The sequence below is a fragment of the Aythya marila genome, assembly GCF_965140915.1.
Source record: "Aythya marila genome assembly, chromosome: 1".
In the NCBI taxonomy this organism is placed as follows: domain Eukaryota; kingdom Metazoa; phylum Chordata; class Aves; order Anseriformes; family Anatidae; genus Aythya; species Aythya marila.
Window position 1 is genome coordinate 153,663,166 of NC_139042.1, and position 55,174 is coordinate 153,718,339.

At 41.1% G+C, this 55,174-nt stretch overlaps 1 protein-coding gene across 2 annotated transcripts; it reads left to right on the forward strand.

Annotated features, from left to right (window-relative positions):
- The first annotated feature begins 16,107 nt into the window (after window positions 1–16,107).
- Window positions 16,108–54,342, forward strand: GRAP2 (GRB2 related adaptor protein 2). Of its 2 annotated transcripts, none has more exons than XM_082756801.1 (8): window positions 16,108–16,244; window positions 41,694–41,796; window positions 44,976–45,067; window positions 47,368–47,487; window positions 48,649–48,814; window positions 50,448–50,579; window positions 52,643–52,762; window positions 53,134–54,342. In XM_082756801.1, the coding sequence occupies exons 2-8, from the start codon at window positions 41,719–41,721 to the stop codon at window positions 53,311–53,313; spliced, it is 888 nt and encodes a 295-aa protein (XP_082612927.1). In that variant the 5' UTR covers window positions 16,108–16,244; window positions 41,694–41,718; the 3' UTR covers window positions 53,314–54,342. The 2 variants fall into 2 exon arrangements, with proteins under 2 accessions (XP_082612927.1, XP_082612926.1); XM_082756800.1 differs by lacking the exon at window positions 16,108–16,244 and adding an exon at window positions 36,628–36,758.
- Window positions 54,343–55,174: the final 832 nt, after the last annotated feature.

Here is a 55,174-nt window from a genome sequence, read left to right on the forward strand (position 1 = left end):
TCATGGGCAGGTAGGAATAAGAGATGAGACTGCCCTCCGTTTCCTACTAAGATGTCATAAAAATCTGGGGGCATATACCTCCCCTCCTGGGTGCACAAAGAATTAGTTGCCTTGCCTGAATAATGTCCTCAGAATCATACAGTGTGGAGTTATAACTGATTACAATTTGTTTACAAAGCACTTCTCTGAGGACAGATGCAAGATTTTAGGTTCAAATTTTCTTTCTTATTCCTCTCTTTTCCTGCTGCTCTGCAGTTCAGTTGCTGAAGACCTCATTTATCTAACAGCTGAATTCAGATCCAGCCGTGGTGTGTATTCTTTACTGTAAGGAAAGAGTTGTTGCTTGATAATATCAGAGATTTTGGTTTTTTTTTTATTTTTTGTTTGCCAGTTTCAGTATAGGTCATACCAGTGCTCTTCCCTATGTCCTAATGTTAAGGGAAGAGCATAGGTATGTTCACGTAACCTTAAAGGGGATTGCCTCCTCAGTGCTCTTTCAGCAGAGTCATTAAAAACATACCTTGAGAAGTATGGATGGTATATTTATTCATAAAGCAGCTTCCAAATTAAATATTTTAACTAGCTAGGTGAAATATTTCATATGCTTGACAGATGTAAAACATTGATGATTCATGTACTAATTAACTAGTTTTAAAATAGTCTATTTTGTGCAGAGCCAGGCATCCAGTGCAACTTTAATGAACTAAAGAGTTTTACCCTGGAATACCCACACAATTTTGTAGATATATGATGCATTTATTCACTATTGATATACATAATTCTGCAAATTACACTGCATTTTACAAAATATCTTCCAAAACACGTTTGGGGGGCTCCATTTCTGCTGACTGGTAGTCATATGTCAGAACCAATTTAGCCAAGTAGCCTAAGCCTCTATCTAAGTTGCTGAGTCAAATAGTGATATTTTTTACTCCTGTTAGGTAGCACCTGATTGATTTAAAGGGGATTACTGATGATCTAAGAGAGTATTTAATGTGAGTACATGGCAAAATTCAGAAAGGGTGTCTTGCTGGGATCAGTGCAGTTTTACAACATGAGATAAAATAAACTCCATCCGAAGATATCACAATGTCCCAGCAAAAAATATTCTGAAGTAGTCTGAGCTGTGTACTCTTTACAGATCTCTCAGAGGACCTACAGGAAGCTTTATAATGTTCAAACTGTGCAGTTTTATCTCTAATGTAGTTTTAATTGCAGTTTGTGCATTTGTTTTGATAGAATTTTGATTCCTGTCAGTGCGTGCCAGATAAGAAACCATCATGGACCCCTTCGTTGTATTTGGGAATGTGATAGAGACTTGGCAAAGCATGGTTAAGTCTACACACTTACAGCACTTATACTAGAAGGAAAAGATGGCAGACAAAATCTCTACATTCATTTTAGTTATTGGGGTCCAAAAATCTGCCTGAGGGCACATCCTCATTTGGAGTATTTCACTGCTAACACCAGCTGCTTGTTATTTATTAGTTACTGTGAAGGTGGGGGAATAGAATGATGATAAAAATTAATCTGTTAGGTATCCATCGACTTTCCTTCTAAATGCAGCTCTGTTACCCATAATATTTGACTCTGATACTTAGCAGTGATGTCCAGAAATTGGCTTGAGTCACAGCTGCTCGCTTGAGTGTTGGGAAAAGCTGGTTTTGATGTGGGAAGGATGTTGCCTTGGAAAAAAAAAAATGTTCTGCTGAGTTTTTTTTAATTATTTGGGGTGGTGTCTTTTTACACAGGTGCTAAATTTCCTGGAGTTAATCGGGTAGAAAAATGCCTCTGAGGCATCATTCAGTCCATTAACTGCAATGCCAACTGCCAATGGCTGGAGTTGAATACTAACAGAGTTTATAACTCTTTATGATAATAGACAAAACCAGACAGATTCTCAGTTCAGCATAGCCCTCCTGTTCTTACCTGCTGTCTTCTGTGTTCATACCCCTGGTGTCTGAAACATGCTCCTTTTTTTTTTTTTTTTTTAGCAGGGGAGACATGAATATAAGAAGCAGGCTTGTTTTGCTCATTTATGTGAAAATTATACAGATGAGTGAACACCCAGCAAACCAGGATCAGCATCCCTTCCCCCACATATACTTATTACTTTAAAAGGAATATTATTGCTGCATTATGTCTGACATGCGCTCCATAACACACGGAGCACAACAGGAGAGTAGGGAACAGTTGAAAAACTAAAGACAAATTTTTAAGATTATAATTTCCTGAGATAAATTTATATACTTATAAATGATAATGCAAAATTAAAATATAATGCAGATAAATGAAAACAAAACAAAAAAAAAGAACAGAATGAAAATGAAAAGATATTGTCATTATTTGGTGTATATGTGTTCTTTTGTTGGCTGTTTTACACTGTGCTGTATGAAAGCATTTAATTTTTTTCTGCATTAATGATCAGTGTCCTGAATCATAAGGTCTTTCCTATAGAAAGTACCAATCCCTCAGAATTCTTCACTGAAGAATCCAGTTCAGCAGAAAGGTGTAGAGCATTCCTAAAATGTACATGGGTTATGTGGGCACCCGCTTTGGATTCTTACCTCCATATTTCACTTGGGCTATGAGGCTCACGCATTTTAGTTTTCTGCCAGGAGATTTCCAGCAAAACTTTGCTGGAATGGGGGCCACAACAATTCAGTCTGCAGAACACTCCTCTGAGTCTGTGTTACACCAATACCCATGCTTTTATGCTGACTTTGCAATCAGATATGGATGAGACACAAAACCCAATGTCCTTATTAGCTGGAGTGGTTAATTATCCCAAATTATACTTAAAAGATAAGGAGGTTAATTTAGCGTCCTGAAGATTTACATTATATACAATTAAAAGCTCCTCTCAGCAGTTTCTATAGAATATATGGTATTTCTTTTATACCTCCCATTGTGGGTGTTCCGATATGATTCAATGAAGGGACAACATAGCTAACTATTTAATAGCATTTTTATCTATCTGCCATGTGGTATCCCTGCAGCAGTCTTATTTCTTTGTTATTTGAAGGTTTCTGTATACATGCATTTATAAGGTACTTGGGAATGTGAGGATAAAAATTGAAAAATAAATGTTTGGAAAGGATGTGTTGTACTAAATCTGCAAAGGGTAAAGAGCTCCAAAAGAAGGCAAGAAAATTGGCTTTACCTTAGAAAACTAATGTGAGAGATGCTGAGTAAAAAAGAACAGCCATCCAGCTGCGATTTATTAAGTGGAAAGCTTTTTTAAAAAAAATCTGTGGAAGACCAGAAATCAAAGATCGCTGTATATTTACTGGCTTTTTTTGAAGCATCTGTTCTCTAATATCAGAGTCTCTCACAAAGACTAATCAACTGATCTTCAGAATATCCTTATAAGTTTGAGATGCATTAGCCTCATTTTACCATCAAAAACATAAAGAGATTTTGTCCAAGACTGCACAGGAAATCAGCGACAGAAATTATAATATAGGCCTGTATCAAGTACAGTGACTCAAACATAAAACCGTTCTGTTAGGGTAGGAAGGCAATAATGGAAGGCCCTTGGTGTAAACCATAGCCACAGGAGAAACGCTGATGAGACACCCACAACAGTTGGAGAGTACTATATTGTTCTGTTTATGGTGGAGAAAATTTACCTTTAGTCTTGGCATTTGGTTAAAGGCAGAATGATGTAAATGTATTTTTAGGTAAAAAAAAAAAAAAAAAAAAAAAAAAAAAAAAAAAACTTTGGTGGGCATCTTTGATAGTAGGTTGAAAATGTTGAAAAGAGACAGGCCCTTTTAGGTGTAACAAAGCAAAGACTGTATTTTGAGCTTTCCCCACACAATGCCTATTTTTATGAAAAGCAAGAAGATTTGTATGCCACTGAAGATAGTAATACCTGCATTAGTGGAAGTTACGTCATTTTAAATTGATAAAAGGCAAGTAGAGCTAGCCTATAAAAGGAAAAAAATCTCCTCTTTATTGCTCCAAGGGTAATTTAAACTGGAATTTCCAATATAAAAGAAAAAAGAAAAGAGAAAAATCATGTTAAATAAAATTTTTACACTTTGTGTTTTCCTTCAGGTTTTGACCATACATATCTGGGGCTGTATAACTAAAAGAATTATGTCTGTTAAAACTTTTACTCATTGGGATTGCTGGGTGAACTGGCCATATTTTTTCATAGCTCCTAAAGGGACAGTCATGCAGCATTAGCTAAGCTTATTTCATTATTTATGTTACTGCGAGTAAGGATGTCTTTGCAACCATATTCAATCTGGTTAAGTGAGCGTTTTTCTGTATATATATGTGTTAGGACTTGCACATCTATATTGTAACTGCTATAGAATATTTAAGAAAGCTGATGCAACTTTTATTAGCTATATTAACTTATTTGTAATAAAGGATTCTCAGGCTTTCATCCAAATTTTCAAGGTATATCCACCAATTCCATGATGTGCTTCTAAGGGATCTGAGAGCTCAGAAAAATAAGACTATCATCATTATGCCTACTTTCTCTGTTCAGAAGTCTGCAACTTAACTGTACGATCTTTAGGGCTCCACTGATCAAAAAGGTTGAAATTCAATGCCTTCTAGGACTTCCCAGTAAACAGAATAAAATTGCCTTATCCAGTACATTTTCCACAGAGACAGACGATCAAAAGGGAGCTACCGGTAACTGAATTCAACAGTGCATATATTTGATCTACTTTTTATTTGCACTACAGTTTTCCACATAGTCCTGGCAATGTGTAAAATGTTCTCAGAGTGGATGCAAATGCAGTACTATTTACATGCACTTTAAAGTTTCTCATCATTGCCAGAGTTGTGTAAAAGGGTGTGATTTTGAAATACAGCTAAATCCATCTAATGGCTGGCAGTCATTGAGGTGGGCAGCCTCACACCTCCCCTTCTCCTCCTCTCTTGCCCAGCCCACTTTCCACCAGAACTTCAACCATGAGATTGAGGCAGCTATACTGAAAAAAAAAAAATCTCTCAAAAAGTTATTAGGTTCTCTACTAGGGTTAGATGTGTACAGCTTTCTGCACAAGTGCGTATCTGGAGCTAGAACTGAGAGGAAAGAGCAAGATGATATCCTTTGGAATTTGGACATTGCTTTGGAATCAATATTCCTTTGGAAATTTGAATATGGTCTTGCACGTAGTCATAAAAATCATAATGAAAAAACAAATCTCTGCAGTGTTGTAAAGGGCTTACATAGGTGTGCTTTTCAGCATTGTTTTGATTTTAAAAGGAAAAATTATGGTGCTATGACTGAGTGATACATATTCTTCAAGGTACTGCAGAGCACACACTGGAGACACCTTGATTTTTCATTTTCTTAGTTTTGATATGAGTATTATTTCTCCCCAGTTAACTGTAAACATAATTTAGTGTGGAAAAAAAATATCATTTCAAGGATTCTCATGATTGCCATGCAAGCTTGTTTGTAGCTAACATTGCATTATGGAACTGATGAAATGCAAAGAAAAGGTACCTAAGCTGTTAGGAATTCATATCAAGGATGATTTAATGACCTTTAGAAAATTTGTTTTTAAAGTTTCTTCTGTTAGGAGCTACGCAGTGTTCCAAAGATTTGATAAATAGATGAGGTGAAACTATTTGCCTGAAAAAGTTTGACTTTTCTGGAAGATGGAGAAGGCTAAGGCTCCTGTCTTGTGAGAAGGAGAAAGCAAGCTTGGGAGATGGAAAGTGGACAAGTTGCAGATTATAGTGGTGTTCTCTGCCTTGGTTACAATAAATAGATAAATAAATAGGGTGACTAGAAAAGGATAGCATTTCAAGTGTTAGTTTATTTGTTATCAGCCAACAAATAAACTGAGCTGAAACTCTAGACTCTACTCCCATGGTGATCAGATATTACAGTACATACGGTATGGAAACATTAAGCTGTGTTTGATGACCTCACAACGCCTAAACACAGCATGCCAGCCAACTGGTGACCATACGCTATAGCTGCCATAAACATGCAGTTGCCTCCTGCTATGCTGCACCTGAATTGCTGCACATATAAATCATAGACGTTGTTGCAGAGGAAGGCCTCGCAAAGCATTTCATATACTTTCTCTCCACCGTAGCTGCAGCAAATAGACCGTACATCCCAACCAATATAAACAGTTGTAATCTTCTGTCTGCTTGAAATGACTTTGTCATATCAGACATTTGTTGCCATCGTGTCCAAAAATTGCAGCACTTCTGTTTTTCTCTTGGTGAAACTAGACAATATGATATCCTTTATCTTATACTGACTGCATCTAAACTGCAGAAATATTTAAGAATGATGGGTCAGGGTGAAAGGTGCAGCAACAGACTAAATGCTGTACACAGTGACTTTGGTTGGTTTGGACTATATGTCAACTTGAATAGTCATGTCCTGTAACTTTGCATTCAATATCTGGCATTTATGTCTTTGAAAAACAAGCCAAAAATTCTGAGTAGATTCTTTCTGATATTAAACATTGGCTTTTTTAGTTAAGCTTCATCGTGCAACTTCAACTCAAATGAAATTTACAGCATTTTAGATTATCTGAACGAAATTAACTCCTGGCAATATTAATTATTCACTAGTCTCCTCTCCTTTTATTTTATAGTTTAAATGTTATGTAGAATTATTTACTCATGAATAAATAGCCTTGCTGTTTTCTAGACCTCAGCAATAACTGATATATGTAAAAGCTGTACAAAAATAACTGAAAATAATGCTAGCAGGGGGCAATTTTTCTTTGTTTTGTGGCATAGAGCCATACTGATTTAGTTAGCACTAGGGTACAGTCATCTTATTCCCATGTTATTTCACAGTGAATATCATCTGACAATTTATTCTGAAAGTAGTGATCTGCCTGGAAATTGGAGGACTTTTTTTTTTTGAACACCACATAAAAAGAATTAATTTCTTCTGTTACCTATATATCCTATATGGTTTGTGTGAATATCAGGGGTCTCTAAATTATGCAAGACATCTGCAGTGAGATGAAGCATGAAGTTACAAAAATACTGTAAACACTCTGTTGATCTCTACCCATCTCTTTGGTGCATTTCATCTCCCACGGCATCACTGTTCGTCTAGCGTTGGTCTCTGCACTTCTCAGTCCCAATGTTATTGCACAGTTCTAGCAAGAGTCCATTAAACTGGTCACTTGTTATTCCCCTGCTGATGATTTCTTCCTAGTTCTGCACAGAAACCTCTGTATTGACCCAGAGCAATTCTTTATTTTCCTAGTTATGGAACCCCAACATGTTTTTTGTCAGACTATTTTAAGACTAACCATTTTTAAGACTATTTAAGATGAACCATTAATACACCCTGCTATTCCAGTCCTGAGTGAGTTTTTTGGTCAAACCAAATTGTACCAAACAGTGAACAGATTGAGAAAAATGTTTGCCCAATTTAACCACCCACAATATGACTCTATCTGAGACTATATGAGAGAGTGTAGTCTATAAAAAGACCTGTTATATATTACTAAATGCTTCATTTTCCACTTTTTCTAAAACCATTGACCTATAGATTTATTTATTTTTTTGATGGATAGCAATTTTGTTCTGAATAGAAAGCATTTTCTTTTTGATTCACTTAAAGTTTTGGCATGCCTATTCTTACAATTTAAGGTAGAGATGTCTAGGTTGAAGTTCGTCTGAACCAGGAAATTCTGTTAGGAGCTGAAGGGGATACAATGTTGGTGAGCAGCCTTTGATAGTAGCCCTCTAAGGGGACAGCATCACGTAGAAAGTACAACACCTAGATTTGTTTTAGCTACCTTGCTGCCTGTTTGTCATAGCTTCTTCTGATGCTGTCAGGAACCACAAGAAAGGGAAGTTAAGGCAGATTTTTCCTGTTTTTGGCATGCTGAATAGAGTCCTTAGCATATGTTACATAATGCCTCAAGAGACAGACTGCAGACAGTGAAAGACCTCTGCCTCCTCCTCTCTTAGATTTATAAACCTGAAAATTGAGTACTGTATAGTATTACCTTTTCTCTTTATTTCATTCTTTCTGTTGTTGATAATTTTTTCAAGCACTGAATGCAATAATGCACTTGATCTCACTGTAGTGTCACATTGAAGAATTTTGGCCTTGCCTGGCCCAATGGACAAATTAATTGGATAGTCAGCTGGTAGTTCAAGTGGTTGCTTCTAGTTATTGAGGAGTATTGGGCTTCCAAACTGCTTTACCAAGGGCTTTTTATGTTAAGACATTTCACTTCATAAACGGGATGGAGTAAGATTGTGCATAATGTTGGTTCCCAACATTTTGGTGAAAGGCAATAGCTAATTATAACAAGTGAAACACCTCTTAGAACTGAATGACCAAGTCTGAGTTGGTTTCCCTGGCTTGTACTAAACCTAGCATTAAACTACATACTCCTTTCAAGTTAAACAGTGAGATGGTGGAAGTGCATGCCATCTTTTGCTGAATTAGGAAAAAAGGGCATTGAAATGCAAATTCTCATGGTACAGTTCCAGTTTTACTTAGTCTAATCTCATAGCCTCCAGATTTTTGTGCAATCATTAAATAGACTTGAATTTGTCTCATCTATCAGTATAAAATCAAGCAAAATCATTATGCACAGCTGTACTATAGCCGTGTCACGATGCAATTATTTTGTTGCACAGAACAGATGCATGCTGTTGGCATCTCAGAGCCGGGAGGAGCTGTAAGGAGCTTGTATCAGCTGGAATTTGCTTTCGCATAGATCACTCGGGGACATGAATGCACAACGTGACAGGCCCATCACTACCAATAATTCATCTAATTTACTATGGCAAGGTGGATACATGGTTGTGTCTGAAAGCCAGCAGGTCAGTGGCTTCATCTAACAGCTCATGCTGTTCCCAGCAGTGCTACGTTCCTACTAATAATTTAATCTTGTATTTGAAGTTTGGTTCCTAACAGTTTGCCTCCTTTTTCTCATTTTCTTTCACTTCTACTTAAAAATATAATGGTCCATTTCAGCAAAATTAACTGCAATTTCATGGTTCAGTACAGCAGGAATAAGTTTTATACATAATACTGTAATCCATCTATTTGTTCCCCAGAATGTAAATTGACTTGATGAGCAATTCTGTGTCCTGTGTAAATAACTGACAAAGGGGGAGGGAAAGGAAGACTGTTTCTCTGGCTTTGACTTTCTGATAATTTTGTCAGGATCTTTAACTTAAATAACAATGAGAAGAGTCTATGATATATAAAATACAGGTAACGGTTACCATAATTTATTTCTGAATAAAAACTCTGGTGCGCAGATTGTATTTCTTTCTTTCATTCTTCTCCCTAGAAAATGTAGTTTGCAGAATTTGGATACTCATATATGTCAGATGACAATATATACAATACAGAAGTCATCTATCTAGTAGACACTGGTTATCATGAGAGCAAGGATAGAACATGCTCTTGTTCTTCCATAAGCATGTCAGTAATGTGCAAGAAGAAGTGCTCTACAATAGGCTGGACAATAGGAAGTTCATTTTCCACAGCCCCTCTGACATTCAGATTCTCTGTAGGGATTGCTAGCAGGTGGAGTAATTGATGTGAACTGGATAATTGTCTTTGTAGCATGGATACTTTTCTACTGTCAATTGATTGGCATTTCCTTTTCTTTTCACTGCCAAGATGTTAGTAATTATCAAGAACTTCTTGCAGGTTAAGAGCTAAAACCAATGTCTAGAGATGATATCGAAAATAAAGATAACAGCTTTCATATGCTGTTACAGCTTTCCTAAATTACAAAGTTTCTCAACTGATCTGATTGATTTTGAAATAGAAAACATTACTTACATTTCAGTGGTAAAGGTGCTTGAGTGGTCAATGTTGTGCCTTTGCTTTAAGTGTAAACTTCTGAACTACTGATTTGAAGTTGATTAAGTTAGCATGGCCTACTTTCTCCAAGAGTAACAAGTTTACATTACTGAAATTATCAGACGGTAGGTTTTGAACAAAAAGAAGGAAGTATTTTTCCGTACTGTGCATTAAGTAAATTGTGAAATTTATTGCCAAAGAGTGTAACAAAAGGCAAAAATATAAATAAGTGATTTTACAGGGAAAAAGTACCTCTTCACTATAATTTATTATATATAACCTCTGTTTCAACAAGACCCTAGATTGTTGGAGGTAATAATCCCATCAAGAATGTCAAGAGAAGGCTTGCTATTTCTTTTCTTCCTGCCCACTTTCAGTAAATAGACCTTACTGGCACTATTAGCTAGAGGACACTAGGCCAGATGGGCTTTTTGCCTGACCCTGTACCTTTAGTATGATTTCTCAACAAAATCACATTTGTTTCAAAGCCAACTTGTTTTGACCAGTGATATTTGTCAGAACTGCAGACTGAGCACTACTGGCTGAAACAGCTTCAGTGTTTCTTTCCTAAATGACATACACCTGGGATGCTCTTTCGTAACTTAAGTTGTCCAGGCTATTATAGCACCAAGCATCCACATCAATTACCCGATTCTCATATTAGTGCTTGTGTAACAAAGAATTTTTATACACAGATTCTCTCTTACTGTCTTCTCCAGTGCAATTCCCTTCATTAATCTAGGAAAATACATCTATGAAAGCTCAATATAAATCCCAATCTATTTTAGTATGTATTTTATAGCTAGGAAATATTAGTTCTTCTTGTTTATTTTCAAGCCAGTAATTTTCAGAAATGCCAACTGGATGCTAATTTCTTTTCAGTTTTCAGCATTTCAGCTCATCTGTCTTTATAATCAAAAACATTTCCACTGATATGTAAGCCTAAAGTCATTGGTGATGTATTTTTTTCCTAAGTTATTATCTGTAAATGTGACAGTATTTTTATGTGTTTTCTCCCAAAATAATATGGAAATGTTGGTTTCCCTATTCTCTTTCTGATTTCTTTGTGCAGCTATAAATACTTGCTATTTTCCCTTGAGCAATTAGTTTAAATACCCCCCCCCATAAACTTCCTAATTTTAATTGCCTTCTCAAGTCATCCTTCCCTCGAACCCTTCCAGTGTTATCCATAAAATGAAAATTCTAATTCTTCAATGTCTCCATGTTGAAGAAGCCCTCTTGACAATGGTGTGTGACTTGCTCTGATCCAGTATTGATAAAACAGTCCAACAGCATGAGATACTTAAAGAAGTGCCTCCAGTTCTTTCTAGTCATTCATCCTGTGATGTATCATATCCATAATCCCTGAAAGAGAAACGGTACTATGCATTAGTTCACTGATCCCTCACACTGGTGACCTTGGGAGACCCAGGGATTAGTAGAGGTTGCTTCCCTGACTTTCACTCTGGCCTCAGAATAATTTTTCATAAATCTCTTCATGTACCTCCTGAGTGCCATAGGTAACAAGTTATTTTGCATCTATGGTCACTAAGTGATGTCAAACATATCTTGTGGTGTTTGTTTTCTCCTAATCCTGTATACCAACACAACTCTGCAAATATAACTGTTCAAAGATGATATCATTCACTTAACATTTTGCAGAAAGACAGACAGAAATAGGTTTATTCTCTATTTGTCATATGTGTAGGACAGCAAACACTAGGATTCCGCTGTAGGAAAATTAAAGAGGAAGGTAGAAAAGATATTGCTTTCTGCAACAACACATTCAACTGCCCTTAACCAAAAATACAGCAACCATGACAGACCTGAGGAGAAAATACAGAGAATATACCTACCCCCCTCTTGTTTTGGAGAGAATACAGTTTGACACCAAACTAGACGGAAAGTGGCTTGGTCCTTCTCAATAATGTATTCCATAACAATGAACTACTTTGACATTTATAGGTTGAAAACACCATATTCAAGTGTTTTACTATTAAAAATCTACCAAGAATGCAGCAAGAACTAGCAAGTGAAAGAAGAAATGGATCATTTTATTTTCCAGTAAGCTTGTTTAAATGCAGCATAACACCTTTTACTATTAAACCACGACTTCGCTTGACTTTTATGGTGTTACCGTAGTTAGCATTTTGATCACACCTATAACGGGATCCAAATGCAAATGTCAGATCCAGTGAAAGTTACATTACACCAAAAGGACAATATCTGCAGCTAGGGAGAAGGGAAGGAAATGCCTTATGTCAATCTATAGCAACCCTTCTGTCTGAGGAATTGTTGATGGGCTCTAAACAGGAGCAGAGAGGTGACAGAATTAAAACAAGAGCTTCCATTTGTCTGTGAATTGCTCTGCTAAACTGTAACAACAGTGTTTCTAGACTGATCTGCTTGGATCTGTCAGCTTTCACAGCTGGTATACTCAATAGGAGGTGCATTTTAGTCAATGCAGTAATAGCATAAAAAGGGAATGCAGCCTCCAAATGATTTAAATGATGCTTGTGAATTGTCATTTCACAGCTTTATGAGATGTTCCTGTTCCCCTCCCTTCCTTTTATTAGTTAGCATCAGGCTGGGTAGATTTCTGTGCGATTCCCAGCTGAGTCACCAGAGAAGGGTCCGCCTTCATCATGTATCAATTTGATTTCAAGCCCTGACAAACACCCAGTCTCAAGAAGGGAGGCAATCTGTAATGCACTTTTATGAGAACAAAAGGTAAAAATATTAAAATTCATAATAAATGTTTGCTTTCCATCACAGCTCCATCCCCCCAGCCCTGCTAACCAGCATGCTTCTCCTGTCTGCTAGCTACTACAGTCCAGATTGAGGGATATTTTTAATGCAAGGACAGGCATGAATCTCAAGCAAAAGATAAAAATGGTACCTTTTTAATTTTTTAAAGAATAGAGCTAATTAACCTTTTTATCAAACTACACACATCTTCAAAATTACTTAGATGGGAAATATATTGGTTTAATTAAGATTTCACAGGGCGAGACAGTTGCAAACACTTGGAACTGAGAGAAAGTGGGATCTTTATGAGGAGGGTGCTGTACGTTTTACAACTCCCTGTGCCTCTTTGTTGTTTGCAGTTCAAATGGAGTCCATTTTTATCTGTCTCTCCTGCTGAGAGAAACTGAATTTATCATGTGTTTCAATGAAGCTATTAAAAACTTCAATCATGAGATTCCTCTTTTGCTTTTGTATGTTACTCACTCCTGTCACAGTTGCACTCTGACAATGGTTACATGTCAACATAACTGGTTTTTTGTTCTTCTTCTTATTATTATTTTACAAAATGATTGTATAATCCTGCTGCAATCATAACTTGCTTGAGCAGAAAATTTGGTATCTAGGTTTTTCATATCTAGGTCCACACTCAGTTTGATTTTGATACATCCAGGATTTTGATGAGATGTGCTCTCATCATACAGGGCATGTCATGCTTCTTCCTGTTTCTTTGTTTTTAGTGAACGGTGAAAAGTTTGAGAGTGACAGCTTGAAGTTCTGTATGTGTACAAAAAGAACAACAAGAACAATGTCAGCATACACTTCCATGTCCTTTCAGGATCTCAGGAATAATTTAGATGTAAAAAGAGTATACTGCATTGAAATGACATTACAAGTATTTGGGGTGGTGATACTTCACAGGACTTCTACATTGAGAGATCATATACTCTTAACGCACAGAGGTATTTATCTGCTACTCCAAGATATTAAATGGGTAGGATGTTCTAGAGATAAAAATATGTTAGTATAGTTGAATCATAGCAAAACCAAGTCATTAGCTTAAAAGATCCTCCTCTGACAAAAATAAAAATAAAAAAATAAGAAGAAATGTAAGATGTTCTTATTTAAATAATACTCAAATCAAGTTATTGAGACTATAAAGGCTTGAAGCATTGGTATACCCATGAATTATTTTCCTGTCTTTTGCTTTTGGTTGTCAGTTAATGTCATATAGATCATGTTACATAAATGAAGTTGAACACAGTTTAGGTATTAGTGTTAGTAGACAAGAAATCAACATCTGATTCTTGCACTCTGTGCTTCCGTCCCTGAGCCAACTCTGTGTGATTAGTCCTACAATGCTGTATATATAACTGATTTTTAGTCATATTGAAAATTATTTACATATTGAAATGCTTACCAGACTAAAGTTTCTAATGCAAAGTGAAAAATACTTTTTTTTTTTTTTTTCCTGAATAGTTCAGAGTATTTTATCTTAGGCCAAATGGAAAGTTATGTTTTGTCCACCCAAAAAAAAAAAAATATATAAAAGTTTGCTTAAGGGTTTAGTGTTTTACTTTTTTATTCAAATCACAGAAAATATTGAGATAAAGAGCAGTTTTAAATTAAAAAATCAGAACATTCCATATCAGAAGTGCTTAAGACATTAAAAGAGCAAGAGAGCAATTTAGTAGAAATTCACAAAACAGCTTAATCCTTCTCTGTAATTTTTAGGGTCAAAAGATACTATTAAAACCATTTTTTTTCCAGCACTAGATATTTCATTATTATGAATCATAACTTTTTGTTCATTTCCATTTGTAACATCTGTGGTCTATTGAGAGATACAGATACAACCTGAGCAATCTGGCTTCTTGTTTTTCAAAGTCAACAATAATTAGGAGTTTAAAACATTTTGTATCTCTGCTTTTGACCAGTAGGCTGGAAAAAGCACAGACATTTGGCCAAGCTCTGAACCATGCTCAGGGAAACAGAATCTCATCCAGGTCCTCAAACTGGTACAGAGACGATAAAAGAGGCTTCAAAAAACCAGGGACTGTGGATTTCACTGACTCAAGAACTCGATAATTTATACATCTGATTCAGCTTCAGCAAGTAGTCCTTTTCTTGCTTACAGTCAACCAGCCAGAATTTAGATGTTTTTAGGCTATGATTTCAAGTGGTCTCTGAGCAATGGCTGCAGGGAGAAATTTCACTTGATGTCAAGCCTTTTTTACTCTTCTCTGAAACACCCGGTGCTATCTGCTGCAGGCACAGCACCGGATGGCCATGGGCCAGGGCAAGCACTGTGTTTCCTAAAGGGGCTCCTGCCCTCCTGTAACAACTTTTCCAGTCATCAACATCCCTTTTTCCACAGGCCACTAGCAGTCCTTAGGCTGGAGGATGGACTGGAGCCCTGTGGGAAGAAAAGGAAAGAAAATAAAAGACTTTTGTGAGGCTGAGCCCCGATGGGGACAGGACAAGCACCGGGCAGGGCCATCACCTGCCTCTGCTCTGGGGCAGGGGAGACGGCCGCCATTTTGTGTGGGGATGGTGGGTGGAGCCCATGGCAGAGGCATGAGGTGGCACAGCCTATTCAGTGGCCCCACGGTGTACCTTCAGCCTTTAATCACCCGGGGAGAAACCTTAATTACACATTTTTTTTCCCCTTGCATTTACATGGTCCATAAATACTTTGCCATCTGAAAGAGACGTAGCACAGATGTTGGCCAGGCAAATCTTCAGCGCTCTGTGTAGATGGCAGTTGCTCTCTTCAGGCCGTCAGCCTCCTGCGGTGCACCCCTGCTAGTGACTAAACTGGTGCAACAACTAAATAAACAGATGTGCTTTTTTTTTTTTTTTTTTTTTTTTTTTAATAAGATTCAGATTTTCATGCCATTTTCTCACAGCTCAAAGACAGCTCCCCTAATGACGATAATCCTGAAGCCTGCTAAAATCCTGGATGCTTTCTTATAGTACCTCCCTCTTGGCCCATGTCTGTGCTGCTCGAGATGACCCTTTTGTTTGCTTGTATTTTCTGTGCACCTACACGTGAGAGACACATCTTCTCACATGTAGGTGCACTGTGTGACCTGCAGACTCTGTCACATCAGGGGGATGTATGGCAGGAGAGGTGCCTTACAAGTTCAAACAGGTAGTTTATGACCACCCATCACCCGATATTAGAGAAGAGGGTATCTTTCAGGACACACTTGATGGCTTGCTCCTGTGAACACTATTTGTGTCCAACAGTGTCCGGTATTTTCCAGACAGATGCACTGAATACCCAAGTGTTGAGCAAGTTATGGGGTGCCCCTGTGCTTAAGATGCAGCTGGAGTGGCGAACAGCTGTAGCGTTCACAGAAACTGCTCTTGAGCAGCTGTTACCCTGGCAGTAGAATAATAAAACCACACTAAGCTGAGCCCCACACCCGGCTCTGTAAGCTGCCGTGCCTGCGAGTTCCTGCGTGGTTTGTGGTTTGCACCCTGCCGGCTTGATTGGCTGTGCTTGGCGAGGGAGAGGTGAAGATGCCTCAGTGAAGTCCTGTGTGTCCTGAATGGCTCTGCAGGCTTCAACCCGTGCTGAGCACTGGCACTGAAGGCAGGAGGCAAGTTGGTTATCTTGTTATGAAACTCCTACTGCTCCCCACCGTTTTGTCTCAGCACAGATCCTGAAACAGCAGAGTGCAACCAGCCCTCAAAGGTACAGATCTGCTTGACTCCTTGCTTCTTTCGCTATGAAGTTTTAAGAGTAGCGTTGGCTAAACTAGCATGGCATTCTCTGCAGAGTTTAACAAGGAAGATCTTACATGCAAGGCTGAGAATTCAGTGTGTTTTCACTTCCACCACAGCTGCATCAAGCTTTTCTGTTTGTCACTGGGGGATCAGGAATGTTCTCGGAAGAAGAAAATAATGTTTTCTTTTGTATTGTTTTATAGTCAGAAGGACAAAGCAAAGGGAGATCCAGATTTCCCAGAAACTTTAAGGTTGCCCTGAGAGAGATCAGGCTATTGTGTCTCCAAGATACCCAGTGTGATCATACTGACTGGGGCAAGATGCCTAGAAAGAAAAAATGCTTCTGGCAACTGCAGATCTGGCATCACTGACCCTTTTCTTGTTGTTTCCTGTGAAATGTGCTAAAGTCTCAAGGGATAAGGCCTGAATGTAATTTCTCCTTAATTGCTTCGTTAACATTCTTATGAAGTTTTTTGGTGGACTGTAAGCGCAACATGCAACACTGGTATGAGACATTTTGTTAGGATGGCATGCTAGAGAGCTGCGTGGCATGGTCTATGTATGTTTCACGTATGTTTGTGTGTATGGAGAATGCTTGAACTGCTTGACCTGTCTTGCAGTTCACTTTGGAGCAAAAGGATATCAGTCTCCAGGACATTATTTAGCAGTGTGTATTAGTACAATTTTTTTCTAGAAAAAATAATGTAAACTCTTTTCAGCAACAGTGGGAGAAGCTGTTGCATACTTGTCTGGAGAAGAAAGGTTTTGTATTAACTGAATTTCAAGTAAATGGGTATGGCAGGAAGAGCTGGGCTTTTGGGTGAGAAACCCTGAAGCCCGTTGTTTGTGTTTTGGCATGGCCCATACTTTAGCCTCTGTCCCAGGTCTGTGAATATGCCATGAACCCTGTCTATGATGTGACGGTGAAATGAATTGGGGAAAAGATATGAAGAAAACCTGTGAAGAGGGGAAAAACGAACAAACAAACAAAACAAAACAAACAAACAAAAAAACAAAAAAAACAGTTTGTATCCCGCTGAGTCAATTCCTCAGACTTTCCCATCAAGTGATATTTATCTCTGCATCCTTTCTTGCATCCAAATTTGGTAATTCCCCAGATAAGAGATTAAACACAAAATAGCCCTGTATGTGCAGGAAACAGAGTGACCTGGAGGTGGATGGATAAGCGATGTGAAACATACCCATATAAATATGGCTTAATTTTGTTGTCTGGATTTGGAAGTTAGCTTCGTCTCTACTATTCTTCTCCATACACAGCTTCTAAAATTGTTACGACTGAGGTATCTTCCAGGGCAAAACAAGAATTGACTTTTCACAAGACAGAATTTTTACAGTTCCTAGAGTACCAGGGCTCTGCTGTTCAACTTAGCTGTCTGTCCTATCTCATATACCTTTTTACATTAGTTTGCAGAAGGTATAGTATGTCTGGAAGCCTGTCTGGTTTCCATAAGTTATAGCCATTACTCTATAATAAAAGACATCACTTCTCTCTTCAAACCTTGTCTTCTCTTACCTAGTCATACAGAATATTTTTTTCCACACTTCTTACCTTCCACTCTTGCAACCATATGTCACTGCCCTCCATTTTCACTGATTCAAGGGCAGCAGCATGAGGAAGTAATGCCCTCCGTACAATGCTACACGTTGCCCTCCCCATCAGTTTGCAGCTTGACAGCAGCTCTCTGTGGCCACAAGCAATATCTGAAAGTTTGGCAGGCAAGAGGTTGCTATTAAGCCACAGGTCTGGAACTACTGCTGTAGGCAGTCTTTTTTGGTTTATTTTTACTGCCTGACATAATGAAAATGATCTTCATCCCCTTCACTATGTTTCTTCCCCTAACAGTATTTTCACTTGAAATTCTCCTCTTAGTAGAGCTGTAAGATATACGCCATAAAATACACTCGCTGCCAAGTTTAGTCTCTGATATAAGTAGTCAGAAGGGCCCAACCACTGTGGCTGGGGAAATGCCATATGTTTTACCAGTAATGAAGCACTTCTACCACCACTTGGTATCCCTATGTGTTTGGGGCTCGTTTTAGTTTCTTTCATTTTTATGATATAATAAGGCCCTATCTTCCTCTACCTTTCTCTTTTCCCTCCAGAGTCTGGTTTTAGTGTAACAGAAATGTAACTATCCTGTCTTCTTTCAGTTCCTTAAAATGCTACACAGAATATGATGATTGTCACACACTTGATCTGAGGCTCACGGCTGGCTGCAAGCCATGTTCCAGTCAGCACAAATGGCATCCATAAATCCCTTGACATATTTCAAAAATCTTCACTTTGCAGCTCCCTTGAAGGAGACTTCCTATTTTTTTCAGCTAAGTTTTCCACCATTCTTCGTACTTTTGGGCGGCACCAAATGAAGTGTATTGCCATCAGGGGTTATACGGCAGCAACTTTAGTTTTCCTGTATAATCGTTTCTTCTTAATGTCTGCACAGATTTTTGGCTATTGATGGGAATTTTGCCTCTTTGCCCTTATGACGGGGTCAGTATGAATGCTGTTACTGTATAGTTATAATCAGACTTATGTAAATGAATGTAAAGTCATTGAGATGTCAGAAGCACTAAAGCCGTACTAGTTTAACTAACCTAATAATCTGCAAAAATGAACAGGCCTTCTGAGAATCAAGCTTTATGGCTCAAAAGCCATAACCGCAGCCCATGTCAGTACCTCCATGTATGACTATGCTGTACTTTATAGATGTCTCCTACAGTTCAAAGAGGTCGAGTAACTTGTCTGGAGGTGTACAGCAAAGCTTTACCTGAGCTGGGCTTAGAAACTGGATTCTTGGTCTTGTTTCTTAATCAGTAGACAAGGCTGCCTTTTTTCTGTGTTTTATAGTGACAGTCTCATTTTAAATGTGATTTCAAATAAGCACTTTTTAAAAAAAGAGTGCAAAAGGGAGGGACTTGCGCAAACATGAGTGGAACTGGTAGTGATACTAGCTAGGCTAACAAGCGTAGTAGGTACTATCACCTTCATGTTTCGAGGTACAAACTGATTCCCATGATATAGCCATTTGAGTGGGTTGATGCTCTACTCAGATGTTTCTGATCTCTGGTCCCTCTTGTGCCAGGGATATCAGGCTTACCTAGCTGCGTAGTCTGGGTGAGAGGAAGGGCATCTTTTCTTCTTTTGGCTTTAGCCCAGAATACTGTCTCTGAAATATAGTAAATACTGTTGCTAGCTTCAGATAGATGAGAATGAAAAAAGTGATCTTGGAAGGGTCTGAGTTCTTCCTGTAGCCTTACATTTTTTGAAATTGTTTTGCTGATTAGAGAACCACACTAAAGTACCATTTAAATAACATCTAAGCAGGGGAGACTAACCTTTGAGGAATAAGCTTGCTAAGAAGGGCCACATTATGCTGGCACTGAGTTCATAGGTTAGTACTGTGAAATATTATGAGATGAAAGAAAATGACTGGAATGCCTAAATGAGCAGTATGCACCAATACATGATGAAATCCTTTTTTCCTCTCTCTCGGAGCTCCAACATCCATCCTTCTTCCCTCTCCCCAAGTCTATAACCTTTTTTACATGCAGCTTTATCTTTTCTGAGCAGTGTATGGTTATAATTGCATACCATTCTTTTCCCTGAGGCACTGTATGCCTTGTGTTCTCTAGACGTTTCTTTCTAGTTCCCCAATTTATTTATTTTTTATTATCTCATCGTGACAAATTTGCCAGTAACCCTTAGAGTAAAAACTTCAACCCTCAGAGCTCTGGCATCTCTCTTTTATTTTTAAAATCTAGCTACATAAATAACAACATCATGTTTCTAGGTCGTAGCCCCTCCAAGCTACAGCTGAGTTCTGGCACAGGAGACACACTCCTTAACCCTGCAAACTAAACAGGGATTATCTTAGGATGTGGGCAAACTTCTAAAATTATCTTGGTGCACGACTGTGCTCTGATAATTGTTTTTCATGCAGAAGTGTGTAGCATCTAAAGATAAGATACTGGAGGCATTCTGGCTGTTTGTACATGGGATTTGCTGTACCAGATCAGACTATCCATATATCACGTCCCGTATGCTACGCAAATAGTGGCTTAAACATAATGATTTGGAGAAAGGTGGCCCAACCCTCTGTCAGCTGGGTATGCAGAGCTCTTGCATGGATGGAACAAATACTTTCTAACAGGGCAACTAGTTTACAGAGTGAAGTTTCAAGTTGTATTATCATTATGCTAACAGACTCATAATGCTTTTGTTGAACCCTAATGTGTTTGGCTCCTCCTTTTTTAGTAATCCTGACAGCGTAACAGATCTCTGAGATTCAATCCATCAAACTAAAACATTTTCCTGATTTTGTACAGTATAGGAGAACTGAATCTGGTCTCAATGTATTTTCCTGTCTTGAACAAAAGGAGAATCTTAATTCATTGAAGTCATTAAATACTTTGAGAAGGGAATGAATAGAATTGCAATATTACGTTGCTAAAGATTATATAGGTGTTGTCATAATGTCATTACCTTCAGCAGGAGCAATGTACAGCAGTGGCACCCTTTGCCTACTGATTTGGTATAGTGTATGTTTCTATCTCCTCTATTCCAAGTAATTACAACTGTGATACATGCCTAAATGGTTTAATGCTATCTTCTCCTTTTGCTGTAATGATACCATGCAATAATCAAAGCCTCTGAATGTTCGTGATGTCAGAGAAGCTTTAAGTGATGTTCAAGAAAATATTTTTTCTTTCCCACGACATCACGATGAGGCAGTTCTCAGTGGGGCTGATACCTCTGTGCACAGTTGGAGTTTCATCATTAAGAGCAGCAGCTGCTTCTGTCTGTTTCCAAGAGAAGCGAAGCCAAGTGTCCCTGACAAAAGATGATGGAGTCTCCAATGTCTGCAGACAATCCTGACGTGAAGCGATGAACAATTTGAAAGGGCCATGCTAGCTGTGGGCAGCTTGGGTATCTTGAAAAGTCCCTCTGTAGCATCCCCTGAAGGAAAAAATTAAACACCAGGGTTTTTTTGAAGGGGATTTTTTGATAAAGAAATAAGATAAAGATAAAAAGGCTACCAATTTTGGGAAAACCTTAAAATGTTTTCAATGCGAGATTTTTACGATCTTTGAGTAGAATGACGATCTGGATTAATCCATTATCAAGGTTACAGAAACAAATAAAAGATCAAACCCAAAGTGTCAAGATTCTTAAAGAATCTACATTTTAAATTAATTTTAGTCCTTAAATTAGTTAGTAAATTTAAGTCTAAATTCTCAGAAAATTCATTATGTGGTCTTACAGTTAGTGCTGTAATTCTCAATGAATGTGATGCTTCTCATACATTAAATAAAACACTGGCTTTTAATTTTAAATATAAGACTGAACTCAGCTGTAAGTACACAGATATGCCAAGTACCTCCATAGTTTTATTTTGTTTTTATTTTGATTTTTCAATACTGTTCTGGTTTGGTACCCTTGGCTGTTGAGGTCACTGTGGGAAGCAGGGTTGAAGCAAACACAGGATGATGGCTGTAGACATTAATTGTTCATTAATAATTGTAGCTTCAGAATGGGTTTAGAAGTACTTTCCTAAATCTCCAGAGCTTCTGAGGGTCAGCTCCTTAAGCACCCTGAGCTCTATTATTAATTAGTTCCTTCACAGCATGGCTTCAGCTGACTTTCAGACACTGTTGACACCATATCCTTTGCACTGACAGGGGTTATTTCTCCACTGTGAAAAACAGGCAATTCCTTAATATTCAAGTGGTTTACTCAAGGTCTACTCCTCAATATGGAGTATCAGGGAACAGAAAGCACAGGTGATTTGGTGGCAGGGTGGGTGGCTTTGGTCAATACAATACAACTGCCTGGAAGGTACCTCCAACAGCTACATCAAGGGGATAATTCCAACAATTTATTTATACAATAGCTGTCTTAATGAAAAATAAATAAAAAAACAGTTCTTGCAATGAAGGTAAAGTCATTAAAGTCATAGCAGAAGATGACCCAGGCTTCAGCAAGCTCTCAGTCTAAAGAGAAAGGTAAATGAAGTGTGGAAAGTAGAGGGGAGGAAAGACGAAGGGCTTGTTCGAGTGAGGAGCTCCCTCAGTGTTGTCCTGCCAGGGCAGTGGCTTGGGGACAGTTCTTTGGTGGCCTCTGAAACTCCTGAATAAGAGTTCCTTTTTCTGGCTTGCTTTCCATCTCTTTGGTAGTACCTCAAAGCTCCCCACACCTGCTTTTACCTGTATTATTACTGAATCACTGTAGTAAATCAACAGGGGTGCCACTCAACTGAAGGATTCCTTTCCTCTCCATAGCCAGCTAAAGAGCTTTTACAGCTTTTGCCTTTCTTTGCATGCTACAGCCTCCAGAGGCACTGAGAATGGTAGCATGCTTGTAACCACTGCTTTGAGTCTTTTAAGCACCTTCTGGTTTCATCTGGTAATTTAGGGGGGATTTCAAAGGAAGCTCTCTGCACTTCAGGAGATGGTGGTAGTGACTCAGAGGGAATCGAGCCCTTCCCTCTGCCTCAGTGCTGAATGATTTGTCCTAACGCACTTCTTGCAAGTGAGACCCCTCGACCACAGCTTGATTACCTGTGGTCATCAATTGTCCTTCGGCTAATTGCGTAAGTCTGAAGGTGTTTGCCCTGATAGCCCAGGCAGATTTCAGTTTGCCTTCTGCACATCTGACATTTTGATTTTAATTGGGCAGTTGTTGCTTCTGCTCCTAACCTGCTGTGCACTGCTGAAAAGCACGGGAGGATGGATTTCATTGTTAGGTGAAGGGATAGATACAGAGGCGGAGAAAGTGGCAGCCAAACCGGAGGTACCCTCCGGGGTAAATGTGAGGTCGAAGGACACAGTTGTCATGTTCTAATATTCAGGCTTACTGGCTCTGCTACTGCATACCAGCAGTGTCCAGAGAAGCACAATTCTCAATGAGGCTGCGGCAAGAAAAGAGCTCATAATAGGGTTTCTTAATTAAACTGCTGGGTAGTTCTAGCAAGAGAAGCCAAAGGAGCAGCTGTAATCCTTTAAAACACACCAGGGAGAAGCTACAGCAGTGTGTGGCCCCTGCACCCTGCCCAGCATTGCTGCATCCCCCTCTGATGAAGCCAATCAGGATGAAAGAAATACAAAGTGAGGCTGAATTTAATTCCTGGTTTGTGAAACATGGTGGAAATCTCTTGGGGTGAACAGCAGTTATTTTCTTAATGATTTACTGCTGTTTGGAACTGTTTCTGTTTGGTATGGTTAGTTTTACTTTTTTTGTATGAAATGTTTTTAGCCTTCAAGCAGGATGTTCTTTTTGAAATGTTCTTCTGTTCAGTCTAAACAAGCCTGGCATGACATTTTCTAAGGGGGTGGTGAAAAATGCATCAACTTCTGCTATACAATCTCAAACACCTAATTGGCTTCAGCTTGGGAAGGGTTGAGTGCCTACCTCTTTCCTTGACCGTCTGCAAAGTCCAACCATTTTCAGACTGAGCAACCAAGAAACAGTATGCCAAAATTTAGTGAATGCTTTTTCAGGATATTTGGGGATTAGCATCTGTTCCAAAGGTAATCACTTTATTAAGTATAGCTTAATTTTTGAAAAGCTGCAAGCTAAAACAAAAAGCTCATCTTCAAGACTAAAGAGACATCACACTGTAATCAAGTATTACAAGATATGCAATAGCAATGAAACTGAACATTACAGTTTCTTAAATCTGATAGCAAGTAAAATAGATATGAGTAGAACAAACTGGTAGAAAACGGAACAGAAAATGGAAGTGCAGTCAGCAGAGAGGTTTGGGTATTTTTTGTGTGTTTTATATGGAAACAGAAGTTTAGTATTGAAAATGTTCTTAGTTTATTCAGTTTGAATAAAATTCATCTAGTTCATCAGTGAAGTAATCACACTAATCCCTATTTTGAGGGTATAAGTCTTGGAGAAGTGCATGGACCTTGCTTGAGTCTTGTGATGAGTAGTTCTTACCATAGGCTGGTTTCCCACTGCAGAGCCCTTACCACATTCATGATGCATCTTGAAGGGTGAGAGCTGCACAGTTCCTACACTTCACAGCTCTCAAAACTGTCTTCTGCAGGTTTTCTAAGGTATGTAGAAGAGGAGCACCTCTTGAAGGCTGTATAAGATACATGACATAGATCGCCTTCAGTGTCTAGCTTGGTCTTTTTATTTTTTATCTGCCGTGTCTAACCAAGATTTTTTTTTTTTTCATTCTGGAATTTCCTTATTTCCTTTTTTTTTTTTTTTTTTTTTTTCTTCAGAATTCTATCTACAAACAATGCTTTTCTAAAGTTATGTAGTAAAAGTGTAAGGCATACAAAATTCAGGAAATAATAACTGTAATGATAATTTTAGTGTGTTTTGATAATATGCAACTGTATAATTGGAGTCTAGCACTGAAGTCAATATGATTTTTTAAAATATATATTTTTTAATCTTTTAAGGTAAATACTGAAAGGAAAACTTGAATCATTTAATGAACATTTTGTACCTAAATGATTTTCAGTATGCCTTTGATCTACATAGGTACATAATTTCTTATTGCCTGATTGAGACTCGTGTTGCGTTAGAGTAGTTGCTGTATAAAAATTGGGTTGCATCCTCATCTTATATAATTTCAAAGTTATCCCTGCCATGAGCAGGGCCTTGAACTGAGTGAACTCCACAAGTCCCTTTTAATCTAATTATTGTAGGATTCCATAAACAGTCCCAACCCATTGGTTTTTGTTAAGTTGCACCATATAGAAGAATACCATCTGTGACCGCCTGCTGCTCCAAGTAGTTTGCATTAAGTACAGGGAAGACAGTCCAAAGAATAAGGAAAAAGAGATATAACAATGAAAAAACACAATCAATTCAGTACACTGGCAATATTATTATGATAATTTCTTTTCAACTCTTTCATGAGGTGATTCTTAGATGACAATGCTCCCATCAGCACAGTGTGTTTGGGAGAATACTTGTAGGAACAAATGACTGTGACGTTTTATTGTGTTATGGAAGAAATAGCATGTTGTCCTCTCCTCGTAAACCAGACTGAAATGTTGAATGCAACAGCTGGCTTCTTTAGATGTGCGCACACCTATTTCTCAGACTTGAGAGTTGAGGTAAAACAATTGCACTCTCACAATTGCAGGAGCTGGTGGGGCCAGAGCTGATTTTCAGAGGGTCTGTGAACTGATTTGTAGCTGCCGTAGATCATGCTGTGCCACTGTCCTGATTACCCATGTGTAGATTCTCTCCCCATTTCACCACCACTTCCAATGGCTATTGCACCTTTTTGGACCTCAATAGGTGTGCCTTGGAGTAGACACACTAATTAAAATTGGATTTCCAGCTCATTCCATTTTATCTGATGTACAAAACCAATACAAGCATAGTGGATAGGTTGAAACTGCAATAATATGTCTGGGGTTGTAACCCAAATAAATAGAAAAGTATATTTTTGTAAACTTTTTTTTTTTTTTTTTTAATGAGAATTGCATGTGCTTCTTTATTTAATAGGGCAGAATCTGTGTAGGCTATACCCAATGTTTAGGCTTTCAGATACAGAAAACGTATGAGACTTAATATGAATACAAATGTCATGAATATACGCTTTTGTTTCCATTAAAGTAATTTTACTTGGAGATTTACGTACTGCCATTCAGTGGTTTGTATGCAAACAGTGGCTTTGAGAAAGAATGACTGAATCTGAGAGAGGTGATGTCCAGCCCATATTCACAAGGTTAATTGAGTGCAGTATCAATAACTTGCAGAATAGAGGTGCAGGTGCCGGGGTAGGGAGGATCTGCAGTGCATTAAGCAGTAAGGAAATCTTAATTTAAAGAATACAGTAAGTTGAACATTACCAAGAAAAAATTTAATTATAATAACGCAGATCTTGGCAATACCCTTTACCTATGTGACACGCTGCAAGTCCTGCTTTGGATGCAAATACGTTGTTAACTCTGTGCAAAACCAAACCTGACTGCTTTTAGTTTGAGACAAGATCCCAGTGCTCTGCTTGCCACACACAACTGATGTTACGTCTCCTCCAGAATTAGTTCAAGTGTGACCCTCTGCTTCCATATCACAGCCAGATTCTCCATCTTCATCCTTCTTTGTGACATAACCTTGAGTAGTCTCATGAAGCATCTTTTAGGTTCGCCTCCTTCACCTTCTGAAAATATTTTCTTGGCAGTGTTTCACCAGGATCTTCATAGTGATAGTTTTATTTTTTTTTTTCTTTTCCTTAAGCAAGGGCTAAATCGGTCTCTTTGTCCAGAATTTCAAGCCCAAGGGCTTGAACTGAGGCTCCCCCAAGGGCTTGAACTGAGGCTCCTAAGCCTCATAGGTGAGCATGTGTTTTAAAATAATATAATACTTACAGTTGCTAAATATGCATGGCTCAGACTTCAGTGGGAAGTATAAGCAGTCAGACTCTGCAAACTTGTGCTTCCAGCTGGAATTACAACCAACGGAGAAGGAGCATAACGTTAGGCCAGCTCACGCTTTAAGAAGTTGCCATATATTATTATTTCCATTGAGGTCTAAATAAGTGGTTCATTGCTGCTGATATTTGACTAGTGCCTAAATTCCAGATTCAGCTGATACCTGTTCCCGGATGCCCCCTGTCACCCACATGCACCTTCCCTCCAAGTGTACACAGACCAACTCATTCACAGTTGCTCAGACCTGTGTTTGCCAAGGAAAACACAACACACATCACCTGAAGTGTGCTCGCGGGACCTCTGTTCCTCCGTTCAGGCATACTGCAAATGAACATCTTTCATTTATAATCAGATCCCTAGAGATACAAATGTTCAAACATACTTTTGCTCAGATGTGTTCAGGCTTGCATGCAGAATGCCTGCTCTCGTACAAGGGCAGAAGAGGCAGTTTGCAGGCTGCTGCGCTCACCCAGACATGCATGTAATCCCACTTTCTCACACGCATGCAGCCTGCTGTTTTCCATGTGTGTATTATAGAAAAAAAAATTGTAAATCTCTTTTTTTCCCATCCTGCCTAACATGCAAATGTGGATAGCACATTGAGATTAGAAGTAAATGTAGCAGAATGACTTCAGTCAACCTCAAATGTCGAATGACTCATTCACACCCTTTGCGCAGTGTTCCCTTTTTGCCACATGCAATCTATTGAGCAGTCTGGCGGCTGCGTGGTTCCCTGCTGCAGAGCTGCAATCGATCGCTCGCTCGCTCGCTGGAGGAGCGGGGCCGTGATTAGCCATGCAGGGTGTGCAGGGGTTACCCGGTGAGGTTCCCATCAGCCTCACTGCTGGGAAAGTTCCCGTGCTGCAGGCGTAGGAAGCGTGGGATGTCGGGTCTCATCTCTGCCTACAGGAACTTTGTGTGCTTAATGACATCTTAGTCTGCACATCAGTTCAGCAACCGATATTCCTACATCAGGATGAGGTCTGGATATTTCTACTCCAGATGCTGAGACCCTATTCCAATTTGATTAAACTTATTTATGGATTAAGATAAACAAGGACATGTTGTTCCTACTTGAGAGTAAAAGTGTCTACACATTAAATCATTCAAGAACTGCTGCTGTACTTTAATTTCAAAGGTATCGTAATCCAAGTGAACTAAAAAATGCATAGACAAGCATGAAATATGTTCCATGCTTCTACTTAAAATGCTACGATTTCTGTGCAGAGACAAACCCCAGGAATAGTAACAAGCTGGCGCTCACATTTACCTTACAATCGGAAGAAAAATTGGATTGACTGTTGGAGTTGCATCTTTAAACATATGAATTATTGTAATTGATTGCTTTTAAAACCCTTTCAGAAACATTCCCAAGTGCAGATTCGTGCGGGCTGACTTTAATTTATGGAAAGGCTGTTTTGTAGCACTTAAGCCTTGTAAAAGGGGTGCTGTGTTTAAATGGAAGTTGGGCCATGAAGATCCATTAAGCAGAAAAAAAAAAAAATAACAGCTAATGCAGCACTGAGGCTCAGAATGTAAATATGCAAGTAGTGACATTATGTAACGAAGGTACCATAGGAGTGCTAACTGTACCATGTGGCAGATACTTCTAGCAGGGTTTCAATTTCTCTGTCATTGCCTAAACACAAAATTTTATATAAAAGTCTATCAGATGTTCTTCTCAGAACAGATGTGGCTGTGAGCTGAAATTATGTACAACACAGCCAAGATAAGAGGACTCTTGGAACCTAATTATCAGATTTCCTATGTTTGTGTTTAGATTATCATAGCTAAATGTACATTGAAGCCAACATTTATATTTCTTCCTTTTGTAAAAGCACAAGAGGAGAGGAAAAATATATAAAGAAAATGGTGAAAAAAAACTTTTCAGTAGAAAAACACAACTTGTACAGACAGGTGCAATTTTGTACAAAAATAGCTCTATGGTTAAAAGGACAAAGAAATGCTACTTTTTCTTACTGACTTAACTGTAATCCGACTTTTGTGCAAAATACTATTGGCACACAATGCGATCTTAGAAGAAGAGTTGCAAGTTTTGCACAGTTGTGTGTGTTGCTAGGGTGAATCTTACCAAGACCAAAAATAAACAAAACATACAAAAGGAAATAGCAGCTTCCTCACTGATCTCACTCTTCTTCCCATTTTACATAAAATTCCATCAGCTGGCACAATCGAAGAAACATGCAGTAGCTGATTTGAAATGTAATACTATGTACCCAGCTGTAGTTGCTAGCAGATTTTCATACCATATTTTTCACTTATCCCACTCAAATGTATTGCTCTATAGTAGGGTCCAATAAAAGAGTAAAAGTTATTTTTACCAGACTGGATTAATGCCTTAATGTAACGAAATCTCTAGGTTGTGCTGTGCTCAGATATAAAGAAACGATAGCCTTCTGTTGCATCTTTTATTGTTTATATGTGAAGGGAGGAGTTTCTGTACAGTTTTGGAAATGAACCAAAGACATGGAGCAAACTTATTCCTATTTTAGTGTTTACACTCTTTTTCTGTATTTCCATTTCACATTGTGAAATGTATGGTCCTGCCTGGATAAAAGGAATTCAGCATTCACGTGCACATCTAGTGTGTACTCACACGCAGACCATACGAGCATGAACAGCAGCAGAGCTCAGCTCTTAGCTGCAGTGCAAGAGCTCAGATTTACAGAACAGTGCATGGGATGCTCCATGTGTTTTGGAAATCTCTCTGAATGCCAAAGCTGGAGCTAATGAATCTTGAGTATTCTTTACTCATAATTGATATCCAAATAGAAGGAAAGTACCTTTGAATGTCTGGATCTAATTGTAGGTGGTTTTTACTGTCTGTGGAGGCTGGTTGTTTTTAATCTAGTCTCATTTTGACGGATTCTTGATTTTGTTCTGACTCTTTTGCACTGGAAGCAACTTTTGGAAAGTCCTTCCTGAGAGGAAACGTGCCTGAAATACAGCATCATTCCTCATCCTAGTCTCTTGTATGATCACTTTGAGAAGTCTGATAGTTGGCACATAGCACTTTGCAGACCTCTGACACCAACTGAAGTAGGACAGCAGGAGGTATGAGAAGCAACAAGTCTCCAGCTGACTTGTTGCTGCCAGCAGGATGGTTCCCTGCAGCTGTTCACAGCTGGTGTGATTCAGAGAAGCTTTGACAGTACTTGTAATTACACCACAGACCAGTTTTAGGATGAGCAGTCCCAGAATTTCACAGAGCCCAAGCATGGTCTGATCCCCCCTGTATCCCTCTCTGTTGCAGTCTTTTAATAAGCTTAGATCCTCACAGAAGATAAAGATCATAGCGGGCTACACCTGCAAAAAACAGATGTACGTACACATATATGGATTGCAGATCAAATTCAGAGGTATGCATCCTTGTGCTTGTTCTGATCTACATCCATTTATCTTCTAATGCACCTCCAATATCAGTGCAAATACACTAAATGCATGGGGTGAAGCTATTGATTTAGTAGCCTGTTGCAGCCTTACGTCCTGTGAGACCACAAAGTGCGAGCTCCACCTGCACACCAAGGCAGATCCCTCACATACATATGCACATGCACAACAGGAGTGTGATTCTTATTCTGATAACCACACACTTGCAGTAAAATACATATCAGCCAGCACTGAAGCTTACCAAAAAAAAGACGAGAAAAATTGAGAGGCAGTTAGTTAGATAAAGTATGAGGGGATTTTTTTAAAAAATAAAGAACATTGAAGGAAGTGGCTACGTTTTTTCATACTTTAGGTATTCATCTGGAGGGCTCGAGAAGGAGCTGCTCGACAATTGTGCCGAAAGAGACCGTTCGAAGCAACTTCCCATCAGGCGGCATTCCTCAAGTGTCGGCTCTTTAGGAGCAGTCAGGGAAAATTCATTCTGTGGGAAGCAGTTAATGGAGCTGCATTACCGACCCCTTATCGCTCTGCCTGATAGAGAGACAGCAGGTTCACTTTGGCAGCTCCGGAGCCCTGATCAGTTCAGATTAGGGGCACATTTTCTGTCTGGCTTAATCAAGCATGTTTAGGTATATTTATCATGATTAAAGGGGTGTAGCGCAGGGAGGGGGATGAAATAGAGGGCGAATACTGTTCTCTAACTTCAAATGGAAGCTTAGCAAATCCCACTGAGTCACTAGGTGCTCATCAAAGGGAGAATTTAAATCCTGAAAATGAATGTTTTGTTGAACACTCCAGCACTGGATTCAAATCACCGAAGAAGAGTTATTTCTCTCTTTCTTTCTTTCTTTTGTTTCTTTCCTCCCTGTACTGCTTGCATGCAGCGAAGAAGCAAATCAGCTCATGCAGCCCATGTTGATTTTGGCTTGATAGCCACGCAGCCCCTGCTTAGCTTACCGGTAACTCAAATTCTCGTAACATGATGACAAAATTAACTATCGTCATAAAGACCTAGATGAATGGCTCCCCTAGTTTTGTCATGGTTATCTTTCAGGGAAGCACAGGGAACCGCTACAACAGCCTGGAGGACTTTGCTAATTGTTAGCGTTCAGAAGGGTCGGTGATAAACAAATTGTAGACTGGGACAAGGCTCTTTTTTTCTAGAGGTAGCACAGCTTCTCTGTCTTCACTTGGCTGTTGTTTTATTATTATTATTATTATTATTATTTATTTGAACACTGAAAAAAGAGTTAGCCCTATTCGTTATAAAATCAAGACGTGCCAAATTTGAGGCTGGTGTAGCTTGGTATAGTTCATAGATGACGGTGACCAACTGATAAAGCTAAATGAGGTGGTGTTGGATCCCAAGAGAGCAATAAGGAGAAAGGTTTCATAGGTCTTTCTTGGTGCTGACAGGGATCAGAGACTGGGCCTGCTGGGGAAAGGCTCCAGAGCACAGTCAGGCTGCAGGATCCATGGGTTCTTGCCCTGAGCCACTGGCCCTCTTTAGCTCCTACGGCAGATAAGTGTAGAGCAGGCATAGGAAGAAATGCTGTTATGATGAGCGTTGTATTCTGTTTATCGTTTCCTGTGGTCTCCAAACTTCTTTAGTCTTGCAGATTCATCCAGATTTCCCAATGATGGCACAAGCTGCTGCTTGGTGAATAAAGGCCTCCTTGACAGCGTGGTGGATCTGCAGAACCTTAAAAAGTAGTTCATGACCCCCACATTGAAAACATCTGAGGCAGAACACTGCACAGCCCAGCAGGCATGCTTTGGCTCTGTGTCCTCAAAGCAGCTGTCAACACAGAAGCTGTAAACCAGTTTCTTCTGTCTGGATTCTTGGACAACCATGAAGCAGTTAAAGGAAATCTGTGGGAACCCAGGGGACTTGTTTGGCAGCAAAGAAAAGAGGTCAAAACTTCTCTTTCTCCATCGTAATCTGCTGCCTCCTTCTCTGCTAATCCATTCACTTCTGTGGCGGTTCAGTTCCTGTGATGGTGTAATTGCTGTCAAGATGATGATCTGGGATGTCATGAGCATGGCTCAGTGTAATCACTCTACAAAGACAGAAGGTGGAGAACTTAACTGATTATATACAAAAAGTGCTAGTGAGACTCTAGTAATGCAGTAATCGGGAGTTATGGGATGGGGAATGTGAAAGAGGGAGTTGGCAGGTTTGGAGGGATTTGAAGAAAATATTTAATCTCATCAACTTTGACAGTACGTCTTTAGAATATGAAGCCAGAAGATCATAGCAATATATTCCCAAAGAAAAATCTCTCAGAAGCACAGAGATGCTCATCAGCCAGAATGGTAGGGGGTATCTTTGGAGATGAATTAGCAGTGTGATGGGAAGGGTTGCTTGAATCATACAGCAAAATAGCAACTGCTGTTCAGGATTAGAGCTGCATCTCCTTGCAGTAAGTGGTGCTACATTAATGATACCAGGCAGTGAAAGTCGTACGCTCTCCCAATGCACACACAACTGTAGAATTAGGACAGTATTCTTACAGTTAGAGCTTATTCCTGTAAGAAAAATGGCTTCACACCCTTGCTTGAAATAGGTGTATGAAATGTGCAAGCACAGTAGGCTTTAGTCACTGCAGCTTAACTGAATGTGGTTTATGAGGGTGACAAGTCCAGCGCTAGAATAGCAATAGGTGAGTGTGTCAACAAGCGATGCAGAGTTGACTGAGCTGTTTGAAAACCCTATGATGCGAACAAGCAGGACTACTGCAGGTGACCAACACGGCGCAGAGATTTCAAGACGATCTTTATTAACAGGAGGCACAGCAAGCTGGGACGCGGCTCTGTCCAGATCAGTTCATGGAGCTCTGCAGAGAAGCTTTTACAATGCTGCCACTCCTGTGCACTCAGTCCTGAAAAAAATAACTGCCCGCTAATGACCTGTCACTACGGACAGCCCGAGCAGCTGCCTGCAGAAAGCAAAGCAGTGAGAGAGGATGAATTGCTGTGTGTGGAGCACATCTGAGTGTGGGACAGGAATAGATGGGAGATCAGGCAGGAGCAGACAGCTTCCATTCATAACATTCAGCTTTATGTGGATTTACAGCCCTGATGCTCCTGAATCCACAGATGCTGAGTTATTACTTACAACAAAATATAGCAATTGAAATCTCCCTTGTTTCCACACTCCAACTTCTGTTTTCCTTGCTGGCAGTGTTACTTTTGGAAGCAAACTAATTAAGAACATGGAGAAGTAGCTTACACTGAGGACAAACAAACCATAGCCTCTTAATCTTTCGTATACTAGCAACCTGAACAATTTGGAGTAGGCAAAACATTTGATTCATATGTTTTATTGGAAATAACATTTTTTCCCTTTTTTTTTTTTTTTTTTCCTTTTACGTTCTGTTTGCTTTTATATCTGGCAGCTCCCTGGCCTCCCAGATAGAAATTGAAGGATAAAAATGCCTTTGGAGAAGTTTTTTCTCTCTCTTGAAATCTCCAAGTAGCAAGTGCTCCTGAGGATGATGTAAGAAGTTTGCAGCAGGTCGTTGTGGAGTAATCTGTCTGCTTGGCTTGGGGTTCATGTGGTTGTCTAACAGAGATTGGTCAAAACGTGGAGTCTTCAGCCCTTTCTGTAGGGTTACCATTAATTCTGGCAGGGTTATCTGGGTGTTTCTTTGAAATTTTTTGACGATTTTTTGTGATGGTTGGTGAAAAGGTTAACACACTACCATAACTGTGTCAGGGGAAGAGTATATAGATGTAAAAAGAAAAAAAAAAAAAAAAGAAAAGAAAGAAGGGAAAAAAGAAAAGAGCTTTTGTTCTTATCCTGCCCTATTCCCTATACTTTCTCATTGTTAGGAGCCTGCCACTGTTGAGTCTTTTATTTGCGGCAGAGAAAGCCATGTATTTTAGGGTTTGACATTAAATATATTCAATATTATCATGGAATGGTTCTGGATATCTATCAGGAAGGCAGCCAGTGCTTTCTGACAGTGCCAGGCAGCAGGCATGAGTGACAGCTCACAGCAACTCTCTTGCTGGGGGGCTCGTTAGATCACATCATGGTAAAAACAGAGAAAATAGGTCATTACAATGTGTAATGTAATGTAATCTGTCAGGCCATTCACAGAGCATGAAAATGAACATAGCTGGAAAACAAGAGGACTGTGAGGATTTGTGTCGCACCTGGCTGTACAGAAGGTTGTATTCCTGATCTGTGCAGTGATGGCCACACGTAAAACTTTCCACAACAAGAGCTGACTGCTATACACTTCTTATGGCCCCCTGCTATTCTCATCTATCTATATATACATATACATATACATATATATATATATATTTTTTTTTTTTTCTAGCAAAATATATAGGGGATTATCCTCTGCAGAGCGAAATCTCATTCCTTCTACCCCGTCCTGGTTTGAGTGCTCCATAACATACAGCCTACCTCTGTTTTCACCAGCAGCTATTCCAGGGACATGATTCCCTCCCGAAAGGGTGGTGTGTGTGGGAATGGCCACCATTTGCTGCTGGACTGGTTGGCTTAGACCAGCACAAAGCAGTGGGTTTTGTGAAGCCCTGGAGCTCATAGGAAATGGTGAATTGCGTCAGGGTACAGCTCCACGCCGCCCATGAGGCTGTGCCCAGCCAGTTTGGGGAATGAGGGGAGGAAAAGGCAAGCACACAGCAAAGTTTCTTTCACTAGGGCCTGCCAGATCCCAGCACTCTTCACAACAAGCTCCTAGCACGTATAAGAAACAATGCATAAAAATTTCCTCTTTGCCTTTTCCATGGTTCTCATTATTTTCTACATTGCTTTTGCCTTTACCCTTCTGACATTTTTTTTTCCTAGAATGAAGCATCCTAGTCTGTTTTATGTGGACCTCTTGTTGAGAAACTTTCCATTCCTTTGCTCATCCTTAGCGACTTTCTCTGTACAATTTCTAAATACTACTGTCTCTGTTGTTGAAATGGAGGGATGAGAACTAGCTGCCGTATTCGAGTTACAAATATTCAGACAGGTGCCCCATGGATTTGTATGGTAACACTATGTTGCTTCAGGTTTTGTTCTCTGTTGCTTTCCTGACATTTCCTAACCCACTTTTTTGACTTCCACTGAGCTGATGCTTTGATAGAGTTATCTGCAAGGGCTCAAAGGTATCTTTCCTGAGTGATGGTTGCTAATTTTAAATTCATCACTGTGCTCATACAGTTAAGGTTGTTTATTCCCACGTCCATTATTTTGCAGTCATTAGCAGTGAGATTTGTCTTCCATTTTAACAGTATTTTGAAACCCATCTGCAAGTCTTCATGATCAGGTTTAATTTGTATTACCCTGATTTTTTTTTTCTCATCGGTAAGCTTTGTCACTTCATTTTTTCCAGATTATTTATGAATATGTTGAACTATTCATTCATTTCATAACTTTTAATAAGCTGTTAATCCTCTAAAGGAACTTTCCTCTTCCTCTTGGAGAGCTTAGGAGGTTTTTTTAAGAGTCCTCAGTGAAAATCTTCATCTGAAAGGATTTAGAAATGCAAGTACCTCATATCAACTGATCACCCGTATCCACATGTTCATCAGCTCCTTCAAAGAACTGCATCAGATTTGGGCAGTATGACTTCCTTTTGCAAAAGCTGCGTGAAGGGCAATTGTGATGTCTCTGCTCTCTTGTGCCCAGTAGTTCTTTTCTTCATAATTGTTTCTATCAATTCAAACATACAGAAGTTGGACCTGCCCTTTGCATCCCCTCAAAGCACTTTTTAAAACTGTGGTGTTTGCTGCTTTTTGGCCTAGTATTGAGGCTGGGTTAGGTACACATTTTATGCCACAGCTTAATTGCTCAACCGTTACTATTTCATGCTAAGTTTACATTTCTGTCAAGATTTCTAAAATATCAAATCCTTGGATTTACTTCTGTTCATTTACTGTTTTGTCCTAAAACCTCTTCTTCCATTTCTGCAGCTGGAGACAGTTCCCCTGGCTCTTCTCTGCAGAGAAAACCCCAGTGCAGGGACCAACTCACATTCCTTTGGAAGATGCATGGATGCAGAGAATTCATTTAGCTTTTATGCCTCGTCCTTATCTTCTTTGAGCACTCTTTTTACATCTCAATCATCTGTCAGCCCTACAGACACTCTGGCAGGCTTCCTGCTTCTGTTGTCTTTGAAAATAATTTTATTACATGTTTTTATGTCTGCTGCTACTTGTTCCTCCAGATACGCTTTTCAACGGACTTTATATGGCTTCTCATTTAACTTGCCAGATCTGTGCTCTTTTCTGTTTTCCTTATTTGGGTACAACTTACACTTTTTAAGGGACTGTACCCTCCTTTATTTGTCTGTTAAACCAGGCTGGGCTGAGGCAGCAGCAAAGGGCAGGTCCTTTTCAACTGCCAGCACCATTATAAACATTCATCGTACCAAATATTTCCAATGTTAGAGGCTGATAATGGTCCGTGCCACTGTTCTGTGCCCCCATGTCTGTCCCCTGTGCCCGCTTCTGACTGTCATCGTCCACACACATGGACCCGCTACCGATGTGGCACATTTATTGCTGCAGGGAGGAGCCTGGTATGGGCTGAGCTCTCCTTCTCTTCCGTCCCCTAGATGGTAACGTGCCTCCTGCTTTCTAGCAAAGTGCCAGAGGAGAGGAGAGCTGCCACAAGGTATGGGGCGAGCATGGCTCAGGGACCTGGGGGGGGGCTGAGCTGTGTGGGAAAGGTACCGGGGAGGATGGTGGGCTTTTGGAGGGAGAAGTAAAGAAATGCAAGACAGGGGAAGAGCATGGGATCCCACCGCCGTCTTGTTCAGCAGCTTCCCCAGCAGGGCAGTGCTTCTGCAGGACAAATTCCTGCCCCTCAGCCAAATCGGACCAGCTGGAAACCAAAGGATGAGGTGGGCAAACAGGAGGTGCTTTCCCCCACCCTAGTACTCCACACCAACCCCCCAGCACAGCAAAGATTCACGACTCTCACAATAATGTACAGTGCTATGATACTCCCTTTTGGTACTGCCGGTGTACAGGCTTCCCGTGGTGCTGCCCAGCTCTGCTCCGTCATGACTGGAAGCAGCACAGAAGGCCCAGGTTTTCTCCATGGAGATTAAGTGCCATCCTTGTCTGGGGCATTTCTTACCAACTGCTGTTGGTTATAGAGCCCTGGAAGTTTGTTCATTCTGTGGATGTCGTTCCTAGGAGCTTTATTTTGTCTGGGCGTTGTGCAGGGGCTCAGCCCACAGCTCTGAATTCCTTTAGATGGCAGGACAGCCAAGACTTAAATGTGGCAGTGCTGAGCATTTTTGCGACTTGTTCTCCCTTATAAATTTTACCCTCTTATCACTGACAGTCAGCGGAGCCGCGCCGTTAACTCGGTAGCAAGAGGTTTGTGTTTTTGGAACGAAATATTCCCGTGCCACTTGTATGTGGCTTAGCTGGTGACAACAAAGCTTTTATCTATCACGGCTCTTCTAGATAACGGGTCCCTTCGCCATTGTTTCTGCTGAAATGTCATCTGGAGTTTCTGTACAGATGTTCGGGGTTGAATTCTGTCCCTGGTTGCTCATCAGTCCGATAGGTTGTTCTTGCAGAGCTGAACAAAGACACAGCAGCTCGTGCTGCATCCATCAGCGCAAAACCTCGCTGGATGGAGCTGCCCGCTGGAGGTGTGCATGCTGCAGGCATGAAAATCCAACTTTTGTTCATGTGGCTCCTTTAAGCAGGCACATCATTGCCACCGTGCCCTCTTCTGTGATGTTAATACATGAGATTGAGTGGGGCTGATCCTGGGCTGTCCCGCAGTGGTAAGCTCTTCGTAGGTGGTGACCTTCCCTGGTGTTGCTGTTGCGAAATTTTGATCCAGCTTGGTGTAGGGGAACGGTGTTAAACTCTTTGGGATGTTGCTGTCAGACCATGTTGCTTGCTGACATGATTTAGGCCTTGACTCTTTTGATCAACAGAGAGATGCTGATGTTCTTGCTCAGGGAATGGCATTCTGCCAAGCTGAAATACCTACCTAGCACTCTCAAAGCCGAGCCGCTTTTTGCTTCTCCTTTCATGAGTCCTCTGCTGTGTTGGTCCCACAGATTGTCAGTAGCCCCATGCCCCTTGGATCTGCCTCACTACAGTGGGGAACCACAGAGAAAAATTCACCTCCATGCAGGGAGTCAGCACAAAATGGAGGTACCGCTCGACCCACACTCAGAACTGAAAAATCCTCCTTTAAACGTCACATAAGCTGCATGCTAAATCCCATACAAAGGTGATTTTCCCACAGAACATTATGCACACTCTAAAATTGTCCTTGGTTACTCGAAAGCTCAAAGGAGTTGCACCAGGCAGTTAAAAGCGGAATCCGGCTGTTTGCAAACAGCAGTGCTGTCCTTTGGGATGAAAGGTGCTTGAGAAATGAAACGTACGTTATGACAATTACAAAAAAAAATCCCATCTCAGTGTTTCGTGGGATGGTGCTCGAGGTCACACACATGCAGAGAGGGACAGAAAGAGCCCCTGGCAGGGGCGTTTTCATGAGGGCCCAGCACTGACCTGCACGGAGCGAGGATCCTCGAGGTACAGATGGAGGGAGGAACAGGATCAGAAAAACAGAACTGGTTTGAAGTTCAGGTGATGAAAAGTGGTAGGCTGGAGTTCAAAGACAGTATTATTGGCTAGTGTTGCTTTAGTAGTTGGTGGGGGAAGAGCTTAAGGCCACAGCGTTACTGCATTGCTGATTTATCAACACAGCCAACACTGTGTATGGTATTAGAGTCGCTTCTAAATCCAGCCGCTGGCAATGAAAAGCACATTTAATCCGTGTGTTAGATTGTTTGAAGAGGTATCTGTCTCCTGGTCTCTCCCCATAGTTGTGATTGCTGAAATAGAAAATGAGGTGAGAGAGGAGACTTTAACCATTTCGCAAGCCCTTCTCCCTTTGAGGGAGTCACGTCTCCAACAGCATCTTTATCGCTTGGGATACTGAGAAATGAAAGGCTCTCTCCTCTCATGCCCCCTGCAGAGAGAGCCCCCACTGTCTCTCCTGTCACTAAGGAGCAAAAATCAAGCACGGGATTTGTATTTAAGCAGTTTATTGTTTTTAACTGTTTGCTTTTGTTTTGTTTGTTTTGTTTTGTTCTCTCAAGCTGAGATGAATGTTCTGCACTAAGGAGTTCCAGGGTGCTTTTGCACTCCTGGCTCTGAGCTCTCTGCAGCAGCCCACCCCTTCAAGATATAATGCTGAAATACATCCCTTATTAAAGTAATTTTCCTTGGTCTTTTACTTCAGTTCTCTTCCATGGAAGAGTATCATTGTCTATCCAGTTCCCTCAATGGTTAATTCCACCCCTACTTAATACCCTTTTGCTCTGTTAGCGTGCAGGTGGCTCACACAGGCTGTGGGATGTTGCAGACTGGAGCTCCAAGCATGGCAGTGCAAGAATACAGGGCAGTCCTCAGAGCAGGTCTGAGCTGCACCTACAGAGTTACACCAGTGCCTTGAATAAGAGAGGGGCAATCAGAGGCCAAGCTTTATCTGTCTTTGCAGATCTGATACAGACTGCAAATAAGTAAGAATTAAAGAGCATCAGTAAGTGGATGGTGAGAAAAGGAGGTGAAAAGGTCTGGAGAACAACCGAGAAGCTCAATAATGCGAATAAAGCACATTGGTAAGGTGCTGCGATTCAGTAGTGAAGTGTTTGACAAAACTCCAGGCACTGGGCTGGAGCAGCAGGCGTATGGCAGGTCACGACAGCCGCATGTGCACCAAGCTACCTGGGAGGCACCAGCACCGAAACAAGCCCGGCTGCTCCAGGACAGGTTTGTGTTTAATGGGCAGAGCTGCCTGTGGCTGCTCACCAATTTGCTGCGTAGCTCGCATCAGTCACATGAATACAAATTCACGCGCAAAAAAAAAAAAAAAAAAAAAAAAAAAAAAAAAAGAGAGGGTGCTAACGGAATCCAAAAGAAAGCAAGTGAAGATCTCTTCTTTTTTTTTTTTTTTAGTTAGAAATGAGATGTAACAAATCTCAGAACTAATCTCCAGTGATGCTGTGGCCCCTCTTGTGGATTGCTTTATCCAGGCATCTTTTGTCAAGTGCAAAGGGACTCCGCGAGCAGGAAATACACAACTTAGCCAATAAATAACCACTTTTATACAGTTAACATGCACAGAAGCCAGCTAGGATTTATTGAAATATCAGGCTAAGCATTAGCATGCTCACTGCCTGTGTAAAGACACCCAAAGAGTCCTTGCTGGCGAGGCAGGCGTCAGGCAGGAGGGAACAGTCAACCTCTGTGGATCAAACCCTTGGTGTTGCTGCATTGCTGTCTGCCACCAGCTTGGTCAGCACTGGTGGCACTGACAAGTCAGTCACCCCAATGGTTAGATCTCCTGTTGTTTTTTGTTGTTGTTGTTGTTTCTTCCCCCTCTGAAATGTTTTATCTTTCCATGCTGGTGTTTTTCCTCTTGAATCCTAGTGCCATCTCAACAGCCATACCTCTGTCTGTAATTTTCACCTTTCTAACCTCTCTATGTATTTCCTTTACTTTTGTGGGAGGTGAAGGTTGGTAATGGAGACTTTGGCTTCAGGATCATTGCTGTCAGATGAACCTAGCTTAGTAACCATTAAAGCTACTTCTGTGTTAGAGTTGTTGGATGGTCTTCACAGTGAGAACATCTTCCAGCAGCACCTTTGATGGACGTGGCACTGCCTAGCTTCTTCTTACTTTGTCACTGTCAGCCTCACTGCTGGGCTGCAGGGTCCACAAGCCAGCCATGGGAACCAAGTAGCTCTCTTGCTCATAGAAGTGGTCCCGAGTTACATGAGCAGGAAGTGGTGAAGAAGCAAAGCTCGTGTTGCTACTTCCCCTGCCACATGTGCTCTGCTGATGAAAAGCAGGCTTTGGTTTGCAGACTGTCTGGTACATTTCAGGCTCCTAGGTTATGAACGCTGAGGAAGGGTAGGTGCATGCCTTAAATTTGTCAGTGCTACAGTTTCACACTCTGTTGACTTCAAAACGGGGACTAGAGTCTTTCTGCAAACAGTTTTTCCTAGCTGAAAGTTGTGGTTAGCCATGCTAAGCCATCACAGAGAAAAGTCTCTTTCAACCTTCAGAATCGTGGACTCCGTCCAAGAAAAAATTGTATTTATTGCAAGCTGTTCGTTTTGTCCACAATTTGTCTCTCTCCTGAGATAAAGAGTTAGTCATTGCAGAGGGCAAGTGCATTCTTCTCTTGCATGACAGAATCACTTGCTTTATTGGGAACTGTGTCAGAGTGGTCCTTGGTCTACACAGAAGAAGCTTTTCTCTGCTACCAGGTTATTTGGGTGATGTGTGCAAACTTTTCCATGAAATTGCTGCAGAGGAAGAGATCTGTTGGAATGAGCTTACAGCTGGATTCTTTGAATTACTTGAGCAAGTTACATCTTCTTGGCCATGCCATCTCTTCTGCCTGCTAATGTCTTTCAGTGTCTAGTAACTACCTTCTTCTAATGGTAGGTGCATCATTCTCAACAATGTGCATATCACAGCATTGCCTATAAGCTTTCTGTAAGCTAGACTGAGCAGTCCCAGCAGCTCATAGATGCTGACAAGCATATACTTCTTCCAGCTCTGCCCTGCCACTGAAACACAGCATGGAAGCCATCGCCAAGTTTGACTTCACTGCTTCTGGAGAGGATGAGCTGAGTTTCCAGGCTGGGGACCTACTGAAGGTAAGTGCAGCTCCAAGCATGACTGAAGCTCAGTGCTGAAATTCTGCCAGGTCTTTCTGTGCTCCCATTTGCCTTGACAAAACAGATGAACACAGATGTCCATAAACTGGGATAGAAATGCAGGACACTAGACATCCATATAACTTGCTACAAATCAACCAGCAGCTCCCAGGTCACTCCCCAGTCTGTGTCCACTCCACTTGATTTAAGGTCCCTAAACTACAAATGTAGTTGTCCTACAGTCCCCCAGTAGTCAGCAAGGAAGTATCTTTGCAGGGGAAGAGATCCAGGTCTTTGGCTGAACACATTTTGAAGATTTGGTCTGTTTTCATTGCCTATATAGATAGTCTAGGGTGACTGTGTTTAGGAAGACTTTGTCTAAAGGTAGGCAGGATGAGTGTGGGCCAGACAGATGGCTGTCTTCCTTATTTCGAACCATTAAACTGTTAGAAATGATAGTTGTCATACATTGTGGAACTTATATGTAACTTTTCACTGTAAGTAATCACTGTTAGTTGCCACAGGGGTTTTAGGCAATTGCAAATGGAAGAGGAAATGTCCACAAAACAGTCTGTTATACACATAATGGAAGAGTTTAAGAGGTCCTTAGCTAATAATGTTATATACACCCTGCAGGAATTTAGCAATGAAAGAACGGCAGACTGGCAGAAGTAGAGTTGATCATACGCAATACAGGGCATGTGAGAGTCTCTTTAAGGTTGTTTGGCTTATGTTAGGGTAGAACAGTTCTTGTTAACCCTACTGAAGTCCCATAGGGGACTACTTGTTAACCCTATACCCTAATTACTTATTCACTTCTCAGTCCACAGGATAGCTATTCTGTTTTAGTGCAAAATGACTGAGTAAAACACCTCTCTAAGGCCTTGACCACTTCACTGGCCAGAGCAATGTTGTACAACAGTCAGGTCTAAACCCTCGTTCTGTCAGGAAGCCTTCACTACCTCTCCGTATAGTCCCGGCTGTTCCATTTAATCGCCAGATATTATATCTAAGCCTTGCCTCTTCCATCACCACCATTTTTTATTTTATTGCCCTTTTAATCTTTGAAGCCTAGACAAAGCTAATGGCATCCAGAACTCATTGAGATCAAAGACCATTTTTTTCCCGGAGAGCTTTGAGATGTGTTCTGGAGAAGTCACTTGTTCTCTTCAGGGTTGATGACAACTCTCATTCCTGATTCTTCCTTAGGTCAAGAGTAGTCCCCATATCCCTGATATTTACCTGATACCTGCTTTCTTAGGAGTCTGAAGTTTCATTAAGCCCCTGTCTTGGGTGACAGTGTTGGCAAGATCACTTTTCCTTCTGTTACTCCATTTCCCTTCCTGTAAAATCACTATAAGCTAAAGCTTTTCAAATTAAATTGGAAGCTACTGAGGAAAAGTGTCAAATAATGCTACACACCAGTATTAATATTAGTTGTCACTGAGACTTCGCTATCACAAAAGTCAGGCTGCCTCCTGTTTTAACGTCCTTGAGGTGAACAAAATAACACCGCCCAAGCCATAGTAACGGTAAATTCGCCTGAGTAACATCTCTCCTTCTGGCGTACGCACACACACACATTCATACCCTGTCCCGAGCCCCCTTCTGCTGCCTGAGCAACCTCCTGACTGTCTTTTCTGATCTGTGAGGGAGATAAGATGAACAGTATTGATGTAGAGATTAGAAAACAGGAAACACGAGGCCCACAACCACCAGTGACAGGAGGAAATCCACCCTCTCTCTCTCTCTCTCTCTCTCACACACACACACACCCCACATCCTTCTCTGAGGGGATGACACACTGAGTGAAACCTTCCAGCTTTTCACTGAGGACCATCAGGTAGGTCCTTCTGGAAACCCTGCTGCCAACAAAGCAGGCCATGAGCCAGAGCAGGGTGTAGCTATCATCCCCTTTGGTTTGCCGCAGCAGCAAAAAGGGACCTTCACCCAGCACCCGGGGTGGGTGAAGCAGTGACCAGACAAGCAGGGATCTCCACAGCTTTCAACTCCTCAACTTTTCATTACCCAGATGCACAGAAAAAGCCTGTGTGGCAGGCAAGGCAATGGAGAATCAGCCCCGGGGACAGTAACATCTTGTTGCCAGCACCAAGCAGCTAGAAATGTGTGTTAGGCTCCCAAACACATGAGACTGGCTTACAGAACGAGTATTATTGTTGTTAACAATAGATTTCAAATGAAGTCTTTTCCACTTGCTTTTTGTCTTTTAAAACTGTCAGGGCTCATGCTTTCAGGCTCCTCTCCAAACCCAGAAGGAACAGAAACATGTTCTATTTTATAAAAAGGAATTACATCCCAGGAACTGGAACATCAAACCAAACGCCACACCATTTGTGGCAAAATCACAAAATGGTTGTATCCCTGTCCTCTCCCCTCTAACGTAGAGCTGTATCAGAGGCCATCAGCCAGGGAGCAGTGAATTTGGGCAGTCCCTGGTCAGCGGTGCTGTCCCTAAGGGCCATTCCAGTCAACATTAATGTCAACACTCGTGAAGCCGTGCCAGTCTGCACTGTGGACTGGCTTCCTGCTGTCCAGCAATCTTGGAAGTGGCTAATAGTGGCTTTAAAATACTTTTTTGCCTCCTACTTTTATCTGCCCTGTCAAGCTCAGGGCTGCTGCAGACTTAACCCACTAAATACTCTCTTGCAAAATGACATGTGAGAACACATGACGATATTCGTGCTGCCACAACACACACACACTGAGGTATAGCTGTATACCCCTCCATGCACATACATGTTAGAGGAGTTTTCACAGATTTTTTCCTCCCTTGTGAAGCTGACATGATCCAGTACTAACAATTAAAAGCAGCACAGAGAACTCCTTAAACCCCTGTTAAGTCCTTCAGAGCTGATTTCCTCCATCTCACAGACATCAGAGATATGCAGGCTGCATCCCCAGCCACCTGAAACGGCATTCAGATGAAGGGATAAAGGTAACAAGCAATCCGTCTAATTCCAACCAGCATTCTTCATTGCTTTGTTTGCACTCAAGTGGTCATCAGCCACTAACCTTGCTGCAAGGTGGGTGGGAAGTAGAGTGTATTAAGGAGTTCTCTTTCATTTTTTTTTACACAAAATCCTAGTTTTCTATCAGAATCTTAGTTCCTTTTGCCTTTCTCAGGAGATGTGTTTATTTCATCTGTCTCTCTGTTGCAGGTTTTGAGCTCCCAGGAAGAGTGGTACAAGGCTGAACTCAGGGGTCAAGAGGGCTACGTTCCTAAGAACTTCATTGATTTCCACGTTCCCCCGTAAGTGTTGCGTGCACCGCCATTGCACAGTGCCACAGAGAGTGTGTCTGTGTGTGCGTGCAGGTAGGCAGGTGTGACAGAGGAAGCACTAGTTATAACATACTGCAATTTAAGGCTGGCAAGGACTGCCATAATGCTATACACAGTTCTGCCAGCGCACCTTATTCCTACCCTGAAGCATCCTGTGTTCTTTCCGAACTGAATGGTTCTCAATGCTCGGCATCACTCTCAAGTGACTCCTTTGTTACTGCTGTTCAGAGGGATGTCACCGGTATGTGGCAGGAACTGCATTTAGCTCTCCTTGGGCAGAAGGAGAATAGGCATGATGTGAAGTCTTGGCAACAGACAGAGTCTGAGCACAAAAGGAAGAGCAAGAACTCTCCCTATAAATGAATTATATAAAAAAAAAAAAAAAAAATGTAATCCGCCTCCCCCCTGACTCTTAACTACATTAACTCCCTTTTTCCTACCCTGCTATCCACGTTCCCTCCCCCCACGAAGCGTGTGCGAGTTTCTCTCGATGCACTAGAGGTCAGTGCAATGCTGCACGAAGTGTGACAGCTGGTGTTGCCCGTGGATTGACAGAGACGATAGACCAGACATGTCACCCTGCTCCCACACACATGCAAACACACACACACACACACACACACCCCTCTCCACGCTTCGTGACTGCACACCCAAACACGGATCTGTCAGAGGACAGGCATACCCCTCTTCCTCCCTCCCTGCCGTGCGGGTGGCATGACAGCAAGGACTGATAGGTGTTTAAACACTTGCTAAATGTGCTGTCCAGCCCCGTGCCATAAATATGCCAACGGGTGGCAGTTTTATAACCTTTTTCCTCTCAGTTGGCAGAAATCCTCCCAGAAGCCCCTCTAATTGCCTTCTTTTGTAAAAGTGATGCTGCATTTCAGGAGGAGGCAGAGCATGGACCAAGGCCAGTCCTGCTAGCTATAACACACTCATGCCCTGGGCAGGCAAACTGGGAGCTTGCAGGGATTTTGTGCCCTACAAAGTGCCACTGTCCCCTTTGGAGGTGGCACTTTCTGGACTATTTGGATATGAGCCAGCCTGCCTGGCTGAGCTGAAGGACGTTTTTAGTTTGCTCTACAAATATGGGCTGTTGCTTTTGGGCCCCATGGGGACAAAATCTCCCAGCTAATTGTGCTTGTTCACTCTTTCTCAGGGCTGTGACATCATGCAGGGACACTAGCAGCTTCTTTTTTTCACACACTTTTTCTTCATGATGTTTTCTCTGCGCGAGAACTGTGAAGAAACATTTCCACTTTGACACTTTTCTATGAGTAGCACGTCTGCACTTTGAAGGCCAGACGCTAGAACCAGGTGTAGGGAAGAAAGTTGTGTCCTATTTTTGATGGGCCATTTTCCCCATCTTTGTATTGTCAATAATCATCAAGGGCAGTTATCAATGGTGATTAAAGTCTGATTTCCCTTTTGATTGTTAATGATACATAGATAAACTACGATGATGGTAAGGAGAAGAATAACAAAACTCCAAAGAGGAAATGACAGTCTGAAATGATCAGTCTTTAATTGTAATGCAATACAGGTAATTAAGCATTACATAAGGCAGAAGACTGCAGATTGTAGATCTCATTAGCTGCAGACATATACGAGTGTACATTATGTTTTTTCCCTACTTAAAATTTCCTATTGATACTACCTTATTTTACTATTTATGATGACTTTTCTCATTATTTGTCCAGTGCCTTATACTAACCATTTGTTATGTTTGGTTAAATTTATATAAGCGTACTTATGCATTCTGTGTTTCTGAGATTTTGTGGTATTATAACTCTTGCAAAAGCCAATTTATTAGTACTGAAACTTTCATGCCTTGCTTCTGTTAAAAATTTATGTTTGTCCCTTGCAATATATCCATCACAGTCCAGTAATTTTCAATCAGTTTACCAAGAGCAATTTGATGTATGTCTGAGAATTGTGCGTATATGTACATATATATATACACATTTGTAATTTTAAATTTCCTTGACTAACACCTTACTCTACTGTGCCTGTAATTACACTTTCAGCTGAGTGTTACTTAGCAGGCCAAAGCTTACGTGGTTCTCTTTGCATGCACATGCTTTTACAGCTCAGAGAAAATGGTCTGCCTCCGCATGGCCAGTGGGAGTAGTCATGTGGGATCCTCTGATTCTTTTGTTATGTCTTTCCTCCAACCTGCTTTTTCATGTTCTCCTTACCTTCAGTTTTTCTGTTCCCTAATTTATTTCACCTTCTTTATTCTTGTCTCCCTGGTTTTTCCCACTTGACAGCTGGTTTGATGAGAGGATATCCCGCCACGAAGCCGAGAATATCCTCATGAACAAAGGAGTTGGTTCCTTCATTGTCCGGGCCAGTCAGAACTCTCATGGTGACTTCTCCATCTCTGTCAGGTATCTGCTCTGCACAATGTTTTCCTGCCCCTTTTCCTGGTTAATGGTCTCTTCCATAAGTGGTCTCTTCTAATGGTCTGGCTTCCTAATGACAGGAATCTTAATGTGACATTGCCTCTCAGGAAGTTTGCATGCTGCCAGTCACTGGCAGTGCTGCTGTGTCACATGAATGAGAATGAATTAGGTATCTAATTCCCAAATGTTTCTGTCTTTCAAGTGACACGGTGAACTCCCCATTTCAAAGCTGCATCCCCTAGTGACCTGCTTCTCTGAAGGAGCTGCAGCAAAGCAAAGTGGCACACGGGACATCTCCCACAGTACAAAAAGTGTGCCTTTCATTTGTTTTATTTTCTTGACAGTGCCATTTGCTATATCCAAGAATTCCACTACCTCCAGTAGTGGCATTATTATTAACTTATTTCCCACGGATCAATAAAACAGCCACTGGATAAGAACAGCCTTTTTTTTTCTTTTTTTCCTTTTTACTAGTAGCCCACCTTCATTTCAGCCACTTAATGCATCTCAGCCTTTCTCAGAGCTTCAAAGCAGAGCTGTTAAATGATGGTTGGTTTTCTGATTTTCCATTAATTGATGTCCAATCAATAATCACTTTTAAATTAAAGTAGTGATTAGCAATGCCCATTCTAAGCATTGTGAAGTTTCTGATTCAGAGAGTTCAAAAATTATCTGGGGGGAATGCAGGAAAACCTTTTGCCAGGAACACTAACTCTGCTGTGGCCACCCCTTTCTGTGTATCAGATGTTTTTTTAAGTCACCCCTTCCGGGTCAGGGTAGACTACAACTGTACCTTTGTGTCTCATACATAGGACAGAATAAAGCTATTAGATATTTGTGGACCTCAAAGTTCCTTTGGCCTTTATTTCAAACGAGAGGCTTTAAAACCCTGTGCTTTGTTCTGATAGCACTTGTGACTGGCCAGCCCTTCAACATTCCATGTTTGTAAATTGATGTGTCATTTGAAACACAGAGCCTCATCTAGGTCCAATACACACAAGGGCTACCACTGGTTTACTTTCCAGAAGTCTAGATTTGGCCAAGTGTCAGAAAGAACTGTTAGGGTTCCCTTCGGGAAAAGACTTTTTCAAAGAAGACGATGGTGCAAGCCAGTTGGTGATCTCTTAATTTTTCAACTGGATTCAGGCATGAAGATGATGTGCAACACTTCAAAGTGATGAGGGATTCAAAGGGTAACTACTACTTGTGGACAGAGAAATTCTACTCGCTAAACAAGCTGGTAGACTACTACAAGACAACTTCCATCTCCAGGCAGAAGCAGATCTTCCTGAGGGACGAACGAGAAGAGAAGGTAAACACAAACTATCCTCAGGAGTTCCTCAGGGAGAAACCCTTTTATTGAAGGAATTTAGCTCACAAGAATATCTAGGAGGGAGATCTGTCCTTGGAAACCCAATCATATCACTGTGCTGGTGGGCCTTGCAACATAGATTTTTAGTTAATTAGAGCAGAATTTTCTGATTTTGTTTTGGATTGTGATAGAAAATGCTGCAGATCTGCATAGAGGTGCTTTGCTAAAGCTGTGCTGAGGCCTCACAGCTGAAATCCTAATACGCCTTGCACAACCGAGGGAAGCAGGTCGTGCCTTATGAAATGCCTAGATTTCATAAGGTCTGGTACAAAGTTTGCTGTTAGGCTGTGTCTGAGAAGAATTTGAGTCTGGTTTCCTAGCGTCCTTGAATGTACATAGAGTGCAGCTGTTATTACAGTGGAAAGTTTGTGTGCTCAGAAGAATTACCTCTCTCCTGTTACTTAGTGTAGTAAGGGATGTGGAGGAACCCAAGGCAGAACCTGGTGCAGTGGCTGGTGGGGGCTGAAAAGTCCTGCTGAGGAGAACATAGCAGGTCTGGGAACAAGCTGTGCATTCAGGGAGGACGTAGTAGGTGTTTAAGAAGGCAGGGAAATCCCAGTCCAATGAATGCCTGGTTTTGTGCCAGGAGAACAAGCAAATGACATAGTAACGCCTGCTATGCGTCGCACACACAATAGTGGGAGTGAACACACCTGGTCACTGCAGTAACCAAAGTCCTGCTTTACTGGGAAACGGATTCTAGTATTAAATTACCAGGATGTACAGGTAGAGGCGAGGCAGAAAGTGCACAAATTGCTCACTGCAGCAGGAGAGTGTTATAAGCTGCATGTGGGTCATTCTTTCTGGCTCAGATAAAAGAGAGGATTTATTTTTCAGTCTGAAGGAAGAGCTTGTGTTGTTGTCTCTTTCTAGCCCACTTATTCAGCACTTTAAAAATGCATTAGTAGGATGTAAAATAGACACTATGGGACCTATGAGAAACAGATCACAGCAAATAATAGTTTGGGGAAGGAGAAAGAAAGACTGAATTCATGTATATCTATCAGTAAGACAACCTGTTTGGGCTGACTCTGAGCAGGGAGAGAAAGGGAACAGCATTTGCTCCAAGATGCAGACAGGCAAATAAAAGAACAGGAGTCAAGTTTGCTTTGGCAAATGCTCTGTATATTTGTTATGGTGATAGGCTCAGCAGGGTATGTTTAGCGCTCATCACAGTGGGGTTTCAGTTCACAATTAGAATTTCTAGATGCTACAACCATATTACAAAATGATAGTAATATATGGATTTTTGTTATGGATTTTTTACAAATGAAGGTTAAGGGCAGTATTTCCAAAAAGATTTTGCCTCCTATGCTGGTCCTCACATCGGTGATCACATTTCCAGCCCAGCATCACCTTTTACTACCCATTCTTCAAATGGGGGATGGGGAAGATCTAAAATATGGGATTCTTTATTTGTCCTTCTGTTCAGGGAGGCAGGAGCATACCTTTGGAAGAGCCTCTAAGGTGAAGGGTAGTGATAATTATCAGTAGGTAATGATTGCTAAGCTTCAGTCAGGGTTGTGGTGGGAAGCAAAACCTGACCTCACTTTTGGGATCTTTCTTCCATCAGGAAAGGCGTGGTGGGAGTCTGGAACGGATGGGATGGGACGCTCTCCATCTGGGTGGAGCATCTGGAGAAGCTCATTCTTCTATATCCAGGAGATACGTTGATCATCCAGTCCCTGTACTGCACCAGCAACAGGTACTACCAGGAAAAAAAAGCCTGGGCACATGAAACTGGCCTTGATTGCTTGGTGGCACGGGAACACTCACTTTATCAAAATCTGCCACCCTGAGTCTGCTTTAGGAGGCAGAGTCAGTTCGATCTTCATATGGAAGTAGCAACAATGATGGCATTGGCCTAGGCAGATCTTTTGGGCTGAAACAAATGCCAGCTTTTATTTAGTTCTGTGATCTTTGGGACTTACTGACAAACCAACAACAACAAAAAAAAGAAATTAGCACACTGTAGCCCTTTCACTGGGAACCTGAGACTATTGAGCTCCACCCCAAAAAATTGAAAGCAAGGGTAGTGTCTTGTGACAGTTTGGAAAAACACTCCCAGATCTGGCGCACACAAATAGGTGGTTTCAGGAACTCCTCTTGAGTCTGTAGGACAAGTGAAACCTTGCTGCCTGTTTCTTCTCTCTTATTGCACTGACAGTCTGCACCACACAACACATCGGGGATTAGAAATGACTATGGTAACCCTAGAAAACCATGGCTTCCTCCAAAACATTCCTCCTCCTGTTCTGGGCCCTTTCTATTCCCTCTCATCACGTTGCACCCCTGATGCATGATGTTTCTTTGCTCTCTTGGTGGCACAGGAATGGAGAGGACAACAGCAATCCTTGGTGACGTCTTCACAGTTCTTCCTGATTAATTAGGGTGGAAATAGTTTTCCCAAAAATCCCAAACACAGCATCCTGCGAGCCTCTACAAAGAAAATTAACTATCCCAGCCAAAGCCATAACACTGGGGTTGTCTCATGTCTCTTGGCAGAGACAGTGTAGCATCAGCCAAGGAGAGGACTTGTCTTGATGAAGGCATAAAATCCAATGCCACGTCCATTGAGGCAAGAGAACTCCTGTATCACATGGCCAGGGACAATCATGAAATGGCTGTTCTCTCTTCAGACAAGTAGCATTGCCTGTCAGGGGACTGATGATGGAATCATACAATCTCTGATAAAGCTGAGGATCTGCACTCTTTGGAGCACTGTCTATGCCTGAGTCACATTCGTTACAGAGCAAAAAGTCTCAGAGGTGTGAAGTGTCCGTGCAGTAAATCTTGCAGCTGCAAAGCCAAATTGAGTTCACTCACATCTAGGCAGGGACAGCTGAGGTGCAAATTGTGCCCCAGTCTCAGGGACCTTTTAGGCTGACAAAGGTGTAAGTGACACCAAGGGAGCATATAGAAGAGTAAGTGCAAGAAAATCAGCAGCAAGAGGGAGAAAACAATAGCTGCTTACAGCAAACACAAGCTGTTCTTCCTCCCCTCTGTTGATACAACTGATCAGATCTTGTGTCACTGAAGTACTGCTGCAACCTGAGCTAACATGATAACAGATTCTGTCAGACTGTTATTGTAAAAAAAAAAAAAAAAAAAAAAAAAAAAAAAAAAGTAAAAACAATTTCGGTGCATGTAAAGGCCTGAAGAGCTGAAGGCACTAAGGCACTCAGCACCTCTTGGTTGTGCAGACAATAGAGAACTTGCTCCCTGGATGATTTGTATTAATATGACTTGAGATGTGCAGTCATACGCAATTTTTTTCTATGAATGTGATTTTGTCCCTTTCCTCTTCCATTAATTGAGCTACTGGATTCAAAGGCCTGTTCCCTGCTCTTTACAATGTGGGGCAGCCCAAAGAAAAAGTAAAATAGGGAGACTGGGTCTTAATAACTCCAGAAAGGCAAAACTCCCCTTGTTGAGCTGGCTTTTCACCTGTGATTTATAATAGCCTTAGGTTTTCTCCAAAACTCCCAGAAGCCAAAAAAGCCACTGGCCCCTTTTCTCAGTAGATGTGGAAAAGTGTCCACATCTCAACTTCCAACTTCTAAGAAGAAAAATCCAAAATAGAACAGTCTAAGTTGACCTCCTCCATGAGAGGCATTGCTTCCAGGACTGCAACATAGGGACTGTACTGCAAGCTGACTTTTAAGATGATTTGCATGAGGCTTGGACCTTGACCACCTTGACTCTTAAAGTCCCTCATTCTTACACCTCAGTACATTCATGACTTTTCTCTTGCTGTTGTCTTTCTAGGATAGATATGGGGGGAGTCTGGACAGGAAAGAAGGGCTGCATGGACTAAGGAATCACGGCCAAGGAAGTGCAGCAGCTATGCAACGGAGACACACAGACCCCCTGCACCAGCAGACACCAGTAAGTGATGTACCTGCAAGGCCCAGCTCACTGGGTTCCTTATCAATGGCAAGCTGTCTAGGCAATGCTCCCTGCACCGAGGTTGCATGAGGAATAGTGTGTTATGGCTGTTGAGATATATGTTAGAAGATGTTCCTGAGTCTCAAGACTCTATCACAGCTGCTTGAATCTGGTTGAATCCATATGAGCCTAGTTCCAAGTCTGTTCTCAAGATCAGTTTTAGTTAACATGCAGAATTATTAGAAGAGGGAACTTAGCATGAGCTCAACACAATAAGCATCTGGGGCTTTGTGAGTGAGCCTGAGCTCACCAGTGGGTCTGGATCAAGCATGTGATTCCTTGTTCCCTGCCTGTCTCTGTCTCCTTCCCAGCGAACGCTATGGGTCCGTGCCTTGTATGACTTTGATGCTGTGGAACACGACGAGCTGGGCTTCCGCAGCGGAGACATCGTAGAGGTTCTAGACAGCTCCAATCCATCGTGGTGGAAAGGACGTCTGCGTGGAGAACTGGGTCTCTTCCCTTCCAACTATGTCACACCAGTGCTCCTGTGAGGGCACAGTATGCCCCGGAGGGCTGTATCAGAGCTGCTCTTCTGACATGACTGGGACAGAGAGGGAGTGAATCTTCCCTTGCCCCCAGGACATATGGTGTTTTTGCTTTTGTCTTAATTTATTGGGAATTGATCTTCTGAAATGCTGGTAAGAAACAGAACCCTTTGAAGAGGGTGGGAATTTTTTCCCGTTTTGTACATCCATAAAGGGGTAGGGAGCAAGAAACCTGGACTGTTTACTGAGACCTTGCCGGATCCTCCCTGCCCTGTTATTACTTTGGCTAAGTATTGATAACTTCCTGCAATTAGGTTTGTTTTGTGGAAATGCACCTCAGACAAGTCAGGTTTCAATCTTTGGGTGGCACTACCCCTTTCTTTTAGATCTGGTTGTACTCATGCTCCCTTCAGGCTCCATTTCACCTTTCTTTCAGAGGCAGGACTAATGCCAAGGTGAGTTAAATGATGATTGTTAATTACATTAATCCTTCAGGTAGGGATGGCAAGTAAGGGGTACTTAGGCTGAGGTGCAAGGCAACCTTGACTTTTCTAAATAGTTTTTGGCCTGCACCTGTAGTACTTTCTGTGAGCACTGAATGTGTGGATACACCGGATGAAGGGATGGGGTCCTGGAAGCTTCTGTACAAATAACCAAGTGGTGAAGACACAGGAGGGTGAGAAGCTAATTTCATGGCTTCTTCAGATAGTCTTGCTCTCCTGCACCTCTGCCTGCACCCTGCAACAACAGCTTGTCCCATTTTCAATCTGCTTTCCAAGGTACCTAAACATCCTATTAGACATCCTGGTTAGAGCAGGTCAGGCTCTAAAACTACCTAAACATCCCCTGGATTGAATAACAGTGGATATCCTTTACTGATACCATTCTAAAACTGAGTTGGGGAGGGGTTGAGGAGAAGAGGTTTTTCTGTTTCGTGCCAGAAGTTCTTTCCCTGAGAAGGTGGGGTGTTCAGGATCACTGGGTATACAACTCTGGCTTGCCAGTGGAATGCATCATGCGACTTGTTGAGCTGTGACTTTACAGTGTGCAGACAATAAAGTTGTGGCCATTGAACAGTCTATTCTCTGTTCCAGTTTCTTTTAGATGAAATAAGGTAAATGAATAGGATTTCAAATCATTGCTGAGTGAATGCCAAGATGTGATACAAATATACTGCAAATGCACATTAAAATGATCCAAACCCTGAGAAAGAGATACTGCTGCCTAGCCACCGCTCATGCAAGTTTATATTAAACAAGCTGCCTGAATTTTTCACAACATGTGGAACCTCAGCAGTCAGCAAGGAAGTGATGAATTATCATTCTGGGGAAAGAAAGAAAAGGTAAGTGAAAAAAACTCTAAAACCAAATCAGACTCAGCAAGAAAAATGTTCTTATCTTTTGTTAGTCCTAGTGGGAGAAAAAAATCCAGGAAATAGGTTCTTGGTGCAGTCCAATTCAATGTAGCTGGCCTAAATAAAGCTGCCAGCTAGAGAGAGTATTAGCAGAAAGGACCCGTTGTCAAGGATTTGAGAGAACTCCACCAAAAGCAGATTATTAATGGTTGAAGTAAAATGAGAATAATTAACAAGGCATATAAGCCCCTAAATAGAAGAGAAAACTTTGAAAAACACATTAAGAGCTAATCTCCATTGGCTACACGGGTGGCTCAGGAAACAGGGAAACACCATATGGCTTCCTGAGCTGTACTTGGCCCTGTTACTCTTGCAGAGGCTCTGTTCTGGGCCTTTAGCATCTCACCTTTAAAGAGGAGTAAACTCCATGTGGCTTTGTTTGGAACAATCTACATTATATCATGGGTTGATGTGGGGGTGTAACCTCTGTAAGTCCACAGTTTTGAAATGTTT

Bases quoted from the DNA above. Each gene is read 5' to 3' on its own strand.
- GRAP2 (XM_082756800.1), top strand. From the start codon at position 36,700: ATGGTAACGTGCCTCCTGCTTTCTAGCAAAGTGCCAGAGGAGAGGAGA. The intron at 41,797-44,975 runs GTAAGTGCAGCT...TCTCTGTTGCAG, and splicing joins AGGCTGGGGACCTACTGAAG to GTTTTGAGCTCCCAGGAAGA. The intron at 45,068-47,367 runs GTAAGTGTTGCG...CCCACTTGACAG, and splicing joins ATTGATTTCCACGTTCCCCC to CTGGTTTGATGAGAGGATAT.